The 72,089-nt window shown below is 31.3% G+C and overlaps 6 protein-coding genes across 12 annotated transcripts; 3 read left to right on the top strand and 3 right to left on the bottom strand.

Annotated features, from left to right (window-relative positions):
• Nucleotides 1–506: 506 nt before the first annotated feature.
• On the bottom strand, nt 507–4,335 carry LOC126676497 (uncharacterized). Of its 6 annotated transcripts, XR_008790620.1 has the most exons (6): nt 3,932–4,330; nt 3,735–3,838; nt 3,226–3,353; nt 2,565–2,705; nt 1,821–1,915; nt 507–1,062 (listed from the first exon to the last, which is right to left on the bottom strand). XR_008790620.1 is itself a non-coding variant. In XM_056105608.1 (3 exons), the coding sequence occupies exons 1-3, from the start codon at nt 2,631–2,633 to the stop codon at nt 955–957; spliced, it is 246 nt and encodes an 81-aa protein (XP_055961583.1). In that variant the 5' UTR covers nt 2,634–3,208; the 3' UTR covers nt 507–954. The 6 variants fall into 6 exon arrangements, 1 of the variants encoding a protein (XP_055961583.1); XR_008790619.1 differs by having other exon boundaries at nt 507–1,915; nt 3,215–3,353; nt 3,932–4,332; XR_007640305.2 differs by having other exon boundaries at nt 507–1,915; nt 3,932–4,326.
• A 10,791-nt stretch (nt 4,336–15,126) lies between these two features.
• LOC126676496 (protein LITTLE ZIPPER 2-like) lies at nt 15,127–16,043 on the bottom strand. Its single transcript, XM_050370714.2, has 2 exons — nt 15,699–16,043; nt 15,127–15,566 (listed from the first exon to the last, which is right to left on the bottom strand). Exons 1-2 carry the CDS (start codon nt 15,800–15,802, stop codon nt 15,356–15,358), a joined length of 315 nt encoding a protein of 104 aa, XP_050226671.1. The 5' UTR covers nt 15,803–16,043; the 3' UTR covers nt 15,127–15,355.
• Nucleotides 16,044–28,660: 12,617 nt separating this feature from the next.
• On the top strand, nt 28,661–31,062 carry LOC126676493 (uncharacterized). Its single transcript, XM_050370710.2, has 4 exons — nt 28,661–29,096; nt 29,176–29,371; nt 29,835–29,966; nt 30,697–31,062. Exons 1-4 carry the CDS (start codon nt 28,774–28,776, stop codon nt 30,775–30,777), a joined length of 732 nt encoding a protein of 243 aa, XP_050226667.1. The 5' UTR covers nt 28,661–28,773; the 3' UTR covers nt 30,778–31,062.
• A 3,463-nt stretch (nt 31,063–34,525) lies between these two features.
• LOC126676495 (zinc finger A20 and AN1 domain-containing stress-associated protein 1) lies at nt 34,526–36,381 on the top strand. 2 transcript variants are annotated; one of them, XM_050370712.2, is made up of 2 exons: nt 34,526–34,775; nt 35,488–36,381. In XM_050370712.2, the coding sequence occupies exon 2, from the start codon at nt 35,508–35,510 to the stop codon at nt 36,024–36,026; it is 519 nt and encodes a 172-aa protein (XP_050226669.1). In that variant the 5' UTR covers nt 34,526–34,775; nt 35,488–35,507; the 3' UTR covers nt 36,027–36,381. The 2 variants fall into 2 exon arrangements, with proteins under 2 accessions (XP_050226669.1, XP_050226670.1); XM_050370713.2 differs by lacking the exon at nt 34,526–34,775 and having other exon boundaries at nt 35,369–36,073; nt 36,160–36,381.
• An 11,273-nt stretch (nt 36,382–47,654) lies between these two features.
• Nucleotides 47,655–55,887, top strand: LOC126677611 (kinesin-like protein KIN-UA). The gene is made up of 19 exons (XM_050372310.2): nt 47,655–48,001; nt 48,215–48,315; nt 48,402–48,524; nt 49,054–49,239; nt 49,480–49,701; nt 49,812–49,968; nt 50,462–50,611; nt 51,031–51,119; nt 51,323–51,526; nt 51,908–52,030; nt 52,403–52,531; nt 52,616–52,747; nt 53,210–53,348; nt 53,484–53,576; nt 53,757–53,882; nt 53,968–54,093; nt 54,466–54,609; nt 55,165–55,293; nt 55,405–55,887. The coding sequence occupies exons 1-19, from the start codon at nt 47,800–47,802 to the stop codon at nt 55,563–55,565; spliced, it is 2,736 nt and encodes a 911-aa protein (XP_050228267.1). The 5' UTR covers nt 47,655–47,799; the 3' UTR covers nt 55,566–55,887.
• Nucleotides 55,888–60,942: 5,055 nt separating this feature from the next.
• On the bottom strand, nt 60,943–62,566 carry LOC126676357 (AT-hook motif nuclear-localized protein 26-like). Its single transcript, XM_050370540.2, has one exon. It carries the CDS (start codon nt 62,176–62,178, stop codon nt 61,246–61,248), a length of 933 nt encoding a protein of 310 aa, XP_050226497.1. The 5' UTR covers nt 62,179–62,566; the 3' UTR covers nt 60,943–61,245.
• Between the last annotated feature and the right edge of the window lie 9,523 nt (nt 62,567–72,089).

The raw sequence follows: 72,089 nt of genomic DNA, 5'->3' as shown, positions 1-72,089 counted from the left end.
GAACAGGCAAATTTACATTAATGTCCTTAATACTATTTAAATTATTAATGAATAATAATTATTCTACCTAAATATTATTTTATAGAATTTTATACCATATCTATCACTAGAAGCTTTTGAGTAATTAAATTTTTTTCTAAATTCTATTTTTACAATTTAAATAATATTAAATAAATTGAATATTGGCAATAGTATCAAATCTCAGCAGTGCCGTCTCATTACTTCTAAATATCTATCTATGTTAGGCAACAATACAAGAACATATTCTTACCTGTTAAATTACTAATCCCATGGCTTATGTGTTTGAGAAATTTTTAAATATTATAATTAGCTGATGTATTTTCTACAAGTAAATCATCCAACAATTTTGATTAAACAAAAAAATGGAAGTGTGAAAGAATTTTGATTTTAAAAATGTCAATATATACAACCATAAACCAGTAGCATAATGTTTAATGCAGTTTTCAACTGCTAATATCAAATTATCTTAAGAAGAAACAAAAACGTTAAGCAACATTTATCTCCATAGAATGGTATTCAAAAGATACAGCACGCTTAATAAGTTCATATTTATACTTGATTAACATTTAATAATGTTCTCTCAAAAAAAAAAAAAACATTTAATAATGCTACTACACCTTTTTCAGCCTCCCAAGTTTACATATCAGTAACAACCCAATAGCTTCTTCTTTCTTGTTTGCCTTAGCAGTATGTCAAAATAGCTCATAATGGCAAGTCGGAACGATCTCCAACGAAATCTTTTATAATCATGGAGGCTTCAGGTTCATATGGTCTACTCATGATACACCAGCTGATAAGCAGCAGCGTTTCAGTCAAAATAACAGCGTTTCACTATTTCAGCATGCAAAGCCGCCTTACCGCATAATTGATTCATCAATAAGAAAAACAGGCTTTCACTCAGGCGCATATAATGGCATGCAGACTTGGAAACACTCACAGATTCTTCGGCCGCTCCTCCACTGACTTGTATATACGAAATGCAGCGATGCACATGGTGGCATTACCCACTACCGTTAGTGCTGCTTGAAGAGCCACCAATACCTGCAACTCGTCATGAATTTTTTTAGAGATGGCAAGATCAAATTTAGAAAGGTCCAATCCAAGAAATAGCGTAGAGTCTAGCACAACTGTTCTTGCAATTATGCACAGTACAAAATAAGTACATCTAATGTTAATCAGGTTTCAGCATCATTTAACGGTATTTCTGAAGTATGAACTTTTCTGTAGCATGAGATATACAAAAAGGTGGAGATTCCCCGTGCACGGACTGCACGCAAGCACATCAACAGAAAAAGTTTGTTGAACGAGGAAGTATCAAGTGAGTGAAAGAATAGGTCATCGTTAGGCTTCATTAGTCTAAAACGCTCTGAATAGCCATAGATGTCAAAAGTAGAAGCTAAAATTTTGGTCAATTATAAGCATTCAGGGCCAAATTAGTTTTTTTTTTTTTATGTCAACCAGCCACAAAGCATTAGTATTATTGCAGATAATGTAAAGACATGCATACTACTTTCAAAATAGTGATTAGCCAGAACAAGAGTGAAAGTTGTAAATAACAATATACTACACAATTTTACTCTACAAATTTTATTCGGATGCAGTTATCAGACTGTACAAGAACAACCACAATTTTCCAGATCCCAAAATCTCATTTCTGAGTATCATATTCAAGTCAGCCAGTATTGCATCATTTAACCAAGTTCAATTTGATTATTTCATTTATTTCCTGTATTTCAATCAATTAGTTTCATTTCTAAGATTTAGAAGGTTGTCAGGTGTAAGCAAGAAAGGGTACTAACATAAAAAGTGACCCGGCTATTCTTCCCTCTAGAGACTCAGAATTGTAGAAGAAATGCCATGTGCAGGCGCAAAATGCTCCACCAAGCAGAGGTACCTTATTTGGTTGATACGAAATAAGAATGAGAAAGATTTCGCTGGAAATAATAGAACATTCTGAGTAATTCAAACCTACTGGACAATGCATAACCTAAAGTGGAGTTTATGACTCTAGTTGGACAAAACTGTAATGAAATCAAGAGGATCTTCCCAATATTGCACAGAAGTTCCTACTAATTTTAACGTTTATTTTTTTCCCAGGAAAAGCCAACAAACTCATGTCAATGGTGGAAAGTTACACTAACATTCAGGTAGCAGATAGAGTCAAATCAAAGAAACAATTTATATGGTTACAAGTTCATGTTTCCATAACCCTTTAATTAGCCTTTTCATTTCTGCACGACGTAGGTGTCCACAGGCCCTTAATTGCAGTGTTTATACTATAGACTCTGAATCATTCTACTCTTTACGCTTCGAAGTAGAAACTAGTTATATAGTAATAAGGCAGAATGTATTCTTAGTAAATTGAAATAACATCAGAATGGTTTTATCAGTAATGCATATAGTGACTGCACAAATAGCTTTGGAACAAATTAAATAAGAATTATCAGAAACTAAATTTTCTCACCAAGTCTTAATTGTCGAAAAATTGTAACTATCTAAACAACAGAATTGAACTCACAATAATAGCAAATAGAAAAACTCACCATGCCCCAAGAGAGCACCTTCCAAGATTCAAACCCAGATTTCTCCCCATATTGCCACACCAAAGCCATAGCAGTTATCCTTTTTGCCGGAATTGACCCCGACTGCAAACATCAAAAACCCTAATGCAGGAGCATATGTACCTAAAATGAAGCAAAAGCAAAATCATGACTCTCTGACCTAAAAAACTAATTGCATTACATTGCATATTGGAATTTTCTTCTTCCATAAAACTTCTAAGATATCAGTTGTTTACTTGTTCATCCTAAAACTATGCATCCATGCGATTTTGGCCAAAATGAAGTTTGGCTTCAAATTTTAGAAATAAAAATAAAACTCAAAATTTCGAGAAAGATTAAACTAAACAGAGAAGTTACATTTTTTCATAACTATTCTGGGATAGTTAAAAAAATTGGCATGTCAAAAATGCTATATAAAAGGACAATCAATATGTCTGAAGGCATAGCTCCCCATTCTGCATATGAAGAGAAGAAGACCGAGGAACAAATAAACATTGCAAATCATCAAACCTTTTTTTCCTGATGAACAGTTTTTGGCATCCAACAGAACATGTAAAATGCATGATTACGTAATGGAGCAACAATTATCAGAAACTAAAAACATATGGAAACTTTTCTATTTCTTTTATAACCTTTCAACAACCTGGTGGTAAACCACGTGTAAGAGGGTGGATAAAAGAGAGCCAGCAGCGTACTAGCAAGTACCACATGAGGCAGTAGGGAATTTGCTTGCTTCAGGATGTTAACAATAGAAAACTTCTGCTCAACAATCTGAAAAAAGAAATGCAGCACAAAGCATAAATACATGCCTCTGAATCTGAAAACTAACATCACATGCAAGTCAATAAGCACAAACAAGTGGAGCAACTTCGAATGGAGCATGCACATTCAAACCTAAATCATAACTACAACAGTTATAACTGAAATCAGGTATCAGGAACTCGATATAATCAAACTATTTCTTCTTTAGCTGATCATACAACATTAATGTGTTTACAAAAGTTATACTGTTCATCCTTCAAAAAGACAAGACAGTTTTTAACTTGATTGACTTATAGATTTCCTCTACACTTCACTAAGGTTTTCTTCTACCAATTTCAGGACCAAAAAATGAAACTATTAACCTGCCTGACATTATTGAAAAAGTATTACCTTATTGTGTTGGTTTGCAGTATTTGGACTCAAAACTTAATCAAGAGAATTCGATAAATTCTCTGATAAGCATCTGCTCACCAAAAATCTTGAACACCCAACCACTAAAAATCAACATGAACACACATTTAACAAAGAAATTAATTTTTGCTATACCCAGAAACTGCAGTGATTACACAAAAGAACAAGGAACTCACATTGAGAATTGGGTTTAGATTGAAGTGACTACCCCACATAACGAAACTCCGAAAAAAAAAAATGTTATGCGACAATCAGTGACGATCATACGCAGCGTTTAACAGCAAGAAAGTTGACAAGAAAGATTCTATATTACAGATGAATAAATCAAACCTGAAGGGTTTAAAGAGCAATTTCGATTAAAGAAATGAGATTTTGAAACGTGGGATTTGGTCTGGTGATGAAATTGAGAGAGCTGCCATTGCTTAGTGTTGACATTCATTTTGTGCTCCGATCACCACCGCTTTGCACTCGCCTCTTTTCGTTTTGTATTTCGACTAAGTATGATTAGTGTTAATTGAGATTAAAGCACTATAATTTTGTTTAATTAGGAAAGAAGCACAACTGGAAACAAGAAACGTACGTCATGGTCCAATTCGATAAAAAAAAAAATTTAATCAAAATAATTTAAAAGTTTATCATAGTCGTATATGTTTATTGGCTTAAATTTGATAGTTTGAATTAGAACAAAGGATCAATTCGCCCCCTCAACTTGGCACGAAATATCAAAAAAATCATTTTCGAAGTTTTTGGATCAAACAAACCCGCAACTATGCACTTTAGCATCAAAAAGGCCCTCCCCCACTATCAGCAACTCGAGTGAAATACACTCTCGATTTAAAAAATGTAAAAAGGTTTGAAATAATTCCTAATTTTTATTCTATTCTTTCTATTGGTATATAATAATTTTTAAATTTCAATTATAGCCTTTATTTTTTAAATTTCAGAAATCAAATTTACTTTTATAATAAAATTGAAGGATCTTTCTACATTTTTTTCATTATTTAATTTAAACCTAATTCATATTAAAAAAAACTTAACCTAACCTAATTATTATGAACACAGGCTTTTTAATTAACCCACCATCGCCGGCTCTTCAATTTCTTCTTGTTGCAACCTCGTCTTCTTTGCCATCACCGTCGTTCCTCCGAGCAGCAACCAGTATCGTCTTCTAGCTGACCTCTGTTTCTTTGAATTATCATCTCCTGTTCATCAGTCCTCTTCCCTTTGTTGTTTTTCTTTGGAAACGGCGGTGGTGATGGTGGTAAGTGGTAGGGGAACGAAGGCCGGTTCGATTTGTTTGAGTTATGCTTTTAATTTTGTTGATTTTGTTGCTTGTGGTTTGTTGCTCTTAATTTTGAGTTGTTGCTTTTGATTTTTGCTGTTGCTGGGATTCATGGCGACGGAGGTGGCGGTGGTTGCTGCTGGAATTGACGGCACGGCTGGTGGTGAAACAACGAACGAGTTGCTGGGTTCTATAATTGAAGAACAGAGATGTGGTGCTGACGAGATGGAGACGGTGGTTGGTGTGATGGCGGCAGTGAACTGATGGAGAAGAAGTTAATTAGATTAGGGTTAATCATATTTTATTAAGTTTCTTTTGATTCAATTAAGATAAATTAGTGTAATTAACATTTTATTTAAGCTTATAATTAGGATTAATTAGAGTTAATAAGCTTTATTTAGTGTTTGTTTAGGATTAAAATGTGTAATTAGAGATTTCCACTCTCTTTTTGGTGTGTTTTTGTGTCAGAGGGGTGATTTTGATGCTAAAGTGCATAGTTGCGGGTCTGTTTGATCCAAAAGCCTCCAAAATGAGTCTTTTGATATTTCGTGACAAGTTGAGGGGGTGAATTGATCCTTTGTTCGTTTGAATTAGGTTCAACTAAATTTTGGACAAAGGGTCAACGCGCCATCTGAACTTGTGACATGAGATCATCTAACCCAGTTTATATTTTTTTGAGCAACTAACCCCAAAACTCTTCATTTTTGGGTCAAATAACCCAATAATTTATATTTTTATTTCAAAAAAATGAATTTAGAATAATTATATCGCAACAATTAGGGAAGTATCTAATTATATTTTTGTATCTCTCACTTCCGATTTGTATTTTACGCATTTTAAAAATACAATTATGGATTATTTGACCCAAAAATAAAGAGTTTTGGGGTTTATTGCTCAAAAAAGTATAAATTGGATTAGATGACCCTGTGTCACAAGTTCAGGGGGTGCGTTGACCCTTTGTTTACATTCTAAAATACTATGTTTAAATTCGGAGAAATTCTTAGATATACTCAATCTACCATGCCATCTGTGTGGACTAAACCTATCTCATTATGACACGTCATTAAAATAACGGCTCTATCGTAATATTACTATTCAAAAGTGTAATAAAATAAAAAACAAAATTACGATAGTACCACTATTTTAATGACGTGAACATCGCATTCCCATGATGTTTTGCCATCTGACTAACAAAATTAAACAACAGTTTATTTTATGAAATTTTACTCATTTATTATTAACCAAATTAGACTTAGCTAAAAAACTTACTTAATTTAAAAATTAAATTAATTAATTAAATTAATCAATTAACCTAAATTATAAAATCAACGCTAATTAATTGCACTTATATATAATTAAATTTATCTTAAAAATGATTAAATTAACCTAAATTGTTTAACAAATTCACCAAATTTACCCCCAAATTATTTAATTACCCTAAACTAGTTATGTAAACAATTTAACAAAACTAATTATATAAACACTTTAACAAACCTAATTCAAATTATCTAAATTTACATAAACGGCATAAATTAACCTAAACTAGTTAACAATCTAATTTAACAACTAAATTATTTAATTTGTGAAAATTTGAATTTTAAAATGAATATAATAAAACTGAACATTGGAAAATAAAAAAAAATCACGATATTAAGAGTTTGTTAAAAAAAATCAAAGCTGGGCATTTTAAAAGACAATTAAAATTGGCGCCTAGAGAAGATCTGGTGTTAACCAGGTGCAAGTGATCCTACCGCTATTTCGATGATTTTGCTGAATCCAACGGTTATAAATTGAAGAAAACGGTTACTAACCGACTTTAACAATCTATAAATATACCCAGGCTTCGATCAACTCTGTGAAGCTTCTTCACAAAGCAAAAATCTCAGACGTGAAATTGAAAACCAGAGAAGCTTCAGTTTGGTCTTCGCAAAATATTAGTAATGGTAATTCTGATCGATTAAACTAGTAATTTTATTTTTATTTTGCATTGAATGTAATTGATTGAGTGTTTGATCAAGGAATCTTTTGGGCATTTCTGAGGAAGTATAAACGTACTAGTTTCTTGTTAGGAAGTATAAGACCGTACGAGTTTCTAGTTTTAATTCTTCATTTTTGATTGAGTATTTGAGCGAATCTTTTGAGGATTCTACGTGATTGAAAGTATCAAGATTCAAGAACGTGTCTTTTCCTGATAAATTTGGGATTTTATTATCGTTGATTGAATGAATCTTTAGGCATTTTCTGCGATTAAAGTATCAAGAACTGCTTCTCTTTTCGTGTTCTGATTTTGTATATAATGATCGTTAATTGGTTCTCTTTTCTAGGATAAGTATGTACTCTCTTGAGTCTTGATTGATTAACTAATTGCTTTCCAGTTAGATAATTAGTGGTGTTTTTTGATTTAGGAGGATGACGAGAACTCTAACGGTGTTAAGGAAGAGGACGTCGTGACCCAGCCGGATCACAGAGGGGATTTTGAGGTAAGTTCAATCAAATATTTTCTTTGAATATCTACTGGGTTTTGTGCAAATTGGTTTGTATTTAAAGATCGTTTATTAATTGCTTTCCAGTTAGATAATTAGTGGTGTTTTTTGATTTAGGAGGATGACGAGAACGCTAACGGTACTGTTGAGGAGGAGGACGCCATGAATCAGGAGGATCCCAGAGGGCATTATGAGGTAAGGCAAAAAAAAACTCTAAGCTTGTCTTTGAATGCATATTCGGTTTTGTGCAAAAAATTTATTGAGTTAAGTGGTTGGATATTAGATATATCGAAGGGCACCACTACCAGAAAACCTGCAAGGCAGGCCGGCGCGGCCGGGGAGGGAACTCGCGGGGAGATACACCGGTCCAGCAAACTTCATCTTCTACGTGTCATCTTTTGATACCACGCAGAACCGGTTCGATGATGCGCCACCCACTGTCACTGATACAAATCCCCGCCGCCATTTCACCATCGAGACTACCCCCGGTGACTTCCCGGTGTTCCGCACCAGACGGGCAAGAAAGGAATATTTCAGAAAGATTATCCGAAGCCATGTCCATTGAGGACACGTGGCAAAGCTGCAAGTGAACAAGAGACATAGATTTTGTTTTTGTCATGTAAATTTTAGTTTTCTTTTACTAAAAGCTGGATTTCTAATTTGGGGAGTGGAGACTGGGAATTGAGGATTGGAAACAGAGATACTTGAAATGGGTATGTGGGTTTAGTGAGCTGCAGGGTTTAAATGAGTTAGATATTAAGGATTTAGAGTTTACTTTTTGAAAATTAAGGGATTTTGTATTGATTTTGGGTTGTGTTTTCCATGGAAGATTGGTTTGGGAATGAGCTGCCATTTTTGAGAGAGCTGTTCCATTTTGTTTCTTGAATATGAAGTTACTGCGAAAATGTAGATTGGGAAAGATACGCAACGCTGTCGTTTGATAGTTCGTGGAACAAGATAGTGAAGATGGTTTTCGTTTTTTTGCAACAATTATAAGCGGGCCGTATAAGAGAGAATAATTAGGCTTTTGGTGGTGCTGGGCCTAATTTCCTCTAAAAATAAAGTTTAGTATTAATTAGGATAAGTTTTCCAAATCCTAAAAGAATTTTATAAACCAAAAGTTACCCTAAATAACTTATGCGTATATAAATATTTACACCAGCCGCTAGTTTCATACAGAAACATTGTCGCAGATGAGAATGGGTGATAATAATAGTTTTGAAGGTTGGAGAGAAGTGCCAGTCGCAATAGTTTGGTTGATAATGGAAAAATTACACTTGATCGACAATATTCGACTAGCCGCGGTCTGCAAGGATTTCAAACATGCTTTCACGAGTCTTCCCACCAAGCTCAACCACTGTAAGGACGTAGTACCCTGGGTTTTAATGATGAACAGAAGCGGCGATGATCATCTGGATTTTCTTCGAGTTTCGACTCAAACGACGATCAAGATGCGTATTGGTCGAAATCTATTCGATTACCAATCCCATGCCCCTTTATGCTCCAGGAATGGGTGGTTATTGGCTGCCACGGACTCTAATTTTGATGAGAAAACGAGGATGTTTTTGCTTAACCCGATTACCAGGGAGAAAATATGGATGCCCAAGACCGACACCTACATCGTCAAGTATGCTATTTCAGATTCAGTTGAGGATGGCAAGCCCGAGTTTGTAGTACTTGCTAATCTGCTCAAACTAGATGAAATTATAACAGTTGTTCTGCGTATAAGTCGTCCGGGAGATTCTACTTGGACAGACGTTGCCAAATTTGAAACCAGTCTCCTCTTCAGGGAACGTATCTCGTGTCTGTGCGTTGCCAGAGGAAAAATCTACTGCGTTGACGAAAGAAACTGGGTGATAATTTACGACGTGAAGATCCGTGAATGGAAAAAAAGGGCTATGGAAATACCATCCTATTCCTACGATGAAAGCATTGAGACAAAAATTGCAGAAAAGGGTGATGAGATTCGTCGAGTGGACATCGGCTATAAGTCTATGCGGAAGAACAAAAACAAACAAAGGTATAAATTTGACTTGACATCTTACAGATTAAACGAGGAGAAGATGGAGTGGGAGATACTGTCTGAAAGGGATATCAAGGATACATCATGGTTCGTAGGAAATGAGACTTCCTATTTGGCTAAAGGGAAACCTCGCATCTACCTTATATCCGGTGAAGGTTATTTAGTTCTTTCCGATATTAATAAGCCCGTTCAGAAGGGTACTGATTATCGACACTTATTCACTCGCCGCAACAACCCTATCCCTCATTATCCAGACAGAAACAAGCTCTTTTGGTTTGACATGGACTGATTTTGTATTAGTTTGACATGGACTGATTAAAAATAGAAACTATTTGATGCTTTTAATTTTTTTATTTTTTCTTTGGGGATTTCGTTGTAATGTGTGCATTAGTGAATTGAACGTCAATGAAATCAACTTTAGGCTATGCATTGTCCAGGTTGTTTGAATTACTCAGAATGTTCTATTATTTCCAGCGAAATCTTTCTCATTCTTATTTCGTATCAACCAAATTAGGTACCTCTGCTTGGTACTGTAAAATTGTCTAATACATTTTTGTGCTAAAGCTATCGCTTTTGTTCTGGCTTATCACTATTTCAATAGTAGTACATGTCTGTACATTATCTGCAATAATACTACTGCTTTGTGGCTGGTTGCCATCAAAAGAAACTAATTTGGCCCTGAATACTTATAATTGACCAAAAATTGAGCTTTTACTTTTGACATAGCTATACAGAGTGTTTTAGACTGATGGAACCTAATAGCAACCTGTTTTTTCGCTCACTTCGGTAAACAAACTTTTTCTGTTGATGTGCTTGCGTGCAGTCCACAGAGTGCACGAGGAATCTCCACCTTTTTGTAAATTTCATGCTACATAAAAGAAGTTCATACTTCAGAAATACCTTTAAATTATCCTGAAACCTGATTAACATCAAAGGCACTTATTTTGTACTGTGCATAATTGCAAGTGCAGTTGGGCTAGACTCTACGCATTTCTTGAACCTTCCTAAATTTGACTCCGAAATCTCTAAAAATTTCATACTGAATTGTAGGTATTGGTGGCTCTTCAAGCAGAACTGACAGTAGTTGGGAATGCCACCATGTGTATTGCCATTTTATGCGGCTGAGTTAAAGCCTGTTTCTCTTATTGATAAATCAATTATGCGGTAAGGCTGCTCTGCATGCTGAAATATTGAATATTGACTTCTAACCTCTCTACTTGCTGAAATATTTAGATTAGTAACATGCAAGTAGTCAACAATTGAACTCCAGACCTTTCGAACTCTGAGGTTATAATTTCATATTGAATGAACCGCTAAATCCAAAAGTTTAAACTATCACGTAAGATTTCAACAATGATTATATCATCTCTAACAGAAAGACATCACCGCCACTGTCAACTAAGTCTCAAAGCTGATTTCTTTCAATATTATCATTTTACTAAAATGATTCATATTTGAGTATAATTGCTTCTTGAGTAGACCATATGAACCTGAAGCTTGCATGATTACTTAAAGATTGCGGCGGAGATTGTTCCGACTTGCCATTATGAGCTATTTTGACATAATAAAAAGGATGATTACTAAGGAAAACAAGAAAGAAGTAGCTATTAGGTTGTTACTGATTTGTAAACTTGGGAGGCTGAAAAAGGTGTAGTAGCATTATTAAATGTTAATCAAGTATAAATATGAACTTATTAAGCGTGCTGTATCTTTGAATACCATTCTATGGAGATAAATGTTGCTTAACGTTTTTGTTTCTTCTTGTGTTCTTTGCCTTTTCTGCTTTAAGATAATTTGATAATAGCAGTTGAAAACTGCATTAAACATTATCAAGGATACATCATGGTTCGTAGGAAATGACACTTCCTATTTGGCTAAAGGGAAACCTCACATCTACCTTATATCCGGTGAAGGTTATTTAGTTCTTTCCGATATTAATAAGCCCGTTCAGAAGGGTACTGATTATCGACACTTATTTACTCGCCGCAACAATCCTATCCCTAATTACCCAAACAAGAAGCTCTTCTGGTTTGACATGGACTGATTTTGTATTAGTTTGTCATAGTTGCATATGTTATGTCTTCGGGATAACTTATTTATTTTATATAACCAACGTTTAGTTTTTTTTTATCAATCGATCATTTGAACTTATTGAGCTCAAATTATGATGCGAATTTCAATAAGAATCAATCGGTGCAGACAGAGTGCCTCGTACAATTAAAGATGAAAAAAAGGCAACTTTTTTCATTTTTAAAAATCAACAGACAAATTCATTATTTTCATACAACAGGGATTTGAAACTCCGTGCCCTTTTGCTCATTCTCGAGCACATTGGCGTATCACCTATACAATTCTGCAGTATTATCACTACTAATCTACAAAACAAAGAATGAGGAAAATTACAGAAAGAAGGCGACCTAATGCTGCCGGGCGAGCTGGTTCACGGTCACCATCTCTGCCTTTGCGATCCCAAATGGGAGTGGTATCAAAAAGCTCGAGGGACAAGTCTTCTCTCCTGCTTAGTGAGCTATGCACTCTTAGCTTGGCAATCTCGGCCTCTTCTTCATGTGTTATCTCCCTCAATACTATTGTCGGACGACACTCGGTTTTACCATAACTCCAAATCTTCCCTTTGCACGCTAAGACACTCTTTTTAAACAATCCCTTTCCGACAATAGCCTCAGCTGCACAAAAAGAGGAAATTTAGGATAAGAAGTAGTTGCAATAAAGGTCGACAAAACTCTTTTTCGTCAACTCTAGCTGAATGGATAACCTGCGGGAGACACAAATTTTTCTGGTTGCCATCAAAAGAAACTAATTTGGCCCTGAATACTTATAATTGACCAAAAATTGAGCTTTTACTTTTGACATAGCTATACAGAGTGTTTTAGACTGATGGAACCTAATAGCAACCTGTTTTTTCGCTCACTTCGGTAAACAAACTTTTTCTGTTGATGTGCTTGCGTGCAGTCCACAGAGTGCACGAGGAATCTCCACCTTTTTGTAAATTTCATGCTACATAAAAGAAGTTCATACTTCAAGAAATACCTTTAAATTACCCTGAAACCTGATTAACATCAAAGGCACTTATTTTGTACTGTGCATAATTGCAAGTACAGTTGTGCTAGACTCTACTCTATTTCTTGGACCTTCCTAAATTTGACTCCGAAATCTCTAAAAATTTCATATTGAGTTGTAGGTATTAGTGGCTCTTCAAGCAGCACTGACGGTAGTTGGGAATGCCACCATGTGCATTGCTGCATTCCTATATACAAGTCCGAAGAATCTGTGAGTGTTTCCAAGTCTGCAAGCCATTTTATGAGGCTGAGTCTAAGCCTGTTTCTCTTATTGATAAATCAATTATGCGGTAAGGCTGCTGAAATATTGAATATTGACTTCTAACCTCTCTACTTGCTGAAATATTTAAATTAGTATCATGCAAGTAGTCAACAATTGAACTCCAGACCATTGGAATCTCGGAGGTTATAATTTCATATTGAATGAACCGCTTAATCCAAAAGTTTAAACTATCACGTAAGATTTCAACAATGATTTTATTATCTCTAACAGAAATACATGGCTGCAATTTGACTAAAATGATTCATGTTCAAGTATAATTGCTTCTTTGACTGAAACGCTGCAGCTTATCAGCTGATGTATCATGAGTAGACCATATGATTACTTAAAGATTGCGGTGGAGATTGTTCCGACTTGCCATTATATATGAGCTATTTTGACATAATAAAAAGGATGATTACTAAGGAAAACAAGAAAGAAGTAGCTATTGGGTTGTTACTGATATATAAACTTGGGAGGCTGAAAAAGGTGCAGTAGCATTATTAAATGTTAATCAAGTATAAATATGAACTTATTAAGCGTGCTGCATCTTTGAATATCATTCTACGGAGATAAATGTTGCTTAATGTTTTTGTTTTTAAAATCAAAATTCTTTCACACTTCGATTTTTTGTTTAATCAAAATTGTTGGATGATTTACTTGTAGAAAATATATCAACTAATAATAATGTTTGAAAATTTCTCACATAAGCCATTGGATTAGTAATTTAATAGGTAAGTAAATGATAAATCCCCGAGTAGTGCTCGATTGTGCAAAGGAAGAAGTAAACTAAAAAAAATGGAGGAATTTTTCGACCGTTTACTCCGACGGTCAAGTTAATGTTGGTAGGACAAGATGAGATAAATAAAGAAAATAGGAATAGAAAAAAATGGGAGATAATGCATAGGATTTGTCCATAAGTTTTGTATTTTTTTTTTGTTATGTTTAGGAGAATAAATCTGCAGATGTGCGTATGAGGACACCTATCCTTTAGGTAGATGTTTTATTTGTAATTTAAATAGCAATTTGCTCCCTCAATTTATATCTAGTTTGCAATTAGCATATAAATTAGTTTTATAGATAAATTAGTTAGATTGATGATTATAGTCTACCAATCCCATTCTTGCAATTTGTTCCTTTTATTTTTAGGCTAATTGCCGCCTCAATTAGTAATTTGCTTCCTCAATATGTAAACTAATTTGTAAAAATAAGGTTAATTGACCATAACCACCACTTATAAAACCGATTCACTCACAAAATTAATTTATAAACTTATTATACATTGTTTATAAAATTGAGAGAGCAAATTACTACTAAATTTTTTTCATTGTCCGCGTTGTCCTATTTGGTTTTAGGTTCATGTTGTTTGGTTCGAGATTCATATTAGCCGATTTATGACTCGAGCTGCTCAGGTTTATGTATTCCTGGCTCGGGTATAAGTAATTGTTATGATGTTATGTTGACCATATGGACTCTAAGGATTGTTTCATGAGGAAATTATGTCTCGTACATTTTTTTTTAAAATAATATGTAAAAATATGCTCTATTTTTGTAAAAAAAAAATGGAGCATATTTTTGCAAACATTTAGCTGAAAATGAATAATTTTATAAATAAATCCTTATTTCATGGTAAATTTTATTACTAATATCTATCTTTTGAATTTGTTATTTGATCATGGAGTATTCGCTATATTTGCTGCTACAGCGACTACTGTAACTAAGATACACTACTTGCTATAAAAGAGAGAGGTATAAGTTACCTAAAACAAAAAAATAGGTTAAATCATCTTAAGTTTGTTGAACATGAATTATCATATTTATTTTATTTATATCTCATTTCATAAAATACCTTATGTACATTAAAAAGTCTAAATTAATCTACACTAATTATTGATTTAAGTAATGTTGTAGATTAATCGAATATGATAGATTCAATCAATATTAATTAAAAAAATAGTTAAATATTACTAAATCATGGTAACACAGCTAAATAAAAACAACTAAGCAAAGAATAAAATCTTAACTAATCAAAACTTAAAAGAAATGACAAAAAAAACTTCATTTTTCTATCCCAATTAGCAGTAGCCATGCAACTCTTTCATTGCTTGTCATCCTTGATACAAACGGTTCTATATGTTGGACATAATCCTGGAAATGAAGAATCCCAATCTTTTATTCATTTTCAAGCTTCAAATCTAAGGAAAATACAAGAATCATTGAGGTTCTAGTTGATACATCAACTTCCAATTATGAAATAGTAAAAAGAATCATTGATATTAGTTGGTATATATATAATACTTCATCATCATCATAATCATAATCATCATCTACCAATTACTATAATAATTAATTATACCATCATCTACTTCTGAACAAACAAATTCATTACATCTTATTATCATACTTCACAACAACAAAATATATCAAACAGGAAAATGAAAATGCTACAAATTTTAATTTAGCATGTCTCAAATTATTATTTTTGTAATAGAACAAGAGCGGCCGAAAATCGATCCAAATGAGGGAATTTCAATTGAAATTCAGCGATTAATGCTAAGTTTTCTTGGTGCAGAACATTAGCTTTTTGTCTAAGCTTCTCGTTCTCTTCGACAATACTTTGATTCTCTAAATACAACTTCAAGTTCTTTAGTTCCATATCTTTTCCCTCATCTTCTTGAAATCTTCTCCTGTTACACATTACCAGCAAAAAAGAAAACTGATTAACTACCGTGCATTAGAAAAGATAAAACATGCAGAAGATTGACTTCCGTGCGTAAAAAGTAATCCATTGCATGCATAAAATGAGTGATATTGTCTACCTTGTGAGCCCAAGAACTTGAACCTTAGGTCTCTTTGATCGTTGTTTTCTCTTCGTTGGGAAAAAAGGATGAGACTGAAAGTTTTCTACTGTATTTGTGCACATTTTTTTGTAGTTCTTGAAAAGATTAGAAGAACTAAAACAAAAAAGTAGTGGGATCAAAGAGGAATTGAGAGAGAAGAAGTTGATATATATAAATATATGTGTGGGTTAGTGTAATTATAAATGGAGGGGTGGTGGGTATGTAATGATGTATTAGATAGAAGAGAAGGGAATGAAGGAGAGGCATTTCTCCTCTAAAGTCATGATGGCAGTTGAACTCATCATTGCCAAGGGAAGCAACCCAATTTTTATCACTGAGCAACAAATTAATATATATATATATATATAGATATATATATATATAGATATATATATATATATATATATATATATATATAAAAGCACGGATGGGGGAAGGGGACAGGCAAATTTAGTCATTAACTAATTAATTATTTAATTAATCACTATTGTAATTAAAATCCTAATTAGAATAGGTAGCTAAATTATCTCCAATTTAGTTTTTATTATATAAAAAATAACTAAATTGTCTCCAAATTAGTAGGAATACCTATCTTTTAATTTGATTGAACTACAAAATTAAAATACTGTATTTGGTCAATATAATATTATTTAAATTTAAATTTTATTATTTTTAAAGATATTATTAATAAAATTAAGTTAATTATTTAATTATGGTTATTATAAAACCAAAAGAAGAATAAATTCAATATGGAAAAAATTAATAACCGAATATATTATATTTATTTTTACAAAAATTCTTAACTAATTTAATATTAATTATAAATAAAAAATTGATATAATTATAATAAATTTACTAATATGTTCATTGACGAGTTACGTTACGAGCCACGTGCATAGCACGTAATGCGAAACTATATATATATATATATATATATATATATATATATATATATATATATATTGGTTCATATTTTATTCATAAACCCCACCAAATACAATTGGAAAGGAGAAAAAGATTTGTTAAAACGAATTAATATATCTACCTCAACTAATTTAGTTATTTTTTTTAATTATTACAGTATGTTCAGTATATTTAGTTAACGAAAAATTTGGTTTTGGTTGCGATTGAGAGTTTTGAAAATTCAATTACTTGAAGTAACTAGATATTCTTAACTTTTTATTAATTTGAATTCTTATCGTTTTTATTTTCATATCAGTTTAACCTAATTAAACTTGGCCGGTCTGATTTAATATTTTTATGATTTTCTATAATTTGGTTTCAATTCTATACTTTGATCGACGGGTAAAAGAGGTAAAATTATTCGGTATTTGTTAGCTTTTTAACCGAAACCGACCATTTTCTCACCCCTAAATTAGATGTAAGGGCATGAGAAATTAAAGAAAAATATATGGAATTTTTTAAATCCATTTAAGTTGATCATGGAAGGTTCTATATGCTTTCTCTTAAATTATCATTGATTTTTGTCTTGGTAAATAGTATCAACTTTCAAATAAACAAATGAGGAATTAGTATTAGTAGTACTAATCAAGTTTAAGGTTAATGTGTCATCTTAATTATTGCTTCCTTAATTTGGAATTATTTAATTAAAGGAAGTTAAGTATCTTGTCCTATATATTAATCATGGGGTTCATGAGGAATAAAACCAACAACATACAAGCTAAGCCGTTTTCTTAATGAGAAGGGGAGATTTGATGATGGACAATTATGATAACTAAGTAACTCAAAAGGTTCTTGGTAGGTTGGCCTACCTAATTTCTTACTCATTATTTTAAGCAAGATAAAGAATTGTTATTAAACTTTTACTTGTATTTAAATTATGAATATCATTATTAAACTAAACAAGTATCATCTTTTTATTTGAATATGGATTAATTAATGTCTAATATAAAAACTGAATATTGGATTATTAGTTTTGTTAAATACAAAAAGTTAAAATTATAATTAATTAGAATAAAAGTCTTAGAATATTTTTCTATCTCTCCCTCTCAATTTTAAAACTCCAGTTATCTATAATTTCTTTCGTGTTTTCTTTTTGGCCACCGTTAATGAATTATTCTTATAGTTGACGGTAGCTATTTTCTTTTCTATATTATTTAATTTTTATAAAATATAATAAATAGCTAAAATGTCATGTTTCATTGTATTAATTTTGTTAGTTGAATTAATTAATAGCAACAAAATTTTATGTAGAAAAAATTTAAAATATACATCCTTCCATATGGATAGAATTAGGGTTAATCCAATAGAAGTTTGTGTACTATTATTTTAAATTTTACTTACCTCTTCTTAAAAAAAATAATTTTTTAAAAAGTTTTTTTAATGTTAATTGTGTACCCGCCATCTTTCTCTCTCTTTTCCATGAAACATCGTACGTTGTTCGATTTTCTCCTTCCTTTTTTCAAACGGAACGAACAGAGACAGACCGATTCCCTAAATGCCTTTCTGGATATTTCTCAATGTCCCGGCTATTCACGGAAGGTGAGAAGGAAATGAATAATCATCTGCTTCTGGAAGAAATCGAAGAATATACAAAATTAATGAAAAAAAAGACTCTTTAAAATGAAAAAAAAGTGGTAAAAGTACAGTGAAACAAAATTAAGGTAATATCATATAATAGGGATCTATTTTGGGATGGATTTAGCCATAAAATTATAGTGAGGGTTAGTGTTATGCCCATATATGGATAGGTAAACTAGAAGTGGGGTTCATAGAGCAATCTTGTGTTTCTAAGGACGTACGTGAGAAATTTAAAAGACATTTTAGAAGGTTTTGAAGATCTTTATTATGAGAAATATATAAATGGTGGACCATTAAAATAGATTCACTTTTTATTTAGCTCATTATGTTTAGTTTGAACACAAATAACTAAGAGTCAAATGTTACATTGAGGGCCTGGAAACCCCATCAAATGCATTTCATGACTAAAATACAAACAAAACAAGCTTGACATTATAAGAGGAGCCTTATCATCCTATTTTGATGATGATTAACCTTAGCTTTTAAAGAGAAAACAAATTGATTTTAAAGATGGATCTCGTGAGAATGTTGGAATTCATATAAAATTAATATTATGAAATTGTTCCACTAATAATAATTTTATAATAGAAAATAAAAATAAAATAATTTTTTATTAAAATAATTTTTTTACAAAAATGCTTCGCTAAATTTAAAAACCATGAGAATGGTCCGTAAATTAGAAATTTTATTAAAATACACCGCTAAATCCAAACTTTATTAAAATACAACGTTAAATTAAGAATTTACAAAAGATATTCTTCTAAATTAAAAATTCATGTTTTTTTAAAATAATTATAAAGTTTATGATAACACATGTTGCTTCACAATACGAGTCAGTTGTACCAACTGGAAAAATCACCAAATAACTACTAAAAATTATATGGATTACCTACAAAAACATATTTTTTTATACATTGTGGTGGAAGATTTACGGACTACAATATGGGTGGCATTTGGCTTGAACATGCTGACTTTGGCTTAACATTATTATTTTCGTTGTAGATGATGCATAGGTTAATATTTATTTATGAAATTAATTGGTTGATATTCTATTTTTGCTATGTTCTCCAGTTCATAATTTTTATGAATAGATAGACTAAAAATGAGAGATAATTATTTAGAAAAATAAATTAGTAGATAGCTCCTACCGTAATTATGAAATTAGAGCAGCGTTAATCCCGTCATTCTTCTTAAAAATAATATGCAAAAAAATGATGCGAAAATATAATCATATACTGTTGCTTCAATTACCATCAAAGGATGACTTGTAATCAATCTTATAGCCAAAATAATCTCATGGACACTCATGTTCTCTTAGGATGCAAGGAAATCGCCATGTACATAAATACATTCATGTATATGAAGAATATAGTTATCTCAAAATTATTACCATGTAATGAAAATATACCTCAAATAATACTTAGGTGATGTAACAAGTGTGTGTTTCTAAAAAAAAGGTGCTGTACAATTAGACATAACTGAACAAATAATTAATAGAAAATAATAAGCAAACATTTCAATATTAGATGCAATTAAATGAATACAAGATATACATGGTTATGACAATTGTTTACCTCCATTATATAGAAAAAGGCTGAATCCATTATTAAATCCTTAAACTATGTGTTTTAATTATTTGGTCTCTAAACTTTATTTTATTTCTTTTGGCCCCTCAATTCAGAAAAAAAACACATATTTAAGTCCCTCGTTTGGATGTCTGTTATTAGCATGTTTCAAGCTCCGTTAACAAATATAAAATTGTTAAACAAAATGTCACATATGAAAATAATGCACTTAAATTAAATGACATGGGAAATTAATTCCAACCAAATATTAGAACTTCAAATATCACCAATTCAAACCTTTGCGGCCGTATATTTTCATGGGATCAAATTCTACCGACGAGTTGGAGGAACATATGGCTGTTGTGGAACGTCTAGCAATTGAAGCAATGGGCTGTCCGGCATGGTTCCTTGCCAGACAAGCTCCAATACCGGAGGCTGAACCCGACTTCAATGTATGGTTCCTCGTCATATTATAAATATATTTTACACTTATTATTTATCATTTAATATTCTAACTCAAATCATTGAAAGTGAAATTATCTCATGTTGGTTGTGAATGTGAATGAATATGTATTTTTATATTGGTTTGTCTCTACTTAACACTAATTGATTTTAAAATAGATTTTATATGGTAGAAAAATCTTATTCCACACAATTTAAAATTTGAATGTGGCCAAAAATGAGGATATATTAGTTGTTTGGTTTAGTTATGCTACTCGTGAGAAAAATGTTGAAAGTGGTAGGAAGGATTGGTTACTCGTCAGTCGGCATGGTCGCACTACATATAAAAGAGAGTCGAAAATAGAATTATAATAATATGTGGATGGACATATGTTTATGTTGAGAGTCTTCCACTTAACACTAATTAGTTTTTAGATGGCTAAAAGAGTTCACTGTACATAATATGTGAGGCAAAATGAAAAATATTCAATTAAATTCTTATCAAGTGATCGACGAAAGAAATGAGAATAAATGCACATTGTAATGATGATAATCATGCCATTTTTTGAATAGGGGATGGAGGATCCATATATATGTATTATGAATACTATAAATTAATTAAGAAGAGGACTAGAATCACTCTTCAAACCTTCACTTATATCTTGTTTTACTACCTCTACTACTTGAAAACAATATAATGAGCCTACATTTACAATATAGTCAACCAAGACATGAGCTTCTCTTCTTCTATCTTCTACCATATCTTCAAGTGCCTTCAACTCCCATCCAAAATAAAATAAACGTATATCTATTATTGTATAATTATTTTTTAAATATAAATTTATATATTTTTATTAATTACCATAATTTTTGTTTAATTTTTATATCTATTATATCTATGAGCCATACACCATTAAGGAGCAGATAAATTGCCTGAGTCGTCCTTTTGAAAAAATCAACCGTCTTTTATTTTATTTTCTCAACTCTCGCAATTGTTACTTTTTTATTATGTCGTTCAATTTTTTATATCAAGTGACAATAGCGATTTTCTCGAAAAGAATTAGGAAAAGAACATGCCTTTTGAACAATTTTTTTTTTGCCGGATACATTATATTAACAAACAGTTGACATATTTTTTTAGTAATTTGATAAAATTTAATTAGTTTTATCTAGATATAGCGTGATGAATAGACTCTATTTTATAGATGAGATGTCTAATCCAATAAATGGTATATTGCAATTTTATACTGGTGTATACATTCATCATTCTCTCTTGCACCACTTACTATTGGCATCATGCCCATTTTGATACTCGATGAGTACTAATATTTCAAACTGTACATAATTATACATACACTTGCGGATATTGCCAAATAATTCATGGTACGTCCGATTTTTGCAAAGAAAATAAAACTCATAGTTGGGGGTTGAGATCATGATATCCCACTTATGAAAACTTCCAATTTTATAGCCAATTATGCATCCTGCTCAACAGTCAATGTAGCTATAGAGTCGGCATACTAAAATTTAGATTTTGATTAAATTTATCGATTTTTAACTTAACCGAATGTTTGTTCATCCTATTACTATTACTATTAGTAATGCATGTGGCTTGCGCTCCTAAAGGTTATAAATTTTGTTTATTGATCTAAAAAGAACAAACACAATTACTTTCTAAGTTACTTTATCACCAAAAATCAGAATAGCACCAAAAAAGTTGAATAAAAATTGAATTTTATCTTTCTAAACATGTTTGAAAGCATCGATTTCTCATTTCTCTTTAAAAAAAGTCTATTTCTTCTATCTAAAAACTTTTCTCTCATCTTAATTGTTTAGAGGGTGGAAAAAAATATTTTCGATATTCTTAATCTGAGAAATCATCTTTTTTCCGTCTAAATTATTATTAATCTTTATGATATTTTTTTTTATTAAATTTATCTCTCTATTTGGAAAGTTTCTTGTATTTGAATAAAAAAAACTGGGATGTGTTTGATCTGTTTTTTTGAGATCTATTAAAGGAGAAGATCGGAAAATTAGGATTTAACGGATCAAGCGGATCGTACTTTAGAATCTAGATTGAAGATAAGACTTGAAAAGTTTGAAATTTCAAGAATCAAGTGATTTCAAGATCGTTTTTTCAATATCTGAACCATATATGTATTTGGGTAACCTTTTGATGGTTGAAATAACTTTATTCGATGACTTATTCACAACTCTCATTATTGTCTTAAATTTGTTGAAAACTCATTCATATTTGTAAATTTTTCTTATCATAAATGGAAGTTTTAGCCTTAAAAAAAAGGTTAACAAGTAATTGCATTTTGATTGATTAAAATTAAAATTAAGCGAATTTGAACATTTTAATATTAATAATCAAATCATCTTTATTCCCTCTCTGTATAATCAAGAGTTTGTCATTTTTAGCATTGCTAAAAATTTGCTCTTTAATTTATTTATAGAAATAATCACTATCGTCTTCATGATATTAGATTGGAATTACTCGTTCTCTCATATCTTTTTAAAATTCCATTATTTTATTTTATGAATATTTGTATTCAATTTTCACCTACAATATAATTCATTGGTGGATCATAGAGGTAAATTGTAAAAACATCGTTCGTTGGAAGGTGACTCTTTAATATTTAATTTAAATATTTTAAAAAATTATGTGGTATAATTATTATTTGTAAAGTCTACGTTAGCGATCCATATGTGTACGGAAATTTCTCAAATGATCGTTAAAGAATTATATTAATTTTTCAAAATATTTGTAATTTTCGTTTATTTTCAAATATTAAGAGTTTAAAACTTTAGCATTTAAAGTTTAATTTTTAGGATCTAGGGGTAATGGCCAGTAGCCGGAGGCCGGGTGGTGATAGAAGGCCGGCAGTGTCAGTTGAGGCCGGAGATCGAAGGAGGTGATGTCTTATTTTGTGTAAGTAAGAAGCATAATTATTTTATTATTATAAGATTTATTTATTTTAAATTGTGAGCCTTTGGGCTGATGCTGCATTGACAAGACTCTTATAAACTGCTACTGGGTTTAGGCCTTCAAATATTTGAAATAGATAATTGAGTCTTACATTATCGGATCTGGCCTTCTCATTGGCCCAGCTACCAAACTATACACACTCAAAAATATTTATAATGGCATTGGCAATAGCTTAAATAAGTACATTAGAATATTTTTCATCCTCATAATAATTTAATAATCCTTGTAAGTTTTTGTTTCAAATCTTAATAATCATTATAGATTATTGGTAATTGCTTGATAAAATATATTCTTTCAGTGACAAAGCCAGATTGTAACTTGAGATAAAATACAATTTAATCAAAAAATATTATCTTACAGTAAATATCTAGTACTTAAATATACAATTAAATTTTTAAAGCGGGTTATTGCTATAAATAAAAAAAGGGAAAAGTTGAAAAATACTTGATTTTGTTAAAATAATCTCAAAAATACTTATGTTCGTTTTTATTTGCGGACAATACTTACAAAACAAAATAAATTGCACCTAGCACTTGATTTAATAAAAACATTAAACCTAACACTTAAAATCTTATTCCTCTAAACCCTAAACCCTAAATCATACTAAACCTAAACCCTAAATCATGCTAAAACCTAAACTTTAAACCCTAAACTCCAAACTCTAAACCCTAAAACATGCTAAATCCTAAACCCTAAACTCTAAATTCTAAATCTTAAATCCTAAACCCGAAATCATGCTAAACCCTAAACCCTAAATCATGCTAAACCCTATATCCAAAATCTTAAACCCTAAACCCTAAATCATGCTAAACCCTAAATCATACTAAACCCTAACCCTAAAATCATAAACCCTAAATCTCTAAAATTTTAAAATCTAAATTCTAAATTTTTAAAAAATGGAGTTAAATGTTGGATGAATAAAAAAATGAAGTTAAATGTTGGACTAAATAAAAAAGTTGGGTTAAGTGTTGGATGAAATAAAAAGGTGAAATCAAGTGCTGGATGAAATAAAAAGGTGAAATCAAGTGCTGGATGAAATAAAAAAGTGGAATCAAGTGCTAGATGAAATAAAAAGGTGGAATCAAGTGTTGACAGAAAAAAAAAGATGCTCAAGTATTTTTGAAATTATTTTTGATAATCAGGTGATGAGTCTAATTTCCTCATAAAAAAATAGTTCTCTTTAGAGGTAATTTTTCATTTTTCTTATTTGAGGTAGGGCGCGGCCTCTTCCAACTCTACTTTGACTTAGCCAATGCATCCTTCTCTTCCCTTTTTAACTTTTTAAGTTAGAAAAAAATTGAATATCTGAACTTGTTATTTTAACAGTAATCTTATTGTAACGTTCATTCCTTAAACTATTTGCAGTTATAAAAACTTCTAAATATTTTTTGGAATTAGGATGTGTTTTCTTTTGAAATTCTAATTCGTTCAGGAAAACTATTTTATAAGTTTGAAACATTATGTAAAAATTGATGTTATTTTTTATACTCTTTAGATTAAATAATTTTTATAATATAAATTTTTAGAATTATACTATATAAAATTAATTTCAAAGTATGAATTTATGGATCTTGTCTAGATTTATTTTTGGAAATAATGTATTTTTAAAACGATCTAGTAAGAGAACATTGCTTTTTCCTATAAGAAAATATTGTTTAAATATAATAAAAAATTGAAAGTTAAAACATATAAGTGACAAACTCATTAAAGTTCAAGAGTATAAATATATATTTAGCCTATTTCAAAAATTCATGTAACGGCGTTAAAGCAATGATATTGTCCCAGAGGTTCGACGATTATAGGTCCCACACCGGCTTACGATTTTTCCATCAAAAGACAAACTCACGCTCAGCAGCAATTTCTGTACCAAACGCCACACTATATTCTCATTTACAATGCCGTTAACACTCTACCCCACTCCTTAATTGGCGCGTGAGTTTTCTATCCAACATTGTGGGCCCCCAAGTTAAGTTCTACCGTCGACGCCGTACGAAAATCCGCAGCCTCGGGAAGAAGCATGTAATTTAAATTAAGTGACGGAACTAACGGGTAGAGTTTAAAAGACGTGAAAAAAAACTGATATTTATTCCTAATCACATTATTATTTTACTAATTTTATATTTCTCACCCCATAAACGGACCAACTCCAAATTTTACAAGAAAAAAGTAACAGCCGTTGGATTAAAATATGAGGTCATAATGAAATTAGAATACAAAATCGAACAGCTAATATTGAAGGAGCTTTATGATAATACGGTTGTTGAGTACTTATCAAATAAATTTATTACCGACAATAAACCATGGGTTCGCTTTGGAAACAAAACTTTATACTATAAAAACAGGAGGAACAAAAACAAAGGTTTACAATTAAAAAAACAAAAAACAAAAACATAAATAGATGTCTTCTTTTCCTTCCTAACGTCAATTTCGTTCTCAAATTAGGGTTTTTTGTTTTGTTTGTTCAATTTTAATTTCAATCTCAATTAAATCTCTTTTCTCTCAAACGTTAAAATAATCGAAACGTTTTCTCGTATCTAATAATCAGATTCGATACGAAATCGAAAACGAGGAGAGACAATTAGATCAGAGATTTCTTACGCCGATAACAGGTACATCGTTTTTTGATTTTTTTTTGAAGGCTGTCTACCGGCAGATCTTGTTTATGTTAAAGCGCAGATAGAATTTTTTTAATTTTTTTGGAGTTTGGTTGGTGGTGACTTTTTAGCCATTTGATTCTGATGGATGAATTATTGGACGGTGTAGATTGTTTCTGGCAAACTCTTAATATTGAAGTAATTGACAATATCAGGTCACGGGTATAGAAGTCGCACACCTCTGAAATACGCGGAAAAGTGCAGTCATTAGCTTAGCATTCATAGTCGTTAGACTATTTTTGAATTTGATAGCCATGCCACGCCTGTTTGTTTATTAAATTCATATTTATTATATAATTTTTATAATAGTTAGACCTTAAAAAATAAACCAATAAAAATCCCACATTTTTATTAACAAAAAATAAAACAAAGGAGTGAGTCCCTTATTGAATGGTTAGTGTATACCAACCGCTCAATAAGTATTGAGCACTCACAATAAAAAATGCACAATACCAATCAGATATTAAGCTTTAAAACTCTACATTGTAGATGCTTTTAGGCCCTCACTTGCAATTATTTGGAAATTGATAAATGAAAATTATATTGCTAAACCATTTACAACAAAAATAAAATTAGAAAAAATCTTAGGAATATATATCAATAAACTTTTTTAATGACAAGCCAAGTAATAGTGTCATTAGAAAAGTTTTAATTATAATAAAACTCAGAAGAAAAGAATGAAAATCCAAAATTGTATTGTCCAGCCAAAAGTAGCTGGTAAAATTCAGAAGACTCCCATCAAATGGAAAAATCCACGTGGTTCGCTGACGTAAATTAACAGAAACCTCAGCATGCTTTTCTTTTCTTCTTCTATTACACTTTCGATTCTAAAAACACAAAAATTGAAAAGTATAAAATCCTCGAAACATCTTCGACTCTACAATTATTTTTTTTGCCAAAGATAACAATATATAAATATATAATAAGAAAGGTCATCTCATGAAGATGATGAAACCCTCTTGAAATAAAAGAACTAAAAGTGGACTTCGCGGCTACTATTTGAGCCATCCAATTACACATTCATTTAACAAATTAAATACCAATATATGGATAATTTGTTAAACGAACGGTAGCAATTATGAGTAATAAACATAAAATAAAAATGAAAAAATTACTTACAGTTGATAGCGGCTAATGTGCTATAAATATTACCTTGATTTTGTAGGAAAGCAAAAATTGAAATGTCGAGATCATCCAGAGCAACAATCACCATAATAGAATACCTGATTATTTAAATTACGAACTTAATAAAATTAATTCGATCTTACCTGACAGTAGCGGTGTCCAATGAGGTAGCCGAGGAAGGATGTGAGCTAGAGGGGCCATTTGAGAAGCCCCTTTTGCATAAGTAAACGTGATAAAAAAAACTCGCCATATGGGATATAAACACCCATAAAGGGGCAATAAACACCCAATTGGGGATAGAGAGTTTATACGACAATACAAAAATATTATTTTAATAAATAATCAATAAAATATTTTCCTTTATCTTTTAATTGATTTCTTTTTATTTACATTGCCATACTTGTAAGTTTTATGAAAGCTAATAAATTGCTACTTTGCAAGAACATTAACAAATATAGAAATTTCAATTTCGTATGAGAATAACTTTTTCAATCAAAATTTTATTTTACATTTTAGATAACATATTTTATATAAATTTTAATTGAGTTTTAAAACTTGTCATATAATAAGATAAATTGTTAAAATTTAAAATTTGAAATTGTCATTATTACTTTGTATGCACGATAAAGTTGGTGAATTTGAAAAATTATAGATATATAGAAAAAATGAATTGAAACTTTCATAGATAAAAAATATAGAATTCTCTCATGTATAGAAGAAAATAAATATAATTTATCTAATAAAAATAAAAATATTGTTGTTTCAATTTAAATCATCAACAATATAATTCTCTTATGCCAAGCTTTTGATCTCAGGATTCATAGTAACCAACAGAGTTCAATGAATTGATATGGGAATTTGTAAGAAAATGGTGATTCTAGTTGTTGAACAGGAATTAATGGGAAAGTTTCATTTGGAACAATTTTGAAAAGCTATCAGTGACACTTCAATCATAAAAGATTGTCCATGGCGTTAATTATAATTAATTTTTTACAAAATATAGTGAAAATTACTTTTGAATTGTTAGTTCCTCCATGGCGGTTAACAGATACAATAAGTAAAAAGGAGTCCATGGAAGCAGTTTTTGAAAGAAGGGGACGGCATAACCGCCGTAGAAGAGGCAGCGATTTATTCCAAAACAAGACACAATGACAGGCATCAAGTTGATATTGATCATTGGTCATTCGATTGTCATCATCAACACTATAATGAATGCATGTGATGATTTTTTTCTCAAAAAGTAGCCGTCAATATCAAACCAACTTCATCAAAATTCTTGTATTTAGAGTCTACGATATATACAATAAACAAACCTGTAAATTGACGATGGCGGATGCAGTTTGCGGCAGCGGCAATTCATAAATATAATGATTAGCCCCTCGCAATATACTGGTCGTTAAAAATCCCTTTTCTTGTAGTGTTTTTTTAATTATGACTCTATCTTAATTGACGGTTGAGATTGTATTTGGAAAATAACTTTTTATAAACAACCATTTCATATAGAAATTAGCCTTCGAGACTACAATTTATACTATTCAATTTCTCCAAATTACGTCCTTACCTCTAATTTCACTGATTCCCCTGTTTATTTGTTAATAATAAGGTGCACTATTAAATTTCATCTCGTCTTTTTCTATTTTTTTTCTATTACCGCTTAGGGTTTCATTTTCAATTTTTTTATTTTAATTTTGTTTGTCTGGTTACAGTGCTGATGATTCTTCAACTTAAAATCTAAAATGGCGCCTTTCATGTCAACCACAAAAGCACTCCGCTCCTTAATTACGAATAGAAACGCTGCTAAATGTTTAATCAGATCGACAAAAAACCAGACCTCTAATTTTAATCATATGCGACCTTACAGTAGCATTGCTCACATATCAACACCCTCGGTACATGAATTGATTGATGGAGATAATGATTTTAGGAGTCACAATTTTAGCTCTACATTAGGAGGCTTGTGTAATTATAATAAATCTCAGAGGAGACAGTTTCTTGGTTGCGGAGATGGCGAAGAAGGCGGTGTTTTATCAAAAGTTTACGAAGAGAGACTCGTTCTAGGGTAATTATTATAATGATTTATTATTGTTTTTATTATTTTTTAGAAGTGGAGCTGATATGAATTTGTTTTAAAATTTTAGTTATTCTCCAGAGCAGTTATATGATGTGGTTGCAGCTGTTGATTTTTATCATGGATTTGTTCCGTGGTGTCAACGTTCTGAGATAATTAGACACTATCCTGATGGATCATTTGATGCTGAGTTGGAGATCGGTTTTAAATTTCTTGTTGAGAGTTACGTTTCTCATGTTGAATTGCAGAGACCTAAATCAGTAAAGGTAATTATGCATTTGTTCTTCATGTTCAATTATGAGGCATTGTGTATTATCACATCAAATGAGCATTTTGGTAGAGTAATCAAGAAGCATTTGTATTTGATAGCTTTTGTGGATGCTTGTCTGACAAATTAAATTGATTGAATAGGAGAACACTGTACTTTTTATGAGTCATAATGTCTGACTTTAAATGATGCATTTATTCAAATAATAGTCCATAATGTATGTTTTCACAGCTTGTTTTTGAGTCTTGAGATACTTGAGTTCAAACAAAAAAGTTTGCTTATTTTAACATGAATTGTGGCTCTTTCCTTCAGCTATAGTTTCGTAATCTCTTGGCTTAGTTTCAACTTATGTAATTGCTAATATACTGGACCTATTATTGTTGTGTTTCTGTTATAATTTGAAGTTTATTGAATTTATATTATCCTCCTTGTTGGTTAATCAAGTTGCTTATTGATTCCAGACGACAGTATCAGAGAGTACTCTTTTTGATCATTTGATAAACATTTGGGAGTTCAACCCGGGACCCGTCCCAGGAACTTGTGACCTCCATTTTATGGTGGATTTTAAGTTCCAGTCACCACTTTACAGACAGGTGACAGTCACTTCCTTTTCTCCCATAGTTATTTCTGTGAAATATTGAGACACCTCTTTCTGTGTACACGTCTTACATGTTAAAAATAATCAAAATAATACTACTATTCTGAAACTCCATTCATTCATTTATAACATTTACCAGTATCCAATTAACATAATTAGGAGGCATGTCGTGCACTTCTTACATAATCGCGTTACTTTCGAGTAAATTATACATAACAAAACTTGTGTAAGGCCTTTGGGATTTAACACCAATAGACTTGTGGTTTTGGTAAGGAAACACTTTTGATACTGGGAACTCTGCTTAGTTGGTTATCGTAGTTGTCTGAATGAGCAGATATACCAGGCACCCTTTCAGCTGTATATATTATTGATATTTGAGTTGGTGCTGAGCTGAGTTCTATTTAACTTCGTCAGATCATCTATTGGAATGAAAAATTTTGTGTTTATGAAACTAAAAATATGTGATTTAGAACAGATGACTTGTGTCTTTGTAAAATGTTGGCATATGGAAACTGTCACAACAAAATGGTTCATGCAAACAAGCACTCTCGAATCTTGTTGAGAATCACAGATTGGATTTCAACAAGTTTTCATATACATTTCTTGTCACACTTAGAGTTATGCTTGTGCTCACTGTTTGACTCTAAAAAAGTGTGGTAGATTTGGAATTTGAAAATTATATTGACAGTGAGCATCCTGATTTCTCTTATTACGGTTTGTTACAGGTGGCATCTGTGTTCTTCAAGGAAGTGGTCTCTCGACTGGTTGGTTCATTCAGCGAACGCTGCCGCTTGATATATGGTTAGTCCCAGTCCTTGAGAACTCATATGAACAGAAGGCATAAAATTCATTTTTTTTTTATCTAATTCCAATACTCCATATGTATACACCGTATGTGATTAAATTTTATTTACGATACATTGGATGAAAAATTAGCAAGGCTGCAGAATTATGACCCCTGCTTATTTTGGGCATTTTTTTGATTCGGAGTAGTAAATGATGCTAACTTGTGCTTCCATGGCTACAGAAAACTGCCTTGGGTTTTACATTAGTCTTAGTTGACTAAATTAAAAATTTCATTTAGCCCATGATATATTGCTCCATGTTTCTTTTCTTTTCTAATCCCATATTTTCCGTACTTCTTTCATTAAGTTTAAGGAGAAATTCTTAGGTAGACAACCTATCACGTAATAACACGTCATTAAAATGATGGCAATCTTGTAATATTATTTATTCAAATGTGTAAATAAGGAATAAATAACGTTACAAGATTGCCATCATTTTACAGAAATGTCATTACGTGATAGGCTTAGTCCATGGATGACGTGGTGGACTGAGTCTATCTAAGAATTTCTCAAGTTTAAGATTAATAAATAAAATAATATCTTTCTAGTATATTCATTATCTTGTGTTCATGTAGTGGAGTGGTGCGGGTGTATGTGGTCAACGATTGTATTTCATCTGCACAAATGGATTCATTGATTCTGTTTATCGTAGTCTTATGCTTTGAAATTGATTGGCCCAACTCAAGAATTATAGGTATTATTAGATGTCCGTGTTTGGTTACAGCCGGGTTAAAGAATTTGTGGTTCCTTTGTTCGAACAGTCCAACTATTTTGATTCAAATAATACAAGCAAAGGTGTTGAGAGGAACCCAAAGGGCCATCATGCAATTCCACATTTTAAAATCAAGCAACCTAAGGTGAAGGTTAAACTAAAGGCTCAAAATTATATAAAAGTTGACTTCGACAAATGGAGATTTAGGCTAAGGTTAAAAACAGTGCTTGGTTTCTAATATTACCACTATAAGAATGTGAGTTTAATTGAGCTTAAAAGATATGTATAAGTGTAATTGAACCGCAGTTGAGTTTTGGAATGCTCAAGTTCGGCTTCACCTTGGTGGTTGAATTCGATAAGGGATCGAGATTTGACGACTGAAACTTGAGATCTGCTCCTAAAACATATATCAAATTCAAGTTTGACTCGAATTTAACTCGTACGTCATTCATTTGAGTTCTAAACAAACCCTATTCATAAATAAGTTAGCTTGTGGGATTTTGATGAGAGAACTTGCTAGCTTACAATCGATCTTTTTTACAAATCTAAATAACAAGTCACGGGTATAGAAAAAAAATTCATAATACGTCAAACCGGATTTCCAAAACAGTGTCTTTTTTGTAAATTTTTCTTATCATAAATGGAAGTTTTAGCCTTAAAAAAAAGGTTAACAAGTAATTGCATTTTGATTGATTAAAATTAAAATTAAGCGAATTTGAACATTTTAATATTAATAATCAAATCATCTTTATTCCCTCTCTGTATAATCAAGAGTTTGTCATTTTGAGCATTGCTAAAAATTTGCTCTTTAATTTATTTATAGAAATAATCACTATCGTCTTCATGAAATTAGATTGGAATTACTCGTTCTCTCATATTTTTTTAAAATTCCATTATTTTATTTTATGAATATTTGTATTCCATTTTCACCTACAATACAATTCATTAGTGGATCATAAAGGTAAATAGTAAAAATATCGTTCGTTGGAAGATGACTCTTTAATATTTAATTTAAATATTTTTAAAAACTATGTGGTATAATTATTATTTGTAAAGTCTACGTTAGTGATCCATATGTGTACGGAAATTTCTCAAAGGATTGTTAAGGAATTATATTAATTTTTCAAAATATTTGTAATTTTCGTTCATTTTCAAATATTGAGAGTTTAAAATTTTAGTATTTAAAGTTTAATTTGTAGGAAGCCGGAGGCCGGAGGCCGGGTGGTGATAGAAGGCCGGCAGTGTCAGTTGAGGCCGGAGGTCGAAGGAGGTGGTGTCTTATTTTGTGTAAGAAGCATAATTATTTTATTTATAAAATTTATTCATTTTATTCATTTTAAATTGTGAGCCTTTGGGCTGATGCTGCATTGACAAGGCTCTTATAAACTGCTACTGGGTTTAGGCCTTCAAATATTTGAAATAGACAATTGAGTCTTACATTATCGGATCTGGCCTTCTCATTAGACAATTGAGTCTTACATTATCGGATTTGGCCTTCTCATTGGCCCAGCTACCAAACTATACACACTCAAAAATCTTAATAATGGCAATAGCTTAAATAAGTAAATCAAAATATTTGCCATCCTAATAATAATTTAATAATCCTTGTAAGTTTTTGTTTCAAATCTTAATAATCATTATAGATCATTGGTAATTGCTTGATAAAATATATTCTTTCGGTGACAAAGCCAGACTGTAACTTGAGATAAAATACAATCTAATCAAAAAATATTATCTTACAGTAAATATCTAGTACTTAAATATACAATTAAAATTTTATAGCAAGTTATTGCTATAAATAAAAAAATAATTTTCTCTAGAGGTAATTTTTCATTTTTCTTATTTGAGGTAGGGCGCTGCCTCTTCCAGCTCTACTTTGGCTTAGCCAATGCATCCTTCTCTTGCCTTTTTAATTTTTTAAGTTAGAAAAAAATTGAATATCTGAACTTGTTATTTTAACAGTAATTTTACTGTAACGTTCTTTCCTTAAACTATTTGCAATCATAAAAATTTCTAAATATTTTTTGGAATTAGAATGTGTTTCCTTTTGGAATTCTAATTCATTCAGGAAAACTATTTTATAAGTTTGAAATACTATGTAAAAATTGATGTTATTTTTGATACTCTTTAGATTAAAGAAATTTTATAATATAAATTTTTAGAATTGTACTATATAAAATTATTTTCAAAGTATGAATTTATGGATCTTTTCTAGATTTATTTTTGGAAATAATGTATTTTTAGAACGATCTAGTAAGAGAACATTGCTTATTCCTAAAAGAAAACATTGTTTTAAATATAATAAAAAATTGAAAGTTAAAACATATAAGTGACAAACTCATTAAAGTTCAAGAGTATAAATATATATTTAGCCTATTTCAAAAATTCATGTAACGGCATTAATGCAATGATATTGTCCCAGAGGTTCGACGATTTATAGGCCCCACACCGACTTATGATTTTTCCATCAAAAGACAAACCCACGCTCAACAGCAATTTCTGTACCAAACGCTACAGTATATTTTCATTTACAGTGCCGTTAACACTCTACCCCACTCCTTAATTGGCGCGTGAGTTTTCTATCCAACATTGTGGGCCCCCAAGTTAAGTTCTACCGTCGACGCCGTACGAAAACCCGCAGCCTCGGGAAGAAGCATGTAATTTAAATTAAGTGACGGAACTAACGAGTGGAGTTTAAAAGACGTGGAAAAAACTGCTATTTATTCATAATCACATTATTATTTTACTAATTTTATATTTCTCACCCCATAAACGGACCAACTCCAAATTTTACAGGGAAAAAGTTACAGCCGTTGGATTAAAAATATGAGGTCATAATGAAATTAGAATACAAAATCGGACAGCTAATATTGAAGGAGCTTTATGATAATACGGTTGTTGAGTACTTATCAAATAAATTTATTACCGACAATAAACCATGGGTTCGCTTTGGAAACAAAACTTTATACTATAAAAACAGGAGGAACAGAAACAAAGGTTTAGAATTAAAAAAATAAAAAACAAAAACATAAATAGATGTCTTCTTTTCCTTCCTAACGTCAATTTCATTCTCAAATTAGGGTTTTTTGTTTTGTTTGTTCAATTTTAATCTCAATCTCAATTAAATCTCTTTTCTCTCAAACGTTAAAATAATCGAAACGTTTTCTCGTATCTAATAATCGGATTCGATACGAAATCGAAAACGAGGAGAGACATTTAAATCGGAGATTTCTTACGTCGATAACAGGTACACATCGTCTTTTGATTTCATTATTTTTTAAGGTTGTTTATCGGCAGATCTTGTTTATGTTAAAGTGCAGATAGAACGTTTTTAATTTTTTTGGGGTTTGGTTGGTGGTGACTTTTTGGCCGTTTGATTGTGATGGCTAAATTATTGGACGGTTTAGATTGTTTCTGGCAAACTCTTAATATTGAAGTAATTGACAATATCGATAATTTTTAGCAATATTAGATGTGAGCTGTAAACAACGTTAAATATTTTTTTGGATTCTTCAAGGAGGTGCTTGAATTTATTTCCTTGTTTTTATTTTGCGTGTAATGTCAGCATTCTCCTTATACCGTATGTCGACATAGTCAACTTTTATGGGCACATTTAAGTAATTTCACGTTATTTGTCCACGTATACTGCTTCTTTATCGTTTTTTTAAAATTTTAATCTTGTGCTCTCAAATTAATCTAGTTGAATGACAATTATAACCTTACATAAAATCTAAATTCAACTCATTGTCTTTCCTTAATACACATGTCTTACGTTTCTTGTGAAATCAGCCAGAGGGTAATTTAGTCAGAAATTAAACTATTTAAAGATTCGAGAATCATTATTTTCAGCTAACTGCAAACACGCAATCGTTTTTCTCATCGTCTTCTCCAGCAATTGAAATTAAAAAATAAATCAGAAAACTTCAGAGAAACCCTAACCCTAATTTTTGTTGTTGTAGAAATTCAATCAATCTTGAAGATGGGTTCTGAACAAAACGATAGCACAAGCTTTCCTCCATCTGAATCGATCCTCTGCGCTAACGGGTGCGGGTTCTTTGGCACGGCGTCGAATATGAACCTTTGCTCTAAGTGCTACCGCGATTTCCGTGGACAAGAAGAACAGGCCGCATCCGCTAAGGCTGCCATGGAAAAGACGCTCAGCATCAAACCCAAACAAGAGATTAATAACCATAATCAAGAATTGGTGGTTGAGCCTGCGGTGATTGAGAAAAATTCATCTGCATCGTCTTCATCGGGATCAACACAGGCGGTGGCGGCCCCCGCTGATCAGGGGCCGCCGAAGGCAGCGAGCAGGTGCTTGTGCTGCAATAAAAAAGTGGGGTTGACAGCGTTTGTTTGCAAGTGCGGTAGCACTTTCTGTGGGAGTCATCGGTACCCGGAGAATCATGATTGTTCTTTTGATTTCAAAGGAAACGGGAGAAACGCCATCGCCAAGGCGAACCCAGTTGTGAAGGCTGATAAAGTTGAGAGGTTCTGAAGATGGGGATAATGATCCTAGTGTCTGGATTGTTATTCTTGATGATGGTGCTGGTCTTATTTTCAGTTGTTAGGTTTCTTTGGAATTATAGGTTATTAGTGTTTAGTGGTTTATAAAGTTCTTTTTTATGCAGGTTTGGTTAATGTAATGTGGAAGGTATGTGGGGAGAGAGTGGATTGGATGATTGTGTTCAGGGGAAGAGTTGGGGGAGGTTTGATTCCATAATAAAATGGAGATCACTGGATTGTTTGCTTATGAATACTTTGGCTTTCCTCTTTTCGGTGCCGATCCATGTATCTGTCTATCTATTTACCGCGTTGATATTTATATAAATTTGCTTGCTTTTCTGTGTGTATACTACTCGAATGTCGATTCTTTACTGTATTGTTGAAACTTGAAATCTCTACACTTGCTTGTGCGTCATCCATCCGATCATTTGAATATATTTATATGCGAGAATTTTCATGATTGTTTGCTGTTTTTGCCAAGTGATTCAAGATGATGTATACATTTCTTCTGTTGCTGCTTCTTGTTGCCACTATTCTGCTAAGCATCAATCTGGTTCAAAAGTTATGTGCCTTTTCTCTGTTTTCTGTGTTAGGGTGTGTCAAAGTGAATTATGTTATCTTCTTTGTGATAAGGGATTGTAGTAAATAATTGAGTTATTTGCATATTAATTCATAAATTATCTACATGATTTTGCAATTTAAGCAGGTTTTATTTAAGTTGGTAAATCTATCTATCGTTCTAAATTGGTGAGAACTCATAATATGTCAGCCGAATTTCCAAAACAGTGTCTTTTTTGGATTTTTTTTGAATTGGTGTATTAATTTGTCAAGAAACGGTAGTTGATGTACATAAAAATATGTAAAGCTCTTTTAAATAATTTGAACTGAGTGTTATTTGTTTTAAGTTTGGTGCAAGCATGTGCTTAGTTCTTGCTTTCAGCACCATGAGCTATATCAGCAATATGAGTAAGCAGTAAAATATGATTTGTTTGCAGCTTGTATTTATAAATCTTTTGAACTTGTGGTTTAAATTCAATTGTACTGCCTCTCACCATGTGCACACTAATTCATTCACGTTAGGATGGGGATGAAAGGCCTAATTCACATTGTCAAAAGCTTCACTTATTTTCCCCTTTTGAAGGGTTTTTGAGTGATGGACCAAAGATGACGGCAAACTTTGTTTGTAATGGGTGCGAAGCTGTTACTTTCATTCGTATAAATTTTTGTGATCTTCTTGTCTGGTTACTTTATATATTTTAATCAACAATTTGAACCTAACTTCATTATTGCAGCATGTCATGTGGTTGTGGAACTAACTTCCACCACCTCTGTTTTCTCTTGGTTTAGATCAGCATATACGTATCTGTTGTTTAGCTAAGAAATTAGCAGTGTTTGAGCTGTTTTTAGAATTGCAAGTTATGATCAGAACTCTAATCAAATTCTAATTATCAATTACTGAAGTCTGTAGAATAGTGATAAGTGGCACTACTGAGCGATTATGTAGTATCGGACTCCTAACGATTTTCATAGTCAATGCTAAGCAGTTTCGTACAACGAGATCATGTTTGAGTTCCTAGTGTTTGCTTGTTTTGGTCATTCCTTGGATGAGCTTGTCCTTCTGATAATTGTTTATATTGTTTTAACCCGCCCTCGGCTACAAAGCATTGAATGAATCTTGCTCTTTAGCTGCATGTTTTGAACCCGGTATCCTCATCCCCTCCGGAGGGCAGGGACACCCAACCGAAAGTAATGTGCGAATTCTTTTAATAAGGCTCCTCCGTCAGGAGCTCTTTTAAGGGACTAGTTGAGAGAATCAATTCTTTTTTCTTTTATGCTTGGCTTCCTTTATTCATTTGTCTATCTTTAGCGAAATAAATGGATCATAATGATTTGTTTTAGATGAAACTCTGCTTTTATCAAATTCAAATTTGCTCAAGTTTGTATCTATCTTGTTATTTAATCAGGTGTACATTCATTAACAGTTTGCAAGTACTTCTGTGACTTGTAGTGTTGGGAACAAATTGCTTAAAACCCTGTGTGATTACATTGGGAAAGAATCTAAATGAACCCTACTATTACTATATCTTATGAAAAGTGATTCTTTTCAAGCCAATTCGCGGACCACAAACTATGGAGAAAAATTTGTGAAGTCCTAATCCTGAGATAGTGAATTGGAGAAGAAAAATAAAAAGTATCCATAAGGCCTGCGGGATAGACAAAGCCATACCATAAGGCCTGCCATGGTGGAGCAGACCATGCACACATCCTATATTTTATTAAGGTTGTCATTAAGGATGTGTTTTCTGTTCAAATAAAATCCCGAGTTAAAATTAAAAAAATCAAATTGAGTCGAAATGGATTAAACGACCATAAATAACTGTGGTTTGTTTTGTTTTGTTCTAAAACTTTGTTATTTTTCTATTCGAATCGAATTGAAAAGAGTTTTTATAATATAATTTTTTTTTTTTTAACAAAGGCTAAAATTTCCATTAATAATAACGAAAATTACATGAACGGTTTCTCAACATACTGAGTCAACTATTCTAGAAAAAATGATGAGAGCTGTAAAAATACAGTCATCGACTAGGGCTAAACTAACCACCAAGGGTCACCCAAATTTGTAGACTAAAACTAGATCTAATAATAAAATCCAGATTTATTGAACGTTCTAAATAAGTCTAACTTCGAATGCACGACTGATCACATCTTCTGTGATGCATTTGTTCTCTTGAAGATTAAAAACAACATCGATATTGACGCAAAACATACTTGTACTTGATGAAATCCGTTGTCAGATGCTGCCTATAATTGTTTCAGAGATTTAAGTCGTTTGCACCGCAAAAAACAATTTCATCTCTAAAGATGAAAAAAACTATTCTTAATTTCGATTAGATTAGATCTAATCTCAATTAAAAAACTATGATAGAAAATAATTTCTAGATTTAGACCAAAATTGGCCAATAAAGAAACTTTATTCAAAAACTAAAGATAAAAACTATGAAAAAAAAACTAAATTTGAGAGATTGGTGGGGTGATTTTTGGCTAAAAATGGCCAAAAACCACCCCCAAATGAACAAGAAAAAGAAAATTTACTAGGGTTTGTGAGGTTTTTCAAAATAGAGATACATGAATGTGGTGGCATTTTATAATATAAAATTGAAGTGTACAAAATTTGCCGGTTTGATTTGATTTGACTCTTGCATATCTATAGTTGTCATTTGTTGATAGGGCCATAGATAAGATTTGAGAGAGTGTAAAAATCGAACTAATTCAAAAATTTAGTTCTGTTTAACAATAACTTTTTTCAGTTTTTTTTATTTAGTTTGATTTAAGACATAAATAAATTTTAATACAAATTTGACTAACAAATTAAATCAAATTTAAAAAATCAACTGAACCAGTTGATAAATTTGAAAATTATATATTTTAACAATATTTCTGTTAAAATAAAAAATCAATTCAATTTGAACTAAATGCACATCGATGTTGAAGAGTGTAGTAGAAATTCTCATCAAGTTAAGCATTTCATCAACTTTAGAGATTCGGAGATAAGTTTTAAGTGACTTTTTTTTTTCCAAAGGCTAAATTTAAGTGACTTTATAGAAAATAATGAATTGAAATCATCATGAAAAGAAATTCCATTGCTAAAATTCATACTTATGGACCATGGCATTTGGTCGTCTTCTTGCGTTTGATGGTTTATTGGTCCCCAAAACACTATCATCACTAACATGAAAATTTGTGCATGTTTTGGTACTTAACATATGTTATACTTAGGGGTGTAAATGAACCGAGCCGAGCCGAGCTTTAGATTGTTCATGTTCGGTTCGTTTAGCGAACAAGGTGTTCATGTTCGGTTCATGTTCAGTCGAGCTTTGAACAGGGTGTTCATGTTCGGTTCGTTTAAATTTTATAGTGTTCATGTTCGGTTCATGTTCAGCTCGTGTTCGTTCGTTTAGCCGCTAAATGAACAAGTTCGCGAACGAGCTCACGAACAAGCTCGATAAATACTAAGCGAGCTCGTTCACGAACAAGCTCGCGAACGAACTCGATAAGTACTAAACAAGCTCGTTCGCGAGCCCGCTCATTTAGTGGATAAACGAACGAACACGAACTTTTAAACGAACAAACACGAATATGAGCTGAATAAATTAAAAACAATCTAATCGAACTCGTTCACGAATATGAGCTGAATAAATTAGAAACATAATTATACAAATTAATCTAAATATGAATTAATCCGCGAACACCTAATCGAGTTTCTAAACGAGCTTGTTCGTGAACTATATACGAGCTCGTTCACGAACTTGTTTACGAACTCTTAATCGAGCTCGTTCACGAGTTTGTTCATGAACTCTTATTCGAGCTGTTCGCGAACATAAACGAGCCGAACACCACTATGTTCATGTTCGGCTCGTTTATATTAACGAACATAAAATCAAGTTCGAGCTCGGTTCGTTTAGAATACGAACGAACATGAACCGAGCTCTTATCGAGCCGAACACCGAGCTGCTCGCGAACGGCTCAGTTCATTTACACCCCTAGTTATACTATGATAATTTGTGCTTTTTTGTTGGAAAAAAATGTCAATTTATGAAATTTTCTCATTTAAGGTTGAGTGAGAGGGTCCTGAAAAAAGACAAGATAACTACTTGAAGGATGGAACCAGATAAAATGTTCAATCATGCACCCATTCTTTAGTCTTTACAATTACATTTACTTTAGGTTAGGTTTACATTATGATGGAACCTCTTTACCACTTCAAAATTAAAGTTAAATATTGCCTTAAAATTGATTTAGCCTTCACATCTTCACCAAAACAAATACTAAATTGTTTGCAAATTTAATATAATGCGCCAATTAGTTTAATGACTCACATGTGAAATATTGTCAAACATCACATTCTATGTAATACGAAAATGGAGAAGTTGAAATGAGAAACGTTGCTATCGAAAACGATTCAATAATTTTCTTTTATAAAAATTTCTTCTAGTTATTTTATTATTTCTTTTTATTTATAGATATAAAGTTTTGAAGTTTTAGAAGCATTCCTCAAAAAAAGTATGGAACACTAAATTGTAAAACTTTAAAAGATTCTATACAACGTATTAGGCTAAGCGGTTTCTTTAGATGGGGGAAATTTCTCTTCTCGGCTGGCTTAATCAATGGCTATTACGGATTTTTAGTTAATTTAAAGGGTGATCTAAATTGATTATCGAATCCGACTTGTTAGAGGTTAGAGCATCTCCAAAGGCCTTTTTATAATTGTCAAACTTTTTAGGGCAATTTACACAAATCCCCTAAAAATGCTATGATGATATATTTTTACCTCAACATTTTAATTTTGGCAAAAATCTCTCAAAAAAAAAGAAAAGTTTTCACAAATCCCCTATAACCCAAAATAAACTAATTTAATATTACAATAGGACAATTTTAACCTTAGATCTGTTAATCTCCAATCCAAAATTGTCCCACGTCTTCATAATTGGTTCCGCATCAGCTTCATGGAAGTCCAGCGGCGTCCGGGGAAGAGAAAGTGGCTAAAGCAGCGGAGGCGGCGGGCGGCAGACTTCAGGTAATTTGCAATTGCAATTGAAAAAGTGGCCAAAGAAGCAATTCAACTTAGAAAACAATGGATGAATGGCTTGACGCAAGATGAACCCAGCTCCAACTCCACCTTCATTTCATCTCCATCTCGCATCGACTCACCGAAGAAGAGAACCATGAACTTGAACTGTTCATTTTACACAAACACAGCTGGGTTCGTTTTCAGCTGGGTTCCTCTGCATATGAACAGATATTTGTTTGTTTGTGACGAACTCAGCTAGTGAACACACCTCCGGCAAGGCGATGACGAGTTTGTTCGTGTTTCTCTACTACCGTTTTTGTCACCCGATGCAAAACATGAAGCTAAAGGTTATTATTGCTTCTGTAACAAAAAGAATAGTTTCCACAACTTTAATTTGAAGTAGCTTTTCTTTTGCATTAAATTCAGATTTAGGGATTTCTAGTGGTGGTAGGGATTGTTTATTCTCTTGAATTAATCTAATTACAGAGTATAACTCTAATTGTGCTATTTGTTTTATAATATTTTGTGAATCTTCAGTTTAGAGCTAGGTTTATTTTTAATTATGAATTGATATGATTTCATATGTCTATAATAAGGAGGACAAAAAATAGACAAGAAGCTGAAAATTGATGATCATGCTAGAGAAAAAGATTAAACCTTTATAATCTGTTATTGATTATATTTTACATGTGCTAATTATAATTAGATTCATGAGCTGGTATCATTGATTTAAGTTTCTTCTATTTGTGTAGCAATTCAATTTAGTGGTTTCTCTAATGAATTTCTATTATAGTGTTTCATTTATTTATAAAGAAATAAATTTGGATTTGTTGCCTTCTTTTTAAGGTGATAATCACTATGTATGATCATATTGTTATTCAAGTTTTTCTACTAAATTGTTATTAGTTATATTGTCGCGATTAGCTCCGTTAGCAATTAAGATTTTTCATTCTTTTGATGGATAGTGGAGACATTGTGATTCTTAAATGTATAAGATATTATAATTATAAAAAGAAAAGAATTAGGTCTGCTTGGAAAACTACATGTCATAACAAGTGCATCAGATGTCATGTTTATAGACACAATGTGAAGACTTGCAAGAGTATGCCTAAGAAAAAATAGTTCAATATGTGGTATTATTTCAAGTTCACATGCGGTTCACATCAGGTTGCTTTTCAGTTTTATAGATTGTCAATTACATTTTACTTAAAAAAGTATTCAATTCTTATAATATACTATATATCAAAATTCTCTTTATATAAAATGTCAGTTAAGATTGCAAAGAGGAGTAAGACAAATTTTATTAAAAATTAGATTAAGATAGTTCAGTTTATATAAGTTCACGTCAGGTTGATTTTCGATTTTATAAACCGTCAAATACATTTCACTTAAAAAAGATATTCAATTTGTATATTATACTAAATTTTTAAATTCGCTCTATATAAAATGTCATTTAAGATTGTAAAGAGCAGAAAGATAAATTTTATTAAAAAATTGAATTAAGATAGTTTAGTTGATATAGGTTCACATCAAGTTCATATAAGGTTGATTTTTGATTTTATAGACTGTCAAATACATTTCACTTAAAAGAGATATTCAATTTTTATACTACACTAAATCTCAAAATTCTCTCTATATAAAATATCATTTAAGATTGTAAAGACCAGTAAGACAAATTTTATTAAAAATTGAATTAAGATAGTTCAGTTGATTTAGGTTCACATCAGGTTCAATTTAGGTTGTTTTTCAGTTTTATATATTGTCAATTACATTTCACTAAAAAACAATTTTTCAATTCTTATAATGACCATATCTCAAAACTCTCTTTATATAAAATATCACATAATATTGTAAAGAGCACCAAGATAAATTTTATAAAAAAAATAAATTAAGATAGTTCAGTTGATATAGGTTCACATCAGGTTCATATAAGGTTGATGTTCGGTTTTATAGACTGCCAAATATATTTCACTTAAATGAGATATTCAATTTATACATTACACTAAATCTCAAAATTTTCTCTTAATGAAATGTCAGTTAAGATTGTAAAGAGTAATAAGACAAATGTTATTTAAAATTGAATTAAAGTAGTTCATTTGATATAGGTTCACATAAGGTTGATGTTCGGTTTTATAAACTACCAAATACATTTCACTTAAAAGAGATATTCAATTTGTATATTACACTAAATCTTAAAATTTCCTCTATATGAAATGTCAGTTAAGATTGTAAAAAGTAGTAAGGCAAATATTATTTAAAATTGAATTAAAGTAGTTTAATTGATATAGGTTCACATCAGGTTCACAGAAGGTTGATGTCTGGTGTTATAGACTACCAAATACATTTCAATTAAAATAGTTATTCAATTCTATAATAAAAATAAGCAACAATAAACGTAAACATAACATCATCCACTTCATACCATTTGGTATTACATATCATGAAACCACTGTTATTGTGTTTGACAACTGAGCTCTTTGAATATACAACATTCTTGTCTTTTTTTTTTCAAATAACAAAGGTAAACATTTTGAATCAGTTGATCGAACCGATTGTCTGTGGTTGTGATTCTAGTGCTCACACCATGTCCTATTTTTGCCTTCTTTCTTAGATAGTAAAATAATATATCAACATGCATGCTGCCAACAAACAAGATGAGAAAATTAAGTTGATATAAAGTTCATATATGGTTATTATAACTCGCATATATATAATTAATAATTAAAAAATTAAAAAACAAAACTGAAACAAGCTAAAACACATACACAGTTGCTAATTGGCTGACTAGACTAATAAAGATGATAAAATCAGAGTTTCTTTTCAATTTCAGCAACATCAAGGCGAAGTTAAGGACACAATAAAATATGCGCTTTGTCATAATCTTTCTTCCTAAAAACATACGCACACAAAATCGACACAACATCTTAAATCGAAAAATCAATTTAGCACAAGAATTATATCAGTACTTGCAAAGCAATCCACAAAAGTCAAACATATCACATGATAAAAATAAAATAACAAGATCTAAAAAATCTGAAAATATAAATTAATGCTCTATTAAATTTTAGTTGTTAGTGATCTCCTAAATTTGGCCAAACAAAGTCAGTAATGACACTCAAAATCAATTATTTTTAGCTATAATGAAATATGTTTTACGAAAAAAGAGAAAACAAAAAGAAAAAAAATCTATAATTATTCTTAATCTTCCCCAAAACTTCTATTTGAAATTCGAATTCTCTTTTACTGGCCACCACATCATTTAATCTCTTCATGACCACGGTGGTTCCTACTTCAAGAACGGCTTTATAAGATGTTCCAACACTTTACTCAATATTTCTGCGAATGCTCTAATTAATCAAGTTATAATCAAGCATGAGAGAACTTCCTATAGATCTATTAATTTTTTGAAAAGAAGAGCAAGACCTGTAGCTTTTCTTTTTGACTCCGACCACCGCAGCCCGACCTCTGACCACCGTTGAACAGAAGATAAAGAACCTAATTTAAGATTGCAGCGGTGGTCAAGAACGTAGAAGAAGAGGGAAATTGGGAAACAAATTGAGTAAATGAAGTGCACAATAGTAACAATAGTATAGGGTTAATTTAGTAACTTGTAATGGAAAGGGGTAGAGCTAAAAATAAACATTTTAAAAAGGGGGATTTTTGCTAAAAATATTATGTTGGGTCATTAACATAAAGTTTTCAGATTTTGGGTGATTTGGTGTAATTTTCTCAACTTTTTATTTTAAAGAGTTTGACAACAAAATGGTAGTCCAATAGACTCTCTATTCTTTAAATTTAGAGTAGAGAGTGAAAATGACTCTTCTCATTTTCACTATCTACTCAATTTTTTAAAGGATAAGATTTCAAATTTCAAAAAAATAGTTAGTTATTCTTATTTTAAAATATAATACTTTTTATTTATGTTATTAATAAAAATAAATTGTATTATTAATTAAAAATATATATTATTAATAAAAATAAAATAGATTTATATTATTAACATCAATATTTAATATTTTCTTATTATTTATAAAAATAAAACAAACAAATGGATTTAGAGAGTGTTAAATTAATATTATTTAATCTTTAATATTTTTATTTTTATTTAAAAAAAATAGAATTAACTAAAAATTATTATTAGAGAGTATATTGGAGTAAAATTAGAAATATCACTCTCTATCTTTAAGATGCTATTTATTTTATAAAAATGCCTTTTATTGGAGATGCTCTTATTGTGGATATTCAAATCAGTTCATTGATACATTTGATTTATTTATGGATGATTGTGTTCACCAAGCGAAATGCTTTAGTAGTTTTTTTTTAAGACGATTTACGAATGAGACAGTACATGTTTTCTTAGTAGATGTTTGTTCTATGTCATGCCATTATTATTGGTTACATAATTATTCTATCTTTTTTAGAAATATAACTATTTTGTATCTGAGTTACTGAAACATTTTGGATTTCAAAAAAAGTTTAACCTAATTTTTGTACAGAAGTGTAAAGAAGCACTATCAAACTTATTTCTTCTTTTAAATATGATATGTTTTAGATGCACAATTACAATGTAAAAAACCATTTATATAAATTCTAGGTTGGTACATGCCATAACTTAAAAAGCACAACTTTATTTATTTCCCTTTAATCTTTTCAATAAAGACTGTCAAATGAATTCCTCCGAGTGGGATCATTGTCTTTTCATTGTCTCCAAAGTTTCCATCAATGAATCTAAATATCATATTAAAGAAATCAATATGGATGTGTGAATTATGAATTATGAATTTGCTTTAAGGTATAAGTTTTCCTTTTTGATAATATGACAATGTTTTGAATCACAGTTTTCTTTTTGGAAACTTTGAATTTGAATTGCTTTGTGTATTAATTTAACAGGTTTAAAGTTTAAATATCAATTTTTGCATTGCCCCCTTTTCATGAAAAAAGTTAGTTTCTCATGATTTAGTTTTTCATTGTCAATTGCGCCAAAACTTTTCAAAAATAAACTTTTAACATATATAATTCATGTGATCAACCCATGACTAATATTAATTATAGGTTCACAAATATTTTATTGCGATCAACGAAAAAAATATGGTAGACTCTACGAGGCGGTCGGAAGTCTATGAGGATAGTAAATTGTTATTTTTCCTATATTACAAGAGTTGAGCCAAAGCTACTATCTTTTGTTTTGAAAAAAAACTTACACTTTATACAAATTATCAAGAGAAAAGTTTTTTTTTTGATAATTTGGGAAGGGAGAGCGCTTGTGGGAGAAATCGAACCCACGACCTAGCAGTTTGCTGCTTAGCGTTTATAACATTTGAGTTATAGCTCATTGGTAAGTGAAAAGTATTAAAAATGTGAGCCAAATGAAAGATTTGTAGGAGCTTACAAAATATTTAGCTTGGAAGCATATAATATTCTAGTTGGCAATTGGATGTATTATAGTTTATCTTCACCAACACCCTTTTATTATAATATTCTAAAGAAGCCTTGCCATACTCTTACTTCCAACAATTCTAACATTTTTAAGAAAGAAACTTTATCTTTTAATAAAATTATAAAGTATGTTTTTACATTGTCAATGCACATTTTCTTATGACCATTTTTTATATTTATATATCAAATTAATTATTTCAAATTAATATATTAGATTTATATTTAACATATATCAAATTAATAAGTTCATATATTATACATATATATCCCTACAAAATTCTTAATTATTTCCATAATCATTGGCGGTAAGATGACCACATTCCCAACTAAAAAAAAAAACCGTTAGAACTTACAGCCTCAGCTCACCCCCACTAAACGGATAGTCGTGCGTGGGCAGTGAATAAAGAAGGGTAAATAAGTAATACCAACCAGCCTCACCGTCGAAATTAAGGCACCGTCACTTCAAATCGCGTAATCAGAATGCACCTAATTAATCAGGGACATAACCGTAACTTCCAAAAATGTTGCTAAATAAAGGAGGGAGTTATAATTTATAAACAACGGGCCCCCACAACAGGCCGTGACTTGACCTTTTACTATATTAAACTGCTGCACCAAAACACCACTCTTCTTCTTCTCTTCATTTTCATTTCATTTCAAACTAACAAACAACCACCTCTCCACATCTTCACTTACAACACACGTTCGTCGTGCTTGCATTTTATAAAACTGCTTAATTATTCTCTCTTTTGGACTATCTATGGCGACAACGACAGCGGCGGCCGGCGTTAGTAATTATAGAAACGGCACTCATAGCAGCAGCATCAGAAACTCTACTGGCAGTAAAATTGTTAACGCAAGTCAGAAGAGTAATGTTAAATCTAAGTCGTTGAATAATAGTGTACGGAAAAGCGCTCCTCCTTCTCTCGGTGGTGCCGGTGTAGCTAAAGATGATACTGGAGGTTTACTTCTTAAGATCTTGCATTATTTGAATTATATATCGTTCTTAGAAAGTATAATCTGTAAATTTGCGAGTGTCAACTAATTGCGTAAAAAAATAGTCTTAAATGATAATTTATCTGTTTTGAATTTTTAGAATTAGGTTAATGAGAAGCTGTTTGGCTATGGTGTATTAGAAATCTTTGTAATGATGTATTTTATTGTTGCTGATGTAGTGCCTGGAAGAGTTAGGGTAGCAGTGAGATTAAGGCCAAGAATTGCGGAGGAAATGGAAGCAGATGCTGATTTTGCTGATTGTGTTGAATTACAGCCTGAGGTGTGTATTTGATGATTCTTTGTTGCTTTTAAAATTTATTTGTGGCCAAATATGTATTCTTGTTGAAGAATTATAACTCCGTATAGGTTAAAAGGTTGAAGGTTAGAAGGAACAATTGGGATTCAGACACGTATGAGTTTGATGAAGTCCTTACCGAGTTTGCTTCACAAAAACGTGTTTATGAGGTTGTAGCAAAACCTGTTGTTGAGGTAAAAAAATCTGTGGTTCTATTATTTAATTTCTAGCTTGCATAGCATATGGTTGATGTTATCCTCATGAGAAGTAAGTAACAGGTTGAGACTTGAGAGTGCCCATTAATTGCTGTGGAGATCTTTGTGTATCATCTATTGTTGTATTACTTTATTTTTCTATTCTGAATATCATATGATGCTGACAAAATGCACTGCGCTTCTTGACTAAGATCAGATTGGGAATCAAGTAATGCTTCATTCAGTTTTATCCTTGTCAACTCAGCTAAGTGGGAAAGTGTTATAATCTGAATATCTTTTGATTATATCCAAAAACCCTGCCTGCATGAGTACAAACTTGCTCAAATGCATATAGCCTTATCGGTAGCCAAGTCATGTTCCTGTAATAGCCCTCCCATTTTCACTAGAAGTCGTTACCTACTATTCTTCCAACAACTGCTCATTGTAAATACTATCATATGAATGTTTTATTGTCACCTATGTGTTTTGTGAACTTGAACTTAGATGCCTGTCTAATCTGTTTCTGCAGAGTGTTTTGGATGGATACAATGGAACAGTCATGGCATATGGGCAGACTGGTACTGGTAAGACTTACACTCTTGGGCGGCTTGGAGAGGAAGATACTGCTGCTCGAGGAATAATGGTCCGTGCTATGGAAGATATTTTAGCAGATGTTTCTTTGGACACAGATTCTGTCTCAGTTTCCTATTTGCAGGTTGGCCATTATAGAAAATCTTAATTCTGTGTTGCTAATGTTCTAGGATAGAGGGCCCTCTTTCTACTTTGACAGCAGAGAGTCTCATGCACCTTTGGTTGTCTTTTCTAATATTTCTGATATCTCACTGGTTCTCCTATGACATCTAAGCAAAACTATGGACTCTTAAACAGTTTTCTTTTCCTTAAAAGTAGTAGAACTTAATGTCACATCTTCCTCATGTTTCTGTTAAAAATGCAGTTATATATGGAGACTATACAAGATCTTCTTGATCCAGCTAATGATAACATTTCTATTGTGGAAGACCCAAAAAATGGCGATGTTTCAGTACCAGGAGCTAGCCTAGTTGAAATTAGGGATCAGCGGAGTTTTGTGGAACTATTACGATTAGGAGAAGCACACCGATTTGCTGCAAATACAAAACTGAATACTGAATCTTCCCGCAGTCATGCTATACTCATGGTGAGTTAATTTTCTTATTTCTATCACATTAAGTGCTTTCCAATTAGCTAACAACCTAATTGAAGTGACTTTCAGTTCTTATGTTAATGTAAGTAAAAAAAATACTGTAGGTACATGTAAAAAGGTCTATCAAGGGAAGAGCTTCTTCGCTTTCAAGTGAAAATGGTAACAACTCTCACATGGTAAAAGGTCTGAAGCCTCCTGTTGTTCGGAAAGGCAAGCTTGTTGTTGTAGATCTCGCTGGTTCAGAGCGGATTAATAAGTCAGGTAGCTTAATCTCTTTATCTCGCATATTGCAAGCATTTTTTCTAGTCATAACAATATGGTGCCATTATTATTTTATTTTCCTGTTTGATTTACGTTTCATCTGCCGTATTAAAATTGTATTTGTTCGCTTAAAATTTCTATAAAATGAGAGCCTATAATTGCCTTGGTGGGTTTTTTCTTCTCATATGCTGTTAAGAGCTGTACATGGCTATCATATTTGTTTAACATAATGAATTTTGAAACGCTAGCTCAAGAATTTGTTTTACTTTGGATGGAATACATGTAAATGTAGAGGATAATAAAATTGCAAGAATTTGAACTATTGCCTGTACTGTGTTAATGACACCTCCCTGCCTAATACCTTAAAAATAATTGTTGTCCCCCCTCTTCCTTTAATATTATATGCACATCTTAGATGAAGCATGTGTCTCATTTTGGTTTCCAGCCACACCATAAAATTCTAAAGTTTACTCATTCATTTGCTCTTTTGTAGGAAGTGAAGGACATACATTAGAGGAAGCTAAATCTATCAATCTCTCCATAAGTGCACTAGGAAAGTGCATTAATGCTCTGGCAGAAAATAGTCCGCATGTCCCAGTTCGTGATTCAAAGCTTACTAGGTTGCTTCGAGATTCATTTGGAGGTAATGTTTTGTGCATAAAATCTTTTTTCATTTTCTATCTAAGCTCTTGTGATCTTTTACGTGCTATGTAAACAGAAATGTACGGGTTCCTTGTCTTAGTCTAAGTAAATGCCGGCGGAAATGCTTATATATTGGTTAAATAGTGGTAATCGAACGTTTTATACAGTGTCACGGAATAGCTTTGTAAATTATGTCTACCATCTGCAATGGTTTTCAATACAAGTAGAATTATGAATATGGTTTCAAAACTAGTGGCGCCTTTTTTTTTTTGAGAAAATCCCAAGAAGGCCAACAATTTTTTTCCAAAGCACAATCTGTTTCTTCATTAGGAAGGAGTATTTGAGCATTTGAACATACAAAAGTGCCGATGAGCTCAAATTGCAAAATATGAGGTGCTTGACTTCTTGGAGTTTCAACAGGGACAGCAAGAACTTCACTGGTTATTACTATTGGTCCATCTCCACGTCATCGAGGAGAGACTGCAAGTACCATAATGTTTGGACAAAGGGTGCGTACCGAGAACATGGCTTTTTGTCAATATTGTACTTTGAGATGCCATTTTAGACTAATTTGTGGTGTTTTCATATGTTTTATATATAAAATCATCTTTGGCATGCTGCATTTTGTTTATGCCTCAAGCTCCCTCATTACTCACAGTGATGCAATCAACTCTTGTTTCACCTAAATTTTTCTTGAATCTCCTCATTATAGGCAATGAAGGTGGAGAACATGTTAAAATTGAAGGAGGAATTTGATTATAAAAGTTTGGCTAGACGGCTAGATATACAATTGGACAAACTCATTGCTGAACATGAAAGGCAGCAGAAGGCGTTTGAGGAGGAAATTGAAAGAACAGCTGTAGAAGCCCGAAACGAGATTTCTGAGGTTGAAAGGAACTATGCAGATGCATTGCAGGTAAATGAGTACTGATTTGAGTTTGGGTGGATGGTCGGGCAGCTGGGGTGAACCTCTAACATTCTATATCACTTACTAAGTGTAGATCTTGATTGCTGTATGGTATATTATGTGAAGTGCCTTGTATTGTTAGTGCGTCACACTTTCTTAAGGATTAAAAAGATTTTTAATAAAGTATGACGAGAATTTATACATTACCTTTTAATTGTGCTTCTCTGTTCAGAATATGAATTTTTGCAATGTGGGAAATTAAATTGTTTGCTTGGTCCTCATGTGATTGCTTCTTATGCTTTTGTTAGGTATCATGTATTTGGCTGACTTTAATTTTTGACACGTGTGTGCTCATTTTAAATGTTAAATTTGTTATTCTTTTTAATGTAGAAGGAAAGGTTGAATTATCAGAAAGAGTATATGGATTCAATAAAGAAACTCGAAGACAAATGGACAATGAACCATCAAAAGAATGCCAATAGTGATAGTTCTGATGTGACATCTAAAGGAGAGGTATGTCTTTATACGTGTAACTTGTCAATTGCAGAGACCACTAATATCAGAACAGTGATGGAAATTTTATAAACGATGTTTCAGTGGAAAGTCAAAAATATTTGTAATGAATGAAGTAATTTCTTGTTGTGGCAGAAAAGTTGAGGTTATAAAAACCCGTTTTTGCTGTAAACTTTTAGTTGCTACCTACCTCTATTGCATTTTGAGATATGCTGATATTGCTTTCAAGATGAAAAGTTGGAAACGAATTTTAAAAGGCTTTTCTAATGTGCATCTGCTTTGACAGTATGGGGTATAATTTTTGGAGATGCAACTGCTTTGATTGTTGAGTAGATAATTTTTGGTGTTCTTCCTTCCATTTCTGGTGCACAGGATCCAAGGATGGCCGAGGAAGTTGCGGAGCTAAAAAAGTTACTTCAGAAAGAAACAGCCCTAAGGAAGGCTGCTGAAGAGGAAGTCAGTAATCTTAAAAATCAACTAGCTCAGTCAAAGAAGTCGGAGGTATCAGGCTTTAGAGGTTCCTTGTTTATTATTATTGCTTCTGGTCTGTTTCATTCACATAGAATTATATCTTCGGTGTACTAGGCATTAAGCAATTCTGAGATCTTAAAGCTTCGCAAGATGCTCGAAGATGAGGCACGCCAGAAGGAAAAGCTTGAAGGGGAAATAGGAACACTACAAAGTCAATTGTTACAATTAAGTTTTGAGGCTGACGAGGTATGCTCTTTGTGGGAGTTATTAGTTTGTTGTGTCCTAGTTGCTTTTAGGAGAAAGATCCTTTGATGCCCATTTAAGGGCCCAAACTCCATAGTATTTATTCTCCAGGTACAAGTTGGACAGGATTTCATAAACTAGGAAACTGGAATGATTTTAAAGCTCTTTTAGGATTGAAGAGATTGAAATTTAATATTGCACATAAGGAAATTTCTGTCCTCCAAAGAACAATAACATTATTTGGAGAGTTACTTGATCAATATAACAACTGCAGAAGAGAGGAACTTCTTTTTGTTGAATTACAAATTATTGGTGTTTTCTAATATAAAATTTAGGGGGTTGTAAATTTAAGTTTTCAATGAGGATCATGTACCTGTAATTTTATGCATTTAACGATGCACAATTCATTAGTTGGTTATTGATATATGGAATCTGAAGCCTTAATATTGTTTATCTATCATTCAGACGAGAAGAAGACTCGACAGGGATGAGTCTGAGGAAAATCTTAGCGGTTTAGATTCTCAAATGTCTCAACTTAGGCATCCACAGTTTAGTGATCCAGGAAATGGGGAGAAGGCTTCAATAGCTAAACTCTTTGAACAAGGTAGAAAATGATGCTTGGCAAATGCTTATTGGTGTTACTTTTTTGTTCTTTAAAGTCTATCAAATTGGATCTTTGGTTTAATTTCATGGATTTATTTTCTCATTTTCCCCCCTATTTTTTTCCAATATATTTCAGTTGGATTGCATAAGATACTCTCATTGCTTGAAGCTGATGATGCTGATGTGCGGATACATGCTGTGAAAGTTGTAGCAAATCTAGCAGCTGAAGGTGCCTTTCTTCCTGTTTGAATCAAACTTAGCTTTGTCATTGATGTTCCTGATTGCTTGTTTAACTTCATTTATGTTATGTGCTACGTCACTCATATTGTGATTATTTATAGGGTATATGCACTTGGTATTCTTATTAAATATCTTTTACTAAAGATGTAAATCTTTTTGATTTATCTAGAAACAAATCAAGAGAAGATTGTAGAAGCTGGTGGTCTAACGTCTCTGTTGGCACTGCTTAAAAGTTCAGAGGATGAAACTATACATAGAGTTGCCGCTGGTGCAATTGCCAATCTTGCAATGAACGGTAGGCTTGCATTATATCTTGCTGATTTATCTCATGGTGTGCTTTTTCTGGTTTTATTTTAAACCTTGTTTTAATTTCCATTTAGAAACCAACCAAGAACTCATAATGGCTCAAGGAGGCATTCGTTTATTAGCCACTACAGCAGCGAATGCTGAGGATCCTCAGACACTACGAATGATCGCTGGAGCCATCGCAAATCTTTGTGGCAATGGTAAACTTTTTCAAGGTCTTTGAAGTTTATTTAGCAACTCTAAAGATGTCTGCCTTCTTAGTGTGTTAAAATTTGAAGTTTCACTTATGTTAGATGTTGGTCTTGGGGGGGATATTGTCCGGAAGAATGATATAAATTATAATTATACATATGCTAGTATAATGTTAAAGGCTGTAATTATTTAATGGAGGTATGGAGCTTAAAACGCACATCAGAATTGTTTTAGCTATTTTCACTCATCTCCTTGGTTATATAGGGGTGGACATATTGCACCGGTATGTAATCAGTGATTGCCAAATAATTAGTCATTCAATGGTTTGATTTTGAACCTCTAATTTGTACTGAGAAATGAGAATAATCTGTATCATCCAGATAAGTTGCAAATAAAGCTAAGGGGCGAAGGCGGCATCAAGGCTTTGCTAGGAATGGTCAGATGCAAGCATCCTGATGTTCTTGCCCAAGTTGCTCGGGGAATAGCAAATTTTGCAAAATGCGAATCAAGGGCATCAACTCAAGGTAAGTTCTTTATGAAAGACGTTGATTCAAGTTTTTCCCAGTGTTTGGCACTCTCTTATGCATTAAGAGTTGCTGATACGTTTCATTTATGCATCACAATCTTAAAGTTGCGTGAATGAAATTTCTATATAGATAGTGTAAAACATCATTTTAAAAATTGAACCGGTGGCCAAACCAGTATAGCCATTGTTCACGGTTCAACCGGTTTAGACATTTAAATAAAAAATAATATTTTCATACAACATATATAATATGCATTTATTTTTTCTAAAATAAGTCAATATTTTTTAATTTAAGCACATACATACAATTCTAACTGGCAACTAGATTGAAAATCTAGTAAATGGATGGATCACACTCTAATTAGTGAATAAAGAATCTGGAAGTTTAATCATTTAACCGGTTCTATGATTTCCAGGTTTGTAGTTTTTTTCTGTTTCAAAGAGGTGAAACCATATTTGCAGTTTTTTAGGGAAGAACTGAACCGGATTCTGGCCCGCCCGGTTGACTCTTCAACACTGGTGTAAAATTTAATTTAAATATCAAATGGTGCAGGGACTAAGCATGGAAAATCCCTTTTGATCGAGGACGGTGCACTTCCTTGGATTGTACATAACTCTAACAATGAAGCCACACAAATCAAGCGCCATATAGAGCTTGCACTCTGCCACTTAGCCCAACACGGTATAAGTTTGCAGCTATTATAAATTTTGAGAAACTGAACAACTAAATTTACAAATACTGATTATAATAATGTGAGAGTTGATCTGAATTTTAAATCGACTACTTTTGCAGAAGTAAATGCGAAAGACATGATTACAGGAGGCGCGCTATGGGAACTTGTTCGTATCTCACGAGACTGTTCAAGGGACGATATTAGAACTCTTGCTCATCGAACGCTAACTTCAAGTCCTACATTTCAAGCTGAAATGAGGCGGCTACGTATGGATTATTGATAAAAAATAACATTTGAAGTGTGTTAAAGATTTATGGAAGAAGGCACAAGCTTATATATATTGTTATTTGTGGAGTTATTTATACAAGGTGAAGCAGGAAGGAGGTGTACCTATATGACCCTGTTGAAATTTTGGTATTAATTTAGAGTAGACACTTATATATTTTAACCCTAGCGAGTCTATTTATTTGTAGGTTGTAGTTGGTGTACAAAATTTGTTTGTAATATGAAATGAGTAGGGAAACACTAATTAATTATCGATCATTTCTTGTAAAGGAATAATTTGCAGATTGGTATGTTTTATGTGATTCACGATTTCATTATCCTTAGAATCATCAGAATTCTAGCTACTACGAAATGGAAACTTGTTCGGATTAATTTGATGTGATCCAGAATAACAATTTTCTGGTTTGTTCAGAATAGGAAAAACTTATAATCATTTCTTTAAGATAAAAATGGTATTTAAAAGGAGAATCATCAATCATTCAGCGGAAATTAATAAAGTAAACTCGTGTCCCATAGGCTTACTGTAGTGGTAGGTTGACTTCAGCGGAAATTAACAAAGTAAACTGTGTCCCATATGCTTAGTGTAGTGGTAGGTTGACTTGTTTATGGGTCGGACTTGAATGGGCTCAAACTGAAACTAAACTTTTTAAATATAAGTCTAACTAGTTTATATTTACCAAAAAAAATGAAAATAATTATAAAACTGCATGTTGACTTTTTTTATTTACAAAAATATTAATAATATTTACAAAAGTACAAAAAAATAAAAAAATAATATTAAACATACGGTGTATACTGTGAGCTTAATGTCAGTATACTAATAAACTAACATTATATCAACATTATACCAAAATTATAACGACATTATACATACTGAGATTTTATTAATATTAAATAAAAATTTACCAAAATTACATCAAATCGTATACTAAAGATTAAATTAATAATATACCAAAATTATTCCAACAGTATACCAAAAGTGTACATACTAAAATTTTATTATTACATCAACAATATACAAATTCTCTAGTTCATTACCAACTATAGTGAAAAGTACATATAAAAAAAATATACATGTTATCAACTAGAAAATATATATAAAAATTTATAATCGATATACCAAAAATATACTGAAATTATTCTAATAATAAATTAAATATTATTTTAAAATTATCTGATTTATAGTTTTAGTATTCCAAAATTATACCATAATTATACCGACATAATACAAATCGTACTTTTGTAATTAATTTTCAATTTTTGGTACTTTTGTAATTAATTTCAAATCAATCGTATTTTTGTAAATAAAAATAGTTTACAGGTACTTTTGTAAATATTTTTAAAATTTTAGGTAATTTTATCATCGTCCCTATTATTTATATATACTCCTTCTTTCTGTCCCATTTAAAAAAAATGTATTTAACTTTTATATATTTTATTTAAAAAGTTTATATCATAATTTTAGTGTTATCTTATATTAAATTTTCTCCCTTATTTTTTTTCTCATTTTAATAAGACAGTCGTTAACAAGAGTAAGATGAGAAAAAAAATACTAATTATTGTCTTCTTAATCCATGTATACTAGTATTCAAACTCCGCCCGCACATTTTATTTATATGGCTCAGACCGATCTTTTTTTTATCTACATTAAAACTAGAATAATTATAAAAATTTAATTCCATTCATAAAACAAACTTATTACGGTTTTAAACTCAAACCGAATTTGAGATGAAAATAAATATATATCTAAGTCCGACCAAAGATGAATGGATCTGAGCGGGCTGGACGAATAACAGACCTATAATCCGGTGAAGTGGTAGGGACATTATAATTCAATTAGGTTCGATCTCATTTCCTCTCATAGTAATTAACAAACAAAGTAAACATTAATTTGCAAAAAATAAATGCATTTAATTTTTAAAGAAAAAAATTAATGAATATGTACATTATATAATTGGAACTTATGATCATTTACAAGAACTTGATAAGTTCCAATCCAAATCAATTCTGACAATCTAATGAAATTAAGTTTAATTTAGAATCTAAATCTTGGCGCATTAATATATATATGGAAACAAGACAGATAAAAATACTGTTCATAATGTAATGGAAATAGCAAATGCATGATTCCAACGACCATTCACCATAAACACTAAACCTCTACCTATAAATATAAGCATGCACATGCAGCCAGTGGCGGAACCAGAACTCAAACTCTGGAGGGTCGCAATTTTTACCTTCGGCTATTTAAAAAAATAAAACGACTGTAAATAAAACGAGAGGCAGGTAAATTGCACTTATATGGACGATTTTAACCGTTTCTACAAGAAAACCATCCATATCACTTATAGGAGCGATTATAAACGCCCCTACATGCTGTATTTTTAAAAAAATTTCCGGCGATGAAAATAGATAGCACTAAATCAATTCTCTGAAATCAGTAATAAATATTACCATAAACCTCTCTATTAGTTGATCATTTTGAGAAAATTGCATTTTTCGCATTGCTTTACAAATGCAAAGATAACATTTTAATTTAAATTGGTTTGAATTTTTTAAGAGTTAATTAATTTAAAGAACGTTGTAGGTGGGTTGATTTTAAAAGAGAAAAAAATAGAGAAATTTTAATTTTAAGATATCAAAAATATTTAGAATTGAAGATTTGAGTATTAGGTTAGTGATTTTCTTTTTTTAGATTTAGTTGAAAATTGGTAGAGAACTAACAAACAAATTTAATGGAGAATTAATAATTAAATTTAAATTTTTTTAGTTTAATAATAAATAAATGGTTGGGTATTTGGTAAGAGTTTGAGATTTTTAATTCTCAAATTCAATGCTGAAATGGGCTGTATAAGGTTAAGCAAAGGCCCAATTGTTTTGGCCCTTCAAAACTCAAAAATAAAATATTTTCTTCTTCGCTTGCTTTATCTTCTTCACACAGCTACAACAGCTATAACCGGCATCCATGGCTGAAACGCAGGACCATCATTCCGTCCTTCATCGCCCACATTTTGAACCTTCGACTTTCAAACGACAGCTCAAGCTTAAGCCTATGGGGGTCGAAATGAAGACGAGAACTGGTGGAATAGCACCGCTCCCTAGTTTTTTCTCCGGCGAGGAGGAGGGTCGGCCGACCCTCCTGACCCTCCCGTGGTTCCGCCACTGCATGCAGCTAACAATTCCATAAACAAAAACTTAGATTTACAGGCAGACTATGCAACTTAATTATCACCAATTGGTTTTAAATACCTATTTTCCTCAATAATTTACATGCATACGCTTTAATTATCGCTTACAAAACAATATTTTATAGGCTACATATGAACTGTTCAGAAGAAGAGTTCTATAAAATTAGTAATTATTGGTGCTAATCACTCTCCATTTGCATCAACGACTAAAAAGCTAGAAATGTGGTTGGCATTAGACCTACCAAAAACAAGTGAAGTTAATCAATGAAGAGCCATAATTGCAGATAGAGAAGAAGAGTACAGTTGGCATTTTTTCATGTTCAAGAATCTATATTATTCATGTATTTAATTGAGAGTTATATACATAAGTGGACCAACAATTTAAGGAATGCATAATCATGAAAAAAGAGCAAAGCAATTAATGAATGCATACATATAGATTTTATTAGGGTATATGGGTTGTCAAGCGTTTGTATAATATCATACTGACCCATTATGTTTATAGGTTATATACACAATTACAATCCATTTAATTCATTTATAATAAATAGATCGAATATATATAACTCATATCAACACACGTTTAGTCCATTTACTTAAATAGATTGAATATATATATATAGATAACACCAATTAATACGACATGACATGATACGATATAATGTGTTCTAAATCATGTCATAAATAAGTTAACATATTCGTGTATCAACCACTAATAAGACACGTTATCATGTTTAACCTCAACTTAAGCCATTATATTTTGTGTTAGGCGAGTGTGTCATGACCCATTTTGAACTATAAACTAAAAGAAATGCAAAAATTTCAGAAACCAATTAAGGTTTAACTTTAAGAATAGAAAGAGAGAGCAAGGTAAAGCATGCAAATTGAATATAAGAAGAAGGTAGCTAATAGGTAGCTAGTGCAGAGAATCTGAGCATGTTTCTTTCAACAGCTGCCCAATCACTTATTCTATAAATCTACTCAAATGAAATGAAAGCCAGAGAGAGAAAGTGATGACTTTTTATGGAAGTGTTATGGCTTTGCCTCGAAAAGGAGCTACTTCACAGCAATGCACGTGTAAACCAGTACCCAAATATTTTCATGTCTCTGCAATATCTTCCAATTTAATAAAAACCCTAATATTAACCCTCTCTAACCCTAGCCACAGACACCCAAACCCTACGCCCATACCTCTTTGCTTCTCGTAAATTGCTTCTTCAAAATCAAAACAAAACTCTCACTCATCATCTGCAGCTTTATTTCCTTTGACCTTTTAATCTCGTCAACACTTCTCTACTACACCAACAACATTCACAATCTTTTATTTTAGTTTAGTACATTCCAGTACAAAACTTAGGTCCTTTTTGCTTCCTGCAGGTATATATATCTACATCTAGACCTCTAGCTACATGAATCAATATGGGACCGTGGGTCCGGTTTTAATTTGTGCGGTTATCAAACTATAGTATTTTCATATAACGGAGCATTTATTTTTCTAACAACGAGAGGTAAACTTAAACTAAATAATTTTCGGTGTATTTTCAGCTTTCGTAAACGATGAAAATAGAAATATTTTTAATATCATAAATTTAAAAGATAATCAAACTATATATTGTATTTCAAAATAAAGAAACTTAAGAAGGTATATATATTTGTTCGTCGTTCATGTAAGTGAAAAAATAACAAAGTCATCTTTCATTTACTTAAATAAAATATAAAAATTCATAATTTAAAACACTATAATGAGAACATCTAACCTAAGGAACTGAAAAGAGAATGCAACATATTTATAGAAAAATTTAAAACAAATTTAGTAATTAATATGAAGATGATCCATTTGTTTTTTGTGACAAAGTTATTAATTAATGATCAGATAGAGAAGAGAACTATCAGTAAAGAGACATATAAAGCTGAAACAAAGACAGAATTTGGTGGAAAAAAAGATTAACTAACAAATTAACTACCAGTTCTAGCTAACTATTAGCTTTAGCTAAATGTCTATTGAAATTTAGGCAAACTTTTGCAGCATTTATTAACATGAAATCAAATTGATCATATGCAACTCTTAAAATGTACAGTCATGAATTCAATCAACAATCAGAGACAAATTGATAAGCTAACCGTCATCAACATTATCAAATGCAAAAAACAGCAATTTAAAGAAAGAAAAGAAAAGAGAAAATATGAAACCTGAAAATGGTCAACAACCCAAATACTCTAGCTAGCTACAAAGTCTTGGTCATCATCTCTTGAATCATAACTAAACTGAATGTAATAATAATAGTAATAAGAAGAAAAGGAAGAAAGAAAAATTAAAAAAGAAGATCATAATAACTGAACTAATACACCTGAAATCAATCCTTGTAATATTCTTTCTTGTTCTTTAGATGTCCAGAGCCACTGCTTCGACTAACCGAGCCGAACTCTTTCGGAAGGTTTTTTATGATATATGCTTCGTATACCCTGGAGACTTATGGCATTTTCTTGTTAATAAGGAGGACGACCAGTTGCCCAATAAGCCTCAGCTGGTAACTGAATAGAATTGAGTAAATTAGGGTTCAACCCTTGAAACATCTGAGCATTTGCTTCTCCTAAACCCGCCGCCTGTTGCTGCTGTTGTTGCTGCCCCACTGCTCCCGGCGATCCAATTCCGCCACCTTGCATCGGCATCTGCCCCTCCTCCTCTTCTAAAGGAAGCCTCTCATAAGCTGCGTTGCTGAAAGAAGCAGCCATAATCACAACAGGACCCGAAGCAATAAGCGTACCGACAACACTTCCGCCGACAACTTGCCCTTGTCCACCAGCTAAATATATAGTCAACCCCGTCGCAGCAGGCGGAGCAGGTGGTGGTAAAAACGATCCAGCTAATGATAAAATCTCAAACCTACCATGTAAAGTAACCACAGCTCCCGGAGAAGCTGGTTGTCTTAACGTTACATTAGTTACAGTTCCAGTACCGCTCATAATAGAAACTCCTCTCTGTCTCCTCCGAGCAAATGTAGCTACGCTCTCAACTATATCGCAACCGTCGGCCACCTCCATAAGATGAGTTCGTAGCGCGTTGGCGCTGTCGCGAGTGATGATGATGGGCGGTTTAGGTTTATTCTTGGATCCAGCTGGTCTTCCTCTAGGTCTTCTCGTGATCTCTCCACCGGAAGAATTAATCATCAACTCTTTGCCTTCACTGTTATTACTTCCGTCGTCACGCTCGCGCTTCTGCGACTTGTTGAGACCAGCGCCGCTACTGCTGCCACTTTGTTCGTCTTCGGAGTTATGTTGCTGCTGCTGTTGGTGGTGATGATGGTGAGAGAATTGCTGCTGTTGCTGTTGCTGCTGCTGCTGGTGGTGGTGGTGTAACTGAAAATCTCTCGTGTGGAACGGCGGCGGAAGAGAATGGCCATGAGCCGTTACGGGGTCCATTTTTTTTGCCTTTTAAAGAATCTAAGAACCTCTGTTACTCACTAAAACAAAACCTAAATGGGTAGAGAGAGAAAAAAAGGGTTTAATGAAAGGTAGAGAGAGAAGTAAAATATACTAAGAAAGAAGAAGCTGAAATTTTGAAACTAATAGTAGTAAGTAAAAACTTGGTTATGAGCAACTATATGGTGTCAGCCACCAAATTGTGAGCTGAATTTGGTGATCATGGGATTATGAAGAATTAAGTAGAGCTGAGTTTGTGTATTGGTGAGAGTTTAGGAGAGATGGTATGAGAAAGTTTACAAGTTTTTTGTGGTTAGAATTATGAAATTGGAGAGGAGAGTTTAGTTTTATTTGTTGGATTTGGGTTTGGGTTAGATTAGATTTCAGAGAAATGGGTTTGGTTAAGACTGCGTGCGTATGGGCGGTGGATTGGTCCCCACCATTTCTCTATTTGTCTCCTCCACCATTCCCTCTCTCTTCTCATTTATCTTTATGTAAAATAATGTTAATTATAATTAATTAATGACTAATTATTTATACTTCTTCTTAATCAGTCCTTATCTACAAACTTCAACTTCTTTCTTAATTTGTCTCCATAGGAATAGTGTAGTGCGACTGCGACTATTGAGTTGAAATTTAAATCTTTAATAATGCATTGTTTTCAATTAAAAAACAAATTTTGTTATTTTAAAAAAAATATTAATTTATTTTGTTTTGATTTTAAATATAATTTTTTCTTAATTGAAATTAATTACTTCTCCGTTTTAACAATGTACTATTTTTTTACCATATCACGCACAATTTTAAAAAAATATAATTTTTTTATGATTTTTCTATTATATTTTTATTAAATATTCGACTAATTTTACTTTGTTAGCATAGCAATAAAAATAAACTTTAAGTAAGAATGATTTAAAAAAATTAATTTGAAAAATTACAATTTACTGAAAATGAACAAATATTTTGAAATAAATACAAAAGGTGCACAATCGTATGGAAATTGAGATACCCATATTTCATAATATATTAATTCTTATAAGGCTGCAAATTTAACAAAGATTCAAACTTGTATTCAACTTCAATACTGTTATTTGATTCACCTTTTATAGATTTGCAAAGCAGATTTGTAACTAAGTCGCTTATGTATAAAGCATAGGGCAATTTTTTTTTGCTAGATCTATAAGTTTACCTTGAATTTTACACTATAACTGCTTTTGATCCAAATTAATACAAAGATTTTTATATTGATCTCATAAAAAATTCTAAAATATTGTGCAAGTTCATTATAAAAATGAAGATTCTAATTAGTAATTTAATAATTTAGGGTGGCGATATTTTAAAGCAAATTTTGATATGGCCAGAGGAGCTTTTAAATTTAGGACATTATTATCCTTTTAGAATTAGTTAATTATTTCCTTCTTTTGATTTAATATTTTCATTCATAATTAGATTTTAAAAAAAAAAAAAAAAATATCTAAATTTTGTTTGCATCAATCTATTTTTCTTCATTCAAACACAAGTCTTTTGATAAATTAAAAATCGCATTTGAACAATAAAATAAATTCCGACACAGTATCATTCATAGGTAAGCTAATATTATAAACTCTTTACAATGCCTCTCTTATTTGGGTTATTTTGGCTAAACTAAACATTAAATCATGATATTTAGTTTTTATTTTTTAAATAGATTTATAATATTACATTTCAAAATATTAACAAAAATATTGAAAACCACAAATATATATTTTTTATGCATGTATAAATAATTTTTTTTGAGTTTAATATAACTTTATACTACAACAATATCACTTATCGTTTTTGTTATTATATATGCTAATTAAGAAAAATAATCGGAATATGTCTAGAATTTTAATTCTAATTTGTATTAAAAAATTTAATTAGTGAAGTATTTGAAAGAATGATAACTTTATTATCATTTGATAATTAGAAAATATAAATTTAATTAGGATTAATATTCCTAACACCATATAGATTATTTATTTTCAATATATACTTTACCTTATTCACCTTTTAGAATACACCAAAAACCGTACACACAATGTAGATATTGATGTGAATAAGGGGAAAAGTGGTGTGTGTGGTGTGAGAAATAAAAGTTAATTCTAACCCTTGCAAGTTACTTCTTGTAGAGAGAGAAATACTTTGTGTGTTTTTTTAAAGGCATATTTACTAGAGAAATTTTATATTTGATGATTCTCCACCAATTTTATACTCCTTTTAATGATTAGTGTATGGTTCGAATCTTTCGTTCGAAGATGTACGCTTTAATGCAAAACTACGTAAGTTTTTTGTGTATTTATTTATTTTGATATATTATTGTTTGTTGATCAAATCCATAATTAAATATCTACTGAATAGTTTTAATTTCGCTGCACATACCAATCCGTTCACGAACCGGCCACCACAATTGGAAATCAAAGATTTAACAATCGGTGTCAATATTATAATAACATATTTATTTATTGTATTGATTACTTTCCGAAAAAAACCAAGCTAATTTATGAATAAAAATATTAAATTAAAAAGGAGATAATTGATTAATTATAAAAGAGTAATAATTTTTAAATTTTAAAAGCGGCTCTGTCTATATTAAAATTTACTTTAAAAATATGGCCACCCATAATTTACCTCCAACTTAATTGTGCCCTATTTGTTTGTTAATTGAGGTACTTGGAAACTCGTCAATAATTATATTAATCTTAAATTTGATGAAATAATGAAGAAACCCTATTGATAATTTAATCAGAAGAAAGTCAAAGATTAACAAATTAGAATTAGGATTAAATCCTGGATACAACAGATTATCCGGGGAAGAGCTGGTGTATTATCACGGTAATCACTTGTATAAGGTAAGAAAGAAAGGGTGGATGAGGCACATGGTGCGGCATGTAAGTGATAGAAAATCAAATCAATCAATTCCTTAGAAATGTGAACGTTACGGTCCATAATCAGACAAGATCATGAAACGTGTCTCAACCCCCTCTCTTTTCGGGTCTATTTTCCTACAGTACTTTTCATGGCTATCTACTTAATCACTATGACCACAACAGTGCCTAAAAGACCAGACCTCACCGGTTGAACCGGTTCAATGAGAAACTAAAAGCCGGCCAGCTCTTCGATCAACAACTCCTAAAATTAGAGAAATTAATTCGATTGGATTCAATTAGCGGTTAAATCGATAATTGACCTTAATGAACTAATAGTTGAACCATAAACTGTACTCAAAATACCATTCTTATATTTTAAATTTATTTAACCAGTTCAATCGGTTGTTAAATCAAAAATCTGTAAGCTATTCAGGTTCAATTTTTAAAACACTGACCACAACCACCTGCTCCTCTTCATTTCCATCACTCTCCGCCAAGCTAACCAGTTATAGTAGGTATTTCAAACACTTATCCTATTGATTTTTGGTCAACTCATTATAACTTATATTTTCAATTTGGATGACCCTATTATTAGATCAATATTTGATAATTACATAATAAAATATTTTATTTTGATAAAATCACCTTCTTTTATTGATAACATAAAAATAGATTTAAATAAAAAATGGATGATTTTATCAAAAAAATAAATATTAATTTACCTTTATTAAATGTTGTTTTAAAAATAGTATCACCCTTTTAATTTTAGTTAATTAATAAAAAAACTCAGCATATTGTATTTCTATCCACTAAAAATACTTACCTAAGTTTTATATTCCAAAATTAGAAATAAAATACAGAAATATGATGATAATAAAATTTATACATCGTTCAGTGCACAAATATATATATACGCGTGATTGCAATTTAAGATTAATTTTTTATATGTTTATATTATCATTCCAATTAGACAATTTTGCTGTAATTTAATTGATTTTTCTCAATTAAATAATTTTTTTAATTTGGCTGTTTTTACCTTTTTTAACTTCAAACTTTCTTTTTTTAGCTTCAACTGCCAAAATTAGGAAATTTAGACTTGGACTTAAAGTCAATTTTTATTTTTTTTAGATTAGAAGTTTAATTTTAACATTTTGAAAAATTAGTTCTGCTAATTATGAAATTAATTCAAATTCAATCAAAAATTGAGACTAAATTAATTAGAAAAAAATTTGGGCGTAGTTGCAAAAATGGAAATAGTATTGCAAAATTAAAAAGTTTGGTTTGAAGTATAAACACATGCAAAGTTTGAATTTTAATTTACAATTAGGCCTTCAGAATGATACTCTTTTTTCCTTGCTGGATAATAAGAAATCAACTTAGCAAGAAGTTAGCAGAAACATTACTTTAAAACTTTTCTTTTAATAAAAGCATTGAACAAAATTCTTGATGATAATGATTGTAACTCTCAACTTAAAAACCCTAGCCGCATACCTTCAAGGGAGGTGATTTTGGCCATTTTTTGGTCTAAAATCACCTCCCTCACTCTCAAATCTCTTCTTTTGTAGTGTTTGCTTTCAATAATTTTAGATTTTATTTTTATTTTGTGCTTCTTCTCTTCCTTTATGGAGTTTTTGTCTTCCTTTGTGGAGTTATTTTTACCCTTTGTGGATTTTCTTATTTCCTTCATGGAAATTATCTTGGGGTGTAGATCTAAAGTATTATCAAGAGAATTTTTATTTCTATTATTCTATCAATCGGACTCATACAAAGACCAAAGAGTCGATTTGTGGTTCAAAATAATCACCGAGTGGAGCGGGCGGATCGCCGAGTTGCACATCCAAAGAGCTCCGTCAACGCGTTTGAAGAATTTAGATATAAATTTCTGCTATTTTACTGATATCCTACTCTCTATGTACTTCTTGAATGTATTGTTTAGCTTACATTTAGATCAAGTTGTACGTTTATTTACTTATTAATGAAATATTATTATTATTATCAAAAAAAAAAAAAAGATGATAATGATTGTAATAAAATATAGTTAAGAATTTATTTAGTCTATAAACATAAAGTTGTAACTTTTGGGTGGAGAGCTTTATTATTTTGAAATCACAATTGAATAAGATTACTCGCATTGAGTAGTTTAAAATTAAAATAGATGATTAACCAACTGGATATAAATTAATGAGTACTTATAAAAATGTCAATAGAATTGTGAAGTTTTAAAATACTTTCAAATGATTTTTCATAATTTGGGAGTTGTCCAATGGGATAACCTTGTCATTCTCGAAATCATGTATCCCAAACTTATCAAAGTATTAATATACAATTGTAATCACCAATAGTTTATGTCCGATATAAACTACTACTATAAGTATACTACTATTTGTTATGGGATTCGCAGTTTGTACACACTATTATATACATATGTACTTAAATTCATCTTTTCTTCATGTTGCTGATATTTTAGTAGGCTTATTGGCCAATGTTAATTTGTTCAATGCATTGAAATTTAAAAAATCTTGAAGGAAGATCGATTATAAAATTTGAATTTTGATCAGCAATATCATAACAATTTATGTATCCAACTGAATTATATTCAGCTTGTCATCTCATATTATTTATGTAATTGCTGAATTACTCCATCTTTAATTAATTAAGAGCATAACCGACTATTTTTTAAGTAAAAGTTTGAGTTTCTCCGACAATAACTACTATTATACCATATCATTAATTTCAAAAGTAAAAGGCTAAGTCCATTTTAATATCCTTAAACTTTTAATTTTTAGTTTATCAAGTCCTTTAACTTTTATTTGGCTTTTTTAAATCTTTAAACTTTTATTTTTTGATTTATCAGGTCCCTCGACTTCTATTTGATTTTTTCAAATCTTTAAATTTTTGTTTTTTGGTTCATTAGGTCCTTAAACTAAGATCTATTTAAGGACCCAATAAACCAAAAACTAAACAATTAGGGACCTGAGAAAGGCAAATAAAAGTTGAAGGACCCGATGAAATAAAAATGAACGTTTAAGAACCTATAGAAGTCAAATAAAGTTAAGAGACCTAATAAACAAAAAATGTATAGTTTAGGAATCTTAAAATAAATTTAGTCAAAGTAAAATTGTCGAATACAATGGATATTGTATATGATGTGTTTTAGAGTGATCATGTCACCAAGTCACGACTCTTTACACTACTTTATATTTTAACGATTATATTTTTTTATTTACATATAGTAAATAAAAAATATGAGTAAACGCGTCACTCGTACATGTATGTCTTTATTTTGGATCGTTTTACTCGAGTTTAGGTACATGTTTGTTAGTGATGGAGTCTGCCTTCTGATCCAATGCTTAAACTTGCAAAATATGATAGAAGCTAGCAGGACAGTATTTGTCCGATTAACTCTCCGATGTTAAAACCAGTAATGGCTTTAGAGTTTTGTGTATCTTATAATTGTGTGTTTGAGACAGATTTCAAATTCTTTATATCGTAGTTGGATGCACACCTAGTAGACTTCGAATAGAAAAGTGATTCTTATTTAACAGGAAAGTGATTCTTATTTAGTGGAATTCGACTCTAAATAGAAAAGAGGTTTCCTAATAAGATAAGATTCTTATCCAGGGATATCTTCTAAATAAGTTTATCTTTTTTAAGTTGGAGTTCATATCCAAACAGGAAAGATATTTCGCAGATCTGATTGTTGGGCGAATTCTTCGAGCGACGTGCTTTATCTGAGTATTCAGGAGAATCGGCCTTATCTTTGTGATTCGGACTATACCATTGATCAAGGCGGATCTCCTAGATTCAGTCTTAGATATTATTTAGATTTAAACTCTTTGGTGAAAGCGTGATGCTACTTTGAAGGACGAATCTGATGCAACTCATTTTCATTGTAGTTATGGTAAAATTCGTTATCCATCAGTTAGGTTTGAAAATTTACAGTACTCGTATTTAGATGTCTCTTATTCAGATATAGATATCTAACCGGATATTATATTTAACCAGATGTTATATTTGTGGGATATGTTATTATAACAATTTAAAGTTTTAGAATAAAGTAAATTTGGATATTTAAAATGCTAAGTTGGTACTAACTTCAACTTGAACCTGAAAAGAGAGAAAAGAAAACACGTTTTGAATGACCTAAAAAACCAAATTGGAAAAGGCCAGATCACAGAAGGAATGAGGTAGAGATGGGGAAGAAGAGGGTGTAAATCAGAAGTAGTAGTAGGTGTGGGTGCTGAGGAGTGGGCAGTTTGACCGCATAATCCAGACTAAAAGAGACGCGTGGTTAGCGCTGACACGCTGCACGAGCGCCGGAGGAGCTCACCGGCACACTAATTTAGCATCGCACGACTCACTCTCTAACCAATACACAGTTTTGTTTTCTCTCGAAAGATGCTCTTTGTCGGCCTTCTTTTTGTTTTTTCTTCCTCCACTATCCTTCTCTACCAAAACCTTTACGTGCCTTCATTTTTCCTTTTATGCTTCCATATTACAAACCCTAACTTTTGTCCAAAACTAAAATAATTAGATATAATCATTTTAATTTGTTAAATTGATGAACCAGCAGTTTTTTTCTCTATATTAAATCAAATATGAGAACTGATATTTATTTCATTATTGTCCAAGCATGATGGCAATTGATAAATTAAATATGAGGAGCGAGTATAATTATTTATTAGGCTGCTGGAAATGCTATTTCTAATCCTCAAAAGTGGACTTATTTTTTTTGTCCTTTTGCAATATTAAGTCAATTTAAATTATGGAACTATTAGTTAATAATCATAAAAACATCACATAAACTCCAGTTCGTCTTATGTAAGATTATATAAGGTAAACGTAAAAATAATAAACTTTCCCATCTCAAGTTTTTCAAGTTTTCTTACATTTGTGATGTTGACTTCCTCCCTAAATTTCAAGGATGATATATTGATGATTGAGAGACAAGAATGGCACATATAGTCAATTCCATACATGTTTTGATTTTAAATAATGAAGGCAGGGATAATGAGGTGCTAATTAATTTAAATATTTATATAGTAGTAATTATATTTGGGAGGACATGTGGGACATATATGATGATACAAAAATGTCAACTAGTTATTCATTATCTCACTTCATAAAGACATATAACCCGTCTTAATTTTCTCAACATGTTTGGAAAATTAATTTTTGTATTATATACTTTATACTTTATTTAAAGAATAATAATATTAGATAAATATATTTATATTATTAAATTAATAAAATATAATTTAAAAATAATAATATAATTAGTCTGCCAAGTTTACGAGTCTTGATAATTATATTCAAATAAAAAATAAAAAATAAAGAATCGAATTGATATATTATGATAAATTAGTCAATTGAACAAAATTATGAATTATTTGAAAAAATCTACCAAATTTAGAAAATGTGTATGCTATCAATTAAACAATTTTATTATTATAGAGCATTTTATTAAAAGGATTACTTATGACTAATTTATATAAAAATAACATAAAATAGTGAATAGGAATTATTTTTATTAAATTAGACTCTTTATTTTTTTTATTTGCCTTTTGGAAATAGTTATTACGACTCTCAAAGTTGACGGATAGTGTATTAAAATAATTTTTAAAAGTACTCTCATCAATTTAGTTATAGTTATAAATAAATAAAATTATTTTACCTTTATTCATTTAACTTGATTTTATTTCTTTATATTTTTTTTCAAAATTAGTTTATATAAAGGCAAATATATTAAAGAATTAATTAAATGTACAACTACTCTTCTTATAAGAAAATAGGAACTAATTATAAGAAAATAATTTAATTGTGAACCTTTTATAAAATCGATTTTATTTTGTTTTAGTGTATATGTATATATATTTTCGGCCCCATATAAAATTTTAAAGTTAAACATTCCAAAAAGACAAAATTTATTTTGTTAATTTTGTCATTTATTATTATAAAATAAAAGGATAAAACTCAAATGATTAGATGCTCATTTTATAGAAGGAAAACTATAATTAAAAGGGCCCTCGTCAATAAAAAAAATAAAAATTAATCGTGGATTCAACATTAGAGATGTCACTAATTTTGTCTTTTCTAGCTAGATCTAGCCGGCCTTTGTTTTTCTCGGAAAACAAACAAAACTTAATTAAAATAGTAATCTTTTTATAGCATAATTGAACTTACAACAACAACACAACCATGTTAATGGCCGGTCAACGGAACACTTACCAGATTTCTCAATTTCTTTTTAAGTTAGCTTATGTCTCATATTTAGTGGACGTAAGTGGGTCTATAAAACAAACAAACAAATTACCAGCCAAAAGGTTGCTGCTCTTATTGGTTTTTAGTCTAATTTTTATTAATTTTCCCCATAGATGCTATTCCATTGAGAAGAAATGTTTTAATTTGTTAATCATTCAAAGAATATTTGCATTCGGATAATCTTGTTAATTATAGTAATTTTATCATGAACTTGCGACTTGTCTATAATAAACAGTTAAGGTCTCGCTTGATTAGGGGTAAATAGGCTAGGGAAGTTGTACTTCCCGGAAAGTAGTAAATATTTTTTATTTGGTTCAATTTATACATTCTACTTTTCGGAAAGTTGGATGTTTGACTTCCCTTTAACTAGGGAAGTAACTTCTCTAGCAAAACCCAAGGAAGTAAAACTTCCCTAGCACTTTTGATGTATTTTTCTAATTTAATCTTAATTTTTTCTTTTTTTTTTCTTTTTAAATTTATATAAAAATTATCATAAGACATTTTTGTCTTTTAATTAAAAATTAATTTCGTACTTTCCGGAAAGTAAAAATCAAAACAAGCAATATTTATCAACTTACTGAGAAGTTAACTTCTCAGGAACTATACTTTCCGGGAAGTTAACTTTCCGGAAAGTTAACTTTCCGGAAATTGCTATAAAACGAACCAAGCGAGGCCTAAGTTTTTTTAGGCCATTTTCATATTTGAACATATAGAGAATAAATTTGTTATTTTTTCTCAATCAGAAAAAAATATCAAAATCTA

The sequence above is a fragment of the Mercurialis annua genome, linkage group LG4 (assembly GCF_937616625.2).
Source record: "Mercurialis annua linkage group LG4, ddMerAnnu1.2, whole genome shotgun sequence".
NCBI lineage: Eukaryota > Viridiplantae > Streptophyta > Magnoliopsida > Malpighiales > Euphorbiaceae > Mercurialis > Mercurialis annua.
Note: the sequence above shows the minus strand (reverse complement) of the source record. Positions and strands in the feature narration are given on the sequence as shown.

Bases quoted from the DNA above. Each gene is read 5' to 3' on its own strand.
- LOC126676497 (XM_056105608.1), bottom strand. From the start codon at position 2,633: ATGGCTTTGGTGTGGCAATATGGGGAGAAATCTGGGTTTGAATCTTGG. The intron at 1,916-2,564 runs GTGAGTTTTTCT...CAACCAAATAAG, and splicing joins AGGTGCTCTCTTGGGGCATG to GTACCTCTGCTTGGTGGAGC. The intron at 1,065-1,848 runs AGGGAAGAATAG...ATGACGAGTTGC, and splicing joins CTACAATTCTGAGTCTCTAG to AGGTATTGGTGGCTCTTCAA.
- LOC126676496 (XM_050370714.2), bottom strand. From the start codon at position 15,802: ATGTGCACAAATACAGTAGAAAACTTTCAGTCTCATCCTTTTTTCCCA. The intron at 15,567-15,698 runs GTAGACAATATC...AATGTGTAACAG, and splicing joins CAAGTTCTTGGGCTCACAAG to GAGAAGATTTCAAGAAGATG.
- LOC126676493 (XM_050370710.2), top strand. From the start codon at position 28,774: ATGGCGCCTTTCATGTCAACCACAAAAGCACTCCGCTCCTTAATTACG. The intron at 29,372-29,834 runs GTAATTATGCAT...TATTGATTCCAG, and splicing joins AGAGACCTAAATCAGTAAAG to ACGACAGTATCAGAGAGTAC. The intron at 29,967-30,696 runs GTGACAGTCACT...GGTTTGTTACAG, and splicing joins AGTCACCACTTTACAGACAG to GTGGCATCTGTGTTCTTCAA.
- LOC126676495 (XM_050370712.2), top strand. From the start codon at position 35,508: ATGGGTTCTGAACAAAACGATAGCACAAGCTTTCCTCCATCTGAATCG.
- LOC126677611 (XM_050372310.2), top strand. From the start codon at position 47,800: ATGGCGACAACGACAGCGGCGGCCGGCGTTAGTAATTATAGAAACGGC. The intron at 52,748-53,209 runs GTATGCTCTTTG...TCTATCATTCAG, and splicing joins TAAGTTTTGAGGCTGACGAG to ACGAGAAGAAGACTCGACAG. The intron at 53,577-53,756 runs GTGCCTTTCTTC...TGATTTATCTAG, and splicing joins AGCAAATCTAGCAGCTGAAG to AAACAAATCAAGAGAAGATT.
- LOC126676357 (XM_050370540.2), bottom strand. From the start codon at position 62,178: ATGGACCCCGTAACGGCTCATGGCCATTCTCTTCCGCCGCCGTTCCAC.